General features: G+C 41.9%; 3 protein-coding genes across 7 annotated transcripts; 1 reads left to right on the forward strand and 2 right to left on the reverse strand.

Annotated features, from left to right (window-relative positions):
• Positions 1–8,660: 8,660 nt before the first annotated feature.
• Positions 8,661–16,200, reverse strand: copz1 (COPI coat complex subunit zeta 1). The gene is made up of 9 exons (XM_061220234.1): positions 16,072–16,200; positions 15,299–15,367; positions 14,822–14,903; positions 13,866–13,957; positions 13,705–13,760; positions 13,534–13,611; positions 12,594–12,645; positions 12,474–12,512; positions 8,661–10,481 (listed from the first exon to the last, which is right to left on the reverse strand). The coding sequence occupies exons 1-9, from the start codon at positions 16,087–16,089 to the stop codon at positions 10,434–10,436; spliced, it is 534 nt and encodes a 177-aa protein (XP_061076218.1). The 5' UTR covers positions 16,090–16,200; the 3' UTR covers positions 8,661–10,433.
• A 4,136-nt stretch (positions 16,201–20,336) lies between these two features.
• On the reverse strand, positions 20,337–26,285 carry LOC133110258 (heterogeneous nuclear ribonucleoprotein A1-like). Of its 2 annotated transcripts, XM_061220227.1 has the most exons (12): positions 26,176–26,285; positions 24,968–25,084; positions 24,733–24,879; positions 24,445–24,655; positions 24,026–24,118; positions 23,836–23,886; positions 23,564–23,641; positions 23,286–23,444; positions 23,019–23,165; positions 22,836–22,914; positions 20,744–22,382; positions 20,337–20,469 (listed from the first exon to the last, which is right to left on the reverse strand). In XM_061220227.1, exons 1-10 carry the CDS (start codon positions 26,185–26,187, stop codon positions 22,847–22,849), a joined length of 1,083 nt encoding a protein of 360 aa, XP_061076211.1. In that variant the 5' UTR covers positions 26,188–26,285; the 3' UTR covers positions 20,337–20,469; positions 20,744–22,382; positions 22,836–22,846. The 2 variants fall into 2 exon arrangements, with proteins under 2 accessions (XP_061076211.1, XP_061076212.1); XM_061220228.1 differs by lacking the exon at positions 22,836–22,914 and having other exon boundaries at positions 20,744–20,806.
• Positions 25,590–35,479, forward strand: LOC133110260 (chromobox protein homolog 5-like). 4 transcript variants are annotated; one of them, XM_061220231.1, is made up of 5 exons: positions 25,590–25,740; positions 30,731–30,948; positions 31,931–32,132; positions 33,230–33,327; positions 34,007–35,479. In XM_061220231.1, the coding sequence occupies exons 2-5, from the start codon at positions 30,806–30,808 to the stop codon at positions 34,146–34,148; spliced, it is 585 nt and encodes a 194-aa protein (XP_061076215.1). In that variant the 5' UTR covers positions 25,590–25,740; positions 30,731–30,805; the 3' UTR covers positions 34,149–35,479. The 4 variants fall into 4 exon arrangements, with proteins under 4 accessions (XP_061076215.1, XP_061076217.1, XP_061076213.1 ...); XM_061220233.1 differs by lacking the exon at positions 25,590–25,740 and adding an exon at positions 25,970–26,526; XM_061220229.1 differs by lacking the exon at positions 25,590–25,740 and adding an exon at positions 28,617–28,920.
• Positions 35,480–70,165: the final 34,686 nt, after the last annotated feature.

Raw genomic sequence — 70,165 nt, forward strand, 5'->3', positions numbered from 1 at the left:
CTGGTCAAAGTCACTTAGATCACATTTCTTCCCCATTCTGACATTTGGTCTGAACAACAGCTGAACCTCTTGACCACATCTGCATGCTGTTATGCATTTAGTTGCTGTCACATGATTGGATGATTAAATATTTGCATTAACAACCTGGTGTACATGTCTACCTAATAAATTGCTCACAGAGTGTATAGGGGGAAAGCGGAATGGTTGTGGGAGACTTGTCAGTACGACCACCTCTGCGCTATTTGCGTGTAGGCATTTCACTATTCACATTCTGAATATATACATATATACACATTTACCAGTCTTAAGGGCCTAACATACACATAGAACTCAAGACATCTGCATCCCATAGTTACATGCCTAAATACTAGTGCTGTCAAAAGATACACCATCGTCTCCTTCTATAATTGTTAGCACAAAGGAAAGGTTAAAACATTATTTTGGAGTCAGATTAACAAGATAACAATAAATTAATCTTGTTCCAGTAGCAAAGGTAAGACTCCATATGCTCCTTTCCCACTCAGATGCTTCCACTGTTTGGTGCGTCTGTGAGGTGATTCTTACACCCACTGTAGCAGTACATCAGACAGACCTCAGGCAAGCTGGAGGGGTTTCCAAACCAAAGTGGTCCAGAGAAACAGCCTCTTAGCCAATCCCACATTTAATAGTAAGATCGACCTCCTCCAGCAGTAGTAAATATGTTTCATTTGTGGAAAATTCCATAGGAGGAATTTCCAGTGTTTCTCTCAGCAAACAGTCTTGTTCTGTTTGTTTGTCACCAAGACGCAGTGGAACAAGAACATATTTCACCACTCGTGAAATACACCAGCTCTGCATATGATAACTTTAACTTTTACCTTACTGAGGACAATCAATGCGCATTAGTTACTCCAAAACATGAATATTAACTTGCAAAATGCTTCATCGTGAATTGCTCGAATGTTGTGATTTTTATGCTTGTTAATGAAACTCCATTTCTTTCAATTACTAGTAATGATTATTACATCAGCATTAGAATGTTCCGTTAAGAATACTGTAAAGGCACACTTACACCATAAAGGGTTAAACTCACCCTACCCTTGGTAGAACAGCGCCAATTGTATCCTTGTCACAGTCAGCTAATGACATAGTCCAGACTCAAACTTGCAATATGGCAGTGTGGTGAAACTGACATGGCTTGTCAAGGATAAGAATGACTAAATAGTTAATGTCTACCAAAGTAATGTTAAGGAGAACTACACAAATTTGGTGATTGATTTTGCATGTAGGTGGGAGTATGCAGTTACAAAAGTACTCAACTTTAAAGCTTGGATCAGCAGCACTTAAGCAGATAGCGAGATTTCATTGGCATTGCTGCTATGCTGGGTCATGCCAAAATAGCACACATACGACCAAGACTGGCCCTCGTAAAACAGCCCTGTATGTCTTCTTCACATAGGCTGAACTGCTCACATTCAAGAGATGGACGTCTGCCATTCTCACTTTGATTTAAGGTCGCTGAGAAACATAAGCTAAATGGATCGAGTCAATAATGTGCATTCACCGACTTGCAATATTTTTCTGAATATGCATAATCAATATGTATTTGCTGAAAGCTGACATCCTTGTGCATGCATAGTATTCTTACAAAGACATATTTGCATGCGCATGTGTGTGTTTTCATAATGTGTGTCTCGAAGTAGGAGAGAATGCATTTCCACAAAAGCAATTCGAGGGGAGTAGGCTACTATATGTGGGTTGAAAAATGCTGCAGCTTTAAATCATGTCCCGTTCTTTCCCTCACGGCCTCCCCCCCTCTCGGCTCTCTCCCTCACTGGTCTGAATCTCGTCCTTTTTTCATGACGTAAAGACCGCGGCATACCCCCCTTTCCATCGGGGACAGGGTTTTTACGACTGCAACCTGACGCCGCTTCTGTGTCCTATCAATGACAGGGCTGTAATTCACTTCAAAGCCAGCCAGTGTCGAATCACAGCGAGCCTATAAATTTGGCTGTCAAGATTGGGCCAATGAGAGGCGGGCATTAAATCACCGATGTCAGACTGGCGGCCAATGGTGAGACGGCAGCAGTAAATCTGTCAGGAGTGAGTCCGTTAATGGGCGCTGCGCTCCTGCTGGGGAATCCACGGATAAGGGAAGGGGGAGGGGGAGGAGAAGAGAGAGAAAGAGACGCTTTAAGATGAGAACCATACTGCCAAATATGATCGTTTTTTTCTTTGCATGTCTTAAAGGCCACATGGAAACACATAGCTGAACCTGGATCCACCACACATCAAAAATCCAGCGCGAAACAAGTCTAAACACAACCACAAGAAACAAGAGCGTTACTCTTGATGCCTACATTAAAAAAAACACACACCAGAAAAAACATTAATAAACAAATGCCACTAAATCCTTCACTTTTTATTGTTGACTGCCATTAAAAGTACATTATAAGCGCAGCTGTCATTTTTTTCTGGCGCTGTTTAATGCTCTGTCACACATATTATTATCCTTAATGGCGGTACCTCTTGCTAAAGTGCGCTGCGTGCAAACCGCTAATATCTTTACCGCTGTGGCATTTAAAACAGAAATAATTGACAGGTAAGGCCTCCTGTCCTTCAGACACTGCCTCTGTTGTGTGTCCAGATGTGACTCAGCTGCTAGGCACTGATGTCCAGTCGTATTATCAGCAGGGGCAACATCTGGAACGGGGCTTCAGTGCTCATGTATTTCAGGGTCAGAGCAAGAACACTTCTCTTTCTGGCTGCACTCAAATGCAGGCTTCCAGACTTCTTTCATTGCAGAACCATTCTAAATTGCATTTGCTTCTTATTATCATTATGCATATGAGTATTTATGAGTATTATCATACTCCATTATATACTTGTTATTATTATTACTATTGTGTATTTTATGTACCAATTTATTATTATTTATTAGGTCTATTAGTTGTTCTTTTTATTGCTGCATTTCAACAGGTCTATCCCTACTGGACCTTGGATCTATTCCAAAAGGGTTGGAGGTCACCTGACCCTGACTCTCCCCTTACCAGCTGTTAATGGAGCGCAACAGAGAGGGGCTTGCACATTTTTGGTGAGAGAATGTTATTTGCAGTTGTCCCTGCTTGTACATTTTTGGTGAAAGAATATTATTTGCAGTTATCCCTGCTTGTACATTTTTGGTGAGAGAATGTTATTTGCAGTTATCCCTGCTTGTACATTTTCGGTGAGAGAATATTATTTGCAGTTATCCCTGCTTGTACATTTTTGGTGAGAGAATGTTATTTGCAGTTGTCCCTGCTTGTACATTTTTTGTGAGAGTATGTTATTTGCAGTTGTCCCTGCTTGTATATTTTTGGTGAGAGAATGTTATTTGCAGTTGTCCCTGCTTGTACATTTTTGGTGAGAGAATATTATTTGCAGTTGTCCCTGCAGAGGCTGGTTTGAAAATAAAAAATAATGGGGAAATGGAAATGGGCCCATTTTGATATTTCTCTATATATGTTGTTTTTAGCTCTTTTTCTCTCTCTCATTACTGCTGGTATACCGGGACTTCAGCCAGACTGAGTAGCACAGGGCATATTTTATGGCAGCTATTTTAAATGAATTGTCATATTTATAAACATTGTTTAAATAGCTAATCCCAGAAGTCCCTGCTATGTTTAGCAAGCAGAAAAATTCACATACAAAAATAATAACAGGAGAAATAACACATACCCTGCACTGAAAGATTGTAGTCCCTGCACAGGGGGCACATGCAGAACTGGCATTTTCTCATCCTCTGACGACCAGTTCTGAGCTCCAAAGTAGTATTCAAAGTCTCAGATCAGACATATATTGTAGTTCATTGTAGTCAAGTTACTAGAATGGGTAACCTATTACCTGCAATTAACTTCTCTGCACAGTTTGGTAGAAATAATTTCATTTGAAAAACTAAACTATACTAATTTGCAGGAATCAAAGATTTCCTGTTTTGCAATTAGCCAAAGCCATGCAAGTGAGTGATCCATCAGCACAGACCTATAGCATTCGCTTAGGGCCTCATCCCTAGGTCACATTGAAGTTTACCTTCTTGTTTAGGGCCACCAAAACCGGGTCAGCTCTGCATCCGGAGCACCCCAGATGCTCAAACGACACATCAGCCACTAAAAATACAGGCTCTCCAGCATTAAAGGTGATCTCAGGGGCCCCAGCCCAGGTCTGGTCATTCAGTAGCCTACATCAGGGTTTGGGCTCTTCTGTGGCTTCCTTCTTTCAGATTGCATTCAGAGAGTACGCATTTAAGAATTTACCATGTTTGTTTATAAAAAAAATAGCTATGAACAAGAGTGATATTAACTTAAAGAGGCAAAGATATTATTTAGTATTCTGAGGAATTTTGTCATTGTGAGGATGCTGTGTGGACAGAATTATGGTTCAATTTTAATAATACTTTTTCCATCTCATCCTGATCAAAGGGCCAAGAGTACATGTGTGGAGATCTGAATGTGGCCCCCAGGCAATTGAATGGCCCGGGTCTAATGGATCATTTCAGCTATTTCAGGTACATTTTCGACTGATATTATCTTATATCAGTGTTTCAAAATATAACAAAAGGCTCTATCGTATTTTGCACTGTTTATGATAAACATATATGCTATGATGGACCTATATATAACCCAAGTCCTCCAGACTACAACACGATGACTATGGTTATGAAAAATACGATTTTATATTAGCATTTACCACAGTAGTGCTTAGCCTTTGCTGAGTCAAATGTGATAAGCGACCAGAAAGTTTGCTGAGAGAGACTGTCTGAGAGATATCCCTAAATGGTAAATGGTTGGAATTTATATAGCGCCTTTATCCAAAGCGCTGTACAATTGATGCTTCACATTCACCCATTCATACACACACTGACCGCGATTGGCTGCCATGCAAGGCACCGACCAGCTCGTCAGGAGCATTTGGGGGTTAGGTGTCTTGCTCAGGGACACTTCGACACAGCCCAGGCGGGGGATCGAACCGGCAACCCTCCGACTGCCAGACAACTGCTCTTACTGCCTGACCCATGTTGCCCGAACACCTGTGGGTAATATAAACATGAGGATACCCAATGCTAGACAATAGCCTGGATGTTAAACCACCTCAAAGAATTACAAACACCTCCATGGTCTGAGTCTAAAGTTCCAGCTGGTGAATAAAATAAGAAAGTTTTGATATACATGTATGTTTATGATTAGTGGGCCAGATTTATGGAGGCAGATCACTTCTTTTCTTTCTTCTTTTTGCTACCTTTTCAACAACTTACAAAGAGCAGTTACAAAGATCACCATGGGAGTGATCTTTGTAACATAATGACCACAGAGTTGGGACTTTGGTTTAATATCGAATCCCAAATACAGGAACATAATTAAAATGCTAATAAAACATGCTGAGTGGCGACTAGCCTACTGAAATAATTCTTATTAAATGGAAAACATGACAAAAACTCATTTGAAATGTAACTGCAAATGGGCCGCTTGGTGCATTAACATTCTTTGTGGCTTGTTTAATTATTTCCTGTGGGAACAAATATTATTCTTCTGATTTACTTTTACCTTACAGACCAAATGCAAACACTAATTATGCTATTGAAGTAAACATTCAAAACAATGTGTGTTTAAAAGACACATGTTTAAAGTTATTAATTTGTTTGGTTGTTAGCCAACCCAACCCAGCTAAACTGAGCTGAACAGCTTAGTTTGAGGAAAAATAATTTTATAGCAATATACATACATATTTACTTGTAAGAGATCAATCAAATGACCTCTAGTAGGCTACTGCCACTTGCACCCCTCGGTAAGTTTATATTAGGCCTAGTTTCTCACTCATTAATTGCATTCTCACCTATTCAATAATAGGCTGTGCAATGTCCAATGTTTAGAATACACAGACTCATCTGAAAAGACACCAAAGTGCGTTTGAATAGCCCAGCGGCCCTGAAGGTAATGCGAATATAATTCGTATTTGTCGGCTACTCGTTTTTTCTAGAAACGCACCAGTGTGAGTTACAGCCCGAGAGAAGAAAAAAGGAGCACTCGCGGTGGTTGTGTTATTTTGGCACGGCTTTCCTCCGGAGCTGAAATGTCTTTCTATTCCACGAGAATCCATAAACTGTACCCACGAGGGCGACCGCAGCCGTAAAACATGGCAAGCCGCAAAAATATGCAGCAGATCAGCGTCGACTGGCCCAAGCCCCACATCTCGTAAAAAAAATCCCCAGAACAACCGTTTCACTGCGGCTTTGCGCTCTCATCTCTCCACAAACAAGCGCGGCTTGTGTCGACCACGTTCGTGTTTCTCTGCTGGTTGGGTCCAGGGTGTTTATAACATGCTGCGCAAACTCACCTACAATGAATGTCGCTCCTCATGCCCCCTGCTGCATCGTATTAACTGCGCGTTTGTTAAACTTTCGCGAGACATAACACGCAGAGCTGCGACTATCTGTGTTGTAGACTGGCTATCTGCACGTGCTTACTTCCCCCATATGCCTCTAATATTTGTTTTTCCTGTTCCTTTCTTCCCGTTAAGTCATTGACACAGATTTGGGGTTTGAGAGAATCCGTTGTAAAAAACTGAATTGCACAAAATCAGTCCGTTTATTAATGCCATCAGTTTACATAACACCAAATCTTGCAAAACAATGCACCACACCTTTATTAATTTTTTAAAAACGTATTTATTTATTATGTCTACACCAGGGGCCTGTGTACATTTACTGTGTTAGCTGGATAACTGCACTCAGTAAAATACTGAACCCTCCCAAATCTGGAACATTGATTGAAAAGATGTTTTCTGGATTTTACTCAGCGCACTAATACTGCTTTGTGATAGACACACATTATCTCACTGTATGTGCACATCAATTTAGAGATTTTGGCCAACACACTCCTGACAGTTTTATGATGTGTTATGTACAACATGTCAGCCTGAGGTGTTTGGTACTTTTATACTCATTCTTGTATAATTAATTTAAATTACCTTATTGTTTTTTATAGCTTATGTCTTAGTAATTAGTGAATAAAAATCCTTTACCCATTGAATTTTCAGGATTTAAAAAGCATGGATATTAAGTATATTTCTCACACCACAGTGTGCTATAATCTTATTCTAAATGTCGTCTGGAGACATTCAGGATATCGCTCCAATAAAGTCACACATGCATGCCCACATGGACACACCACTCACACAGACACATGCATACATGCCGATGCACACACACATACTAATACAGAGATGCATACATACACACACACACACACACACACGCACACATATACACTTTCGACACACACACACCTTAAAACAATAAATCCTCCCCAGCCTCTGGCAGCCTGCTCTGTTTGGAATGTGTGTTGATGAAGCCATGTCGGTTCTGGAGCCCCTTGCTGCTGTCTCCCTGTAACGCTTTGGCCAAATCCTGATTAAAGACTGAGGAAGAGAAGTGAGTGAATCTTTCCAGAAATTATACACTGCGTTGATGACAGGAATACGACCTGTCCCTCAGCACCTCACTGCCTGCCCAAGCACGCTGGGATCAGCTAGCTACATACTTTACAACCAGGAAATGCTGAAGCCAGAGAAACATTTTGCACAGCCATAAGCTACGACTGTCTGCCCTGCGGTCGCTAACAATACTTATCACTGCTGCTTTCTCCAAGGCACTAACTCACTGTGATTCACAGCCCTGCGGCCGTTATGGCTTAAAAAGAAAACTTTGGTCCACGCTGGCAATTCTGTGGAAAATTCATTATTGTAGCTCAGGATTAGCCTACTGGCTCCATCGAGTCTGTTTTAAAATACATTGTTCTATAAATACATATATAATATATATCAGTTAGCACTGGACAAAAACAATTACAATGTTACTTACAAAGAAATGAGATATGCTTCTTTAAGCCCTTTATCGGCAATTTCCAATAAATACTTTTAAATTAACTATTAGACTTACAGGTAAATCACATGAGAAAATGCATTCATTGGGAAGCCCATCTGCTGTGCTGCACTAAGCATCACCAAATGACATTTGAGATCGCAGACCATTTTCAACAAAGCAAACGTTAATCTGTCAAAAAACACTGCCCAGAATATTGGGAAAAAACATTTCCTGTAAAATTCAGTATCCTGCAGTTTTACAGGCGTTTATTTGCAGTTCATTTTTTCAGTGCTGTGAAGGATATTTTAGATACCAAGTTTTTTTGATGACTTTTTATATTGCACCAGTAATTCTTTCCTTTAGCTATGGGGTCTCAGATTGCATGCGCACATGGGAAATGGTTCCAATCAAAAACCATTTATTTGAAGAATAATTGGGCAATTTCACTGTACAAGCTGTTTTGGGGCTTTTCATGTACTCTAAATAATTAAAGACAAACATACAAACTGAAACAATATCAAAAACTGAACTATCCTTTTAAGGAATTTAAGTATTTCTCATACATACACTTGGGATAAAAATTATTTTAGGAATCGGTGCGCCTTCTGCCACTAGATGGAAGCATTGTCCATTAGATCAACCCATGCCTGCCTGTATTTAACCTCAACGACAAGTCGACAACAGGGTACATTTAAGCAGTAGCAAAAACATGAGCACTGGCACTATGTGATATGAGTCAATTTAAACACAAATAAATATTTTACCAGCGAAGTTAAGACACAGCTTGTCAATGAACATAGTTTTATTCATATCTTAACAGAGCATTTTTACAGCCATATCCTGGGTAACACAACAAAGAGTATACTTGTGTTTTGGGCAAAGTTACCAGGAATGTCAGAGGGAAGCGTGAGAAATGTACAAGCTAAACCAAGAAGCCAACAGCTGATACCTTAAAAAGGAAGAACTTTGTGTGTGATATCAGGGGATATACATTTACCTGTGGATGCTGGAGGCTATTCCAGATAGGATCAGTCCTATGTACAATACTACGCAGAGAATGACAACACCATGCAAGACAGCAACACCACTGCATGACTGCAAAGTCACGACTGCTAATGGATGTCCTTTGATCTTGGCTACACTTGGATGTTAATAATGAACTGCAATTTGGAACACCCAATCATGTTCATCAACACACCGTCCGTCATGCAGACAAGCATGGGTTCTACTTCAAACATGCAATGTCAGCCACTGCTTCTTATCACTCTAGTCTTTGCTTAGACATTCAACTCTGAGGAGAACACAATGTGTGGTGGATCGCAGGTGTCTGATCGTGTCTGGAAAGGTCCGAATTCGAAAATCAGACCATGGGGCAATGGGCGCACTACAAGTGTCTTAACAGGATGGCCAGTAGCCCAAACTTGACTCATTTCATATGGCTTTTGGCTGAAGACATTTTGAAGGAAGGCACAATAACTCAATGGTGATGCTTGATGCGGAGGTGAAATGTCATTTTGACAAAAGGTTTGAGAAACAGGGGATGTTCAGGGCTAATTTCATCTCTCACAGTTGAGACAGAGACCACCTGCACAAAAGCTTGCCCAAGTTTACTAGGTATTAACAAGCATGTTGAATGCAGAGAAACATCTTGCCCCAGGTACACAATCGGGCCTGGGTTAACAGAGTGCCTCTTCCCAATCGCAACAGCTTGATCTGATTTGTGAACACAAGTTAGACCTGTTCTGCAAACAAGAATGGGAATTGATCACCATGTGTATGTTAGTCTGCAAAATAAAAACAGAACACTTTTTAAGAAAGTTGTAAGGCTGTCAGAATTGTGCAATTTTTGTAGAACACACAAAATCTGGAGCAATAGGGGAGGCTGGGTGGGGTGCTCATACGCGATTCCTAACTTCCTGTTTTTTGTGGAGGGCAACGTGTTTTGATTGGCTGACACCAATCGATTACTGACAGCTAGTGATGGCAAAATGAGGATTCATTAAAACAAAAATAGCTGGAGAAACCGCATGCTATCAGTGATTCACTGACATTAACCCATCAATTCATTTTGCCGTGGAGAGCGGAATCTTCCGATTGGTTTTTGCCCCTCCTATAAAGTGGGTTCTTGAAACATGACTCTCTCATCAAAACTGATGACTTCACAAAGCCTCACTCCTATGGTTCCTGCAAATGGAGTAAGTCATAATAACATCACTACTGGAGACACTGGTCTGGTCCTAACAACGTGTGAGGAGGTTTATTTCACATAGCTGTTCCAACAGTCTTTCACAGATTACCGAGCAACACGCAGAACTTGTGCCGCCAAACCTCTCCACCAACTGGAATGAAAAGTTTAAGAATAGAGAGAACATACAAACAAATAAAACAAACCACAATGAGGTCCCAGTGGTGATTCTGATTGGGTGACAACCAGAGCATTCAGTGCAGTGATGGGAGAAAATGGAGGGACAGAGGGGAATGGCCCAATTACTGAACGGGAGTGGAAAAGGCAGACACTTTTTTGACGATGTCCCTTGGAAGCCCTTCAGGTCCTGTTCTACCGCAGCAGGGACCACTTGATCTGCTCCTTAGCGGACTGAAGGACCTGTGAGAGAGGAGCGTGTGATTCAAACACAGAACAGCAAAAGACTGAAGCAGCCCTGAAACAGGGAAATTAGGTGGCTAACACATCTCCACAATGCCTGCATATCACATCTATTGAGCACAGTTACATTTACATTTTTGTCATTTGGCAGACGCTTTTAATCCAAAGCGATTTAGAAGTGCATAGGTTCTACCATAAGTCAAAGCATCATATCCAGAACTAGGAAAATACACATAGAATGCTGTTCTAAACATAGTCGTCATCATCAGTGCAATTTATGGGGCGGGGGAAATCAGGAGGGAGGACTAAGGTAGGTATGGGTTTTGAGTCTGCGTCGAAATAGGGGGAGGGATTCTGCCGTGGTAGGCAAGTCATTCCACTACTGAGGAACCAGAACGGAAAACAGGCATGAACGTGCAGCTCGACCGCCAGGTGCACGTAGAGAGGGAACCATAAGGCGACCAGAGCTGGCAGACCGGAGTGGTCTAGCTGGGGAGTAGGGAGTGATCAAGGATTGTATGTAAGGTGGGGCAGTCCCCTTAGCAGCCTGAAATGCCCGAAATGAGATATTAATCTCAAGATGGTTGCATTTGCATTTACATTTGAGGTATTCAGCGGACACTTATGCCGAGCAACTCATAATTGGTGCACAAAGAAATGGCCTAGACTCGTAAATCAACAACATCCCAAGTAGCAATTAATGAGTGTGCAATGGTTGGGCCATAACACCCCCGCGATAGGTAATCCCTTGTAACTTGAATTAACATCCGCAAGGGAAGGTAGAGGGGCATATAAATAAAAATGGCTGACCGCCAATCTTGGGTCTGGTTCAACAAATGACGCTGCCACACTTATGCAAACGTTTTTTTCATACTGAACTATCCTCACAGCTCAAATCTGTGATGAAAATAATAACTATGCAAGAATCCAATGGATGTAAACTTGATTTCTTTCAAGTTCACATAAAATAATTCCAATGAAAAAAAAAACACAGTATTACATTGTTATTATCTGACGCTTTTATCCAAAGCGACTTAGCTGATTAAGCAGGAGACAATCCTTCCCTGGAGCAATGCAGGGTTAAGGGCCTTGCTCAAAGGCCCAACAGCTGTGCAGATCTTATGGCTACACCAGGGCTTGAACCATCATCCTTTCATTTCCCTTAACCACTGGGCTACAGGCTGCCCCATATAAATGTGAATACACAAATACACAGGATTTGCCATCTACAGTGGTAAAACAAATGTTAACATTGGTGTCGCAATTTTGTAACTGTGAAGAGGAGAATCTGCAGTGCATTCTGGGTAGCTGTGGGCGGGAGGGTCTAATCAGGCAAGAACAAAAAGTTCTAATTAAACCTTTAAAGAAACCAGAATTGTGATTCCCAGAGAGGAAAACCGTGATTAATTAATCAATTACATGAAATTCTTTGAATGAAAGGCAAAACCATAACCATAAAGACCCCGGAAGATTAACGGTCTCTGAAGAGGGGACACCTACAGCCTGTCAAACACCTCACAAACGAGCCCATCAATCAGCTGCAGCCGCGCGCGGGCGGCGTGCAGAAACGCCGGGGGCCAACCCGGCCTGGTCGTTAGGGACCGCGCGCCGGGAATAAATCATTCAAATCTAATGAAGACCGTCCGCCGCCCCACTGGTGGGTGCGAGGGAAGGTGGAGGTGGTGCGGTTGAACCGGAACCGTGCCTTTCTGCATGCCAGTGCTCTCACCCTGCTCTGCTGAAAAACCAGGCGCCGAACCTGAGCGCCCCCTACAGTCAGGAGTGGTTTCAGCTCTTAATTGGTCCATTAGCCCAGATGCTAAAGACATGACATTTTAACTAAAAACAGTCCGATGCAGTCAGGTAAAGGAAGGCCTCTTTTAATCTATGCAAACTGCCGTAAATGCACTTATAAGTGGCAGTCCTCCCTCTCTCTTCACTTCTCAGATGGCAGAGGGATAAAACAGCGAAAGAGAAACCTGCCGTCCTCACCTGGGTGACCGTCTGCTCCGTCAAAGGCACGTCATCCCCCTGCAAGAGAGAAAAGTCTCAGTCCTGAAGTCTTCCCCAACATGCAAACCCAAAATGAGTGTGGATGAGAGCTAGCATTACCCTGAGGGCCACACGGTGGACCACCTGCTGGGGATCACTCTCCAGGATCACTCTGTGAGCAAGGACAGAGGAAAGAGTCACAACTACAGCCAACTACATCCTGCCAGCGGTCACCCTACTGGACCTGCATTACAGTGTATAAAATCCCCTTTAAAATCCCACATTGTTGCCCTCTGTCCAAATCAAAATTTGAACTGTGGAGTCCTTCAGGCACACTTTTTATTACATTAAGCATAATTACATTACATTACATTATTGGCATTTGGCAGACGCTCTTATCCAGAGCGACGTACAGTTCATTGGACTAAGCAGGAGACAATCCTCCCCTGGAGCAATGCAGGGTTAAGGGCCTTGCTCAAGGGCCCAACGGCTGTGCGGATCTTATTGTGACTACACCGGGATTAGAACCACAGACCTTGGGTGTCCCGGTCCTTTACCTTAACCACTACGCTACAGGCCGCTCTACATTACATCTAATTACATTTAAGAGGCAGTTATAATGATGTTATTATGCACTCACTGGTCACTTTATTAGGTAGACCTGTACGTGCAAATATACAAATATTTAATCAGCCAATCATGTGGCAGCAACTAAATGCATACAAGCATGCAGACGTGGCCATGAGGTTCAGCTGTTTTTCAGACCAAATGTCAGAATGAGGAAGAGATGTGATCTATCTCCATCTATGTGATCTATGTGAACTTTGACCATGGAATGATTGTTGGTGCCAGACAGGGTGGTTTTGAGTAACTCTGCTGATGCAGAAGAGCATCTCTGAACACGCAACATGTTCAAAGCTAAATGGATAAGCTACAGCAGCAGAAGGCCAAAGTCTAAAAATAAGTGTAATAAATGGTGTAAAAAAATATTATAATATATTATATATTATAATGACAGGGAAAAAGCAGAAAGGAGACTTCATTGGGGCTCAGCACTCACCCTCCGTCCACAATCTCATCCACAGCCAGGAACAGCCCCTCCATGTTCTCCAGCAAGGCTCTCTTCTCTACATTTTTCCTACAAAGTGACAGGGAAGGGCCTCCTTTAGCCACACTGACACACACCGAAAGCAAAACGTGCTAAAAATGAACACAACACTCAGGGACTTACCGCAACATCTGGCTCAGTGAGTCAAACAGGCAGTTCAGCACAGACATTAACATTAACTGCAAAACCCAAAAAAAAGCAGAGCTCAATCAACAGTCAGGTTATAGGACAAATTAACTACCTTTTCAAAAACAAAATCAATACAACATGAGAATGAAGTTTACCTCATTCTCATGTGAGCTGCCAATCACATAAAAGTACAGGTCAATATTGCTCTTATAGACAACAGTTAGTCCCTCCAGCAAGGCAATTTCACCTGTGGAAAAAAGTAGGGGAAAAAAGCAATGAGGAAACTTTGAGGTTAAACACCACAAAGATAATGATGTATGTTATAGAAATTCTAGGACCAATATAAATTGCATCTATTAATCCTTATTTCATATTTATTCATAACATGTATTTCTAATATTCAGTGCTCTTTTTTTAAATGAACATGAATGAACAATCCTTAATTGTTGTCTCTGTGACTTGCTTTGTGTATCGGTATTTTTAGTTAGGTAAGCAGTGTTTGGGTAGTTAACTTTGGACACTTTTGCTCCGTTGTTTGTTTCTTTGTTCAAAAAAATAAAAAAATAAAAAAATAAAAAAATAAAATAAATTGGCCCTCGTCCTTATCTTTGTTGTACAGGTAGCAGTTGAAATTGTACTTCCATCTAGGGTCTTTCAGCGAACTTATCCCTGCTTATGGGTATGCACTTTGTTGTACGTCGCTCTGGATAAGAGCGTCTGCCAAATGCCAATAATGTAATAAGCAATACAATTTTTGGGGCCAATATCAGTTAAGATGTTGTGGGGAAATTGCACATAGAAGATTAAAGGTTATGTTTTATTATGAGGTAGAAAAGCCATGCTGACTTAATGTGAAAACAAATTGATAAACAAATGAGTTCTTTAATGGGTCTTCCCGCCTCCATGCATTCACCAACTGAAATAACCAATCTATAAACTTTTCCACATAGAACTGCAGCCGTTTAAGTTCCAGTCAGATTCTCACATCAACAAGTATTTTCAACAGAACTTCCAGTCATAGGCATGCCACGAGGCAGAAATAACTACACATATCAGGAAGAATAACCACAGTGATGCAAGCCTGCCGATGAAACGATCATTTGAGTCTTACTGTCGGTGCGGTGCGTCTTGTTGAAGATGTTCTTCTCAAAGGCTTTCTGCTCTTTCACTGTAGGGTAGGTCTCATCATAGTACTGTGGAGCGAAGTATAGAGCTTCACTGTCAATTCAACATTGTTCATTCAAATACAAACCATACATTCAATAAAACACAGGAACTTGTATGTACCCATGGTTAAAGGATCAAACATTGAATGTCAATGTTTGTTTGTTTGTCCCTCTCTCTCTCAACAAAAACTAAATGCAGATTTTTGGCCTTTTAAATATATATATAAAACCAGCCCTCACACTAAGGATTATAAGGACGTTTAACTTTTTGTTGTGTGAACATCCTTTCGTTTGTACTGTGCTGTGCTGTGCATACACCACCACTGTACCACACAGCATGTGGCACCAATCTTGAGGGCATCATCAATGCACCTTCAATTTGAAGTCGGAAGCTCATCGGTTTCCATTAAAAACGACATTACCTTAGCATAGAGTCTCTCGCCATCGTTGTCCAGGATGAGGACTGCCTTCACCGTGTACAGAGACGGTTCCTGTGAGGAAGATTATTCTAGTCAATTAATGCAAAACCCACTTTGCTGGGAAATAATGTCGCATATCAGATGTCACATACAAGCGTTATTGCCACAAGCTTAACCGTGACACGCTCGTGTCATCTAGCAATATATTATGGAACTCTAGTGTGGGTAAAATAATTACCGTTACCCTTTGCGGAAGTGTACAAAGTTACGTTATGTTCACTTAGTGGTTGCCGCCACTTTGAACAGATCAACAACCAGCATCAATGCGCCCCAGATTTCGTGCGAGAAAGGCAATCCTGTTGCGATAGTGGCCAGGTAGCTAGCTAGTAGCTACTACTCGGAAAACCTAAGGTAACGTCATCGTGTCTCTTGTCGACCATACACGTTAATTATTCTAGCAGTACGTTCGGACTGCTCGTTAATTATAAAGGAGCACGATATAGCTAGGAAACATTTGCAGATACATTTGTCAATGTATGATCCTAAAATACTGCACTGTATCTCTTTCACTTCCAACTCATAATATAGCTAAACCGGAGATTAGCTTTCTCTCCTAGCATGCTGTGCGTTTCTCAAATGTAGTATTATGTCTAGGACACACGGACGCGTTATCTCTGGCGACCAATTCTAAAACAGCAACTCCCTACTTCCATTAACACGATGTTATACATAACGAAAAAATATGCAACATATTACGCTTAAAGTAGCTACAATACCAGAATCAGCGCGTCCATTTTTCCTTTCGGCCGACGTGGAACTAGAAAAGCATTGTGCGTTTTCCGATTGGATATCTGTATACGTCATTCAAATATTTAGCGTGTTGATTTGCTAAAATAAGACGAATCACGTTTCGTAATGTTTACGTCGTAGCACCGAACTTCCGCTTCCTCATAGCGACCAGGGAAATGTTGGAATGGGATGTCCCCACTGAACTATTTAGTGGATGTCCCCGACAGCGACCGAAGTAAAATAATGTCTGCCACTCTGTGGTTACATACGCCCTTCATGCCACGCAGATATGCTAACTACTAACAAGTACATTGCAGTGTTAAGCCAGAAAAGAAAAGCAGGTTGATGAGGGGGATGTTTGAGGTGGTAAACGGCTTACTTTCTGGGCGGAGGCTGAACCCTTGAACCCCAGGTTGCACATAACATAACATCAAGGAAATGTTATGACCAAACTGGTGGCAGCCTCCCAGCCCATAACTAAAGATTAAACAAAGTAAAGCTCTATCACTAAATATTAAGCGAAGCATGTTCTCAGTGAGCTTTAAGTTTTAAGATTACACTGAATAGCAGATTGTAGATACGGAAAGGCTATGAATCACCGGAATATGTAAAGCATGTGTTGAGATCACAGTGTGAAATCCTGTTTTAAAAAATGAACTTGGTTTGGGTGAGTAGGCTACCTTGAACAGACTACCCCTTCAATTAATGACAATTAGTAAAAAAGAAAAAGTAAAAGAAAAAGGAAAAAAACAAAAAACAAATGTAATTTAATTTGTCAATGGGTGAACGCAGCAGAGGGCACATTCATATTTTCCGGCTTAAATCCTGCAATTTGCAAGTGGCTTGCAGATCATATTCTGGTAAGCCAGGGGCAGTAAATCTTGGGTCTCAGGGAGTAAGTGGGAGGCCAGTGTGGCGGTGAGAGTGGCGAGGTTGGGTGCCTGAAGGCAGACCAGCTTGTCCGGCGTGACCTGATTTCCCATTGCTGTTGTGCCTCCAGCTTGTCTGGCTACCTTCCAGCTGGGGAGGCTCAGATGCAATCCATCTCACAGATGCCGTCTGTTCATGTCTCATCCCATTTACTTTTTGTATTTACACCAAACCAATGAGAAAATATTAGATTGTTTCAAAACAGAAACTGAAAATTGGAAGTTTGTATTTGTTTACCTAAAATAGAGGACACTCTCCGTGTATAATACATTTTAACATTTGGAATTGTCCACTGCAGTATTGGTGGCAGATGGTATCTTCCTCCTTTTAATTATTAAACATATATATATATATATATATTTTTTTTTAAATATATATATACTTTCTGAGATGAACTCTTAAGAGCATTAGGTACCATTTAACAGAATATGATGACACAATAGCGTTTTCTTGTCATGTAAATGATACTATTCTGCTCCATATTTCTCTAATGTTTGATTGAGGATATTGAGTTGAGTACTGCTCAACTGTGGGGTACAAAGAAAGACGTGAACAATGTTACTCCTGTGCACACAAGTTGATGGTTTCCTTGAAAAAAGAGTTCCCATTTCCCCTCCAATGTCTGTACAGAGTACTGTACAGTTTAATAATAGAATGGGAACATTTGCATTATTGGGTAGCTTACTCAAAAAAAAGCAGTTACCTCTCATATCAGCAAATTTGAGATTGTGATTTTACATGGCATGACACTTCAAAGAGATTACGTTCTTTACAACAGCCTACGGCTACCTGCCAATCAACTTTAAGGAAAGTTGAGACTGAACGACAAAGCCTAGACATAGACATTCCCAAGAGATACATTAATATTAATAACAAATGAACTAATCCAGGCTGTGACTTGGAGGGGCTCAGTCTCTGACCCTCACCCCCTACAAACTGGAGTCCCGCCGGGCTCAGTTCTTGGTCCTCTCCTCTTCTCGCTATACAGCATGTCTCTTGGTTCTGCTATCTCTTCCCATGGCTTTTCTTATTACTCTTACGCCGATGATACCCAACTCTTTATTTCCTTCCCCCCCGATACCGAGGTCACCACACAGATCTCTGCCTGCTTGGCTGATATCTCTGCGTGGATGACTTCCCACCACCTGAAGCTTAACCTTGCCAAAACTGAGCTTCTCTACATCCCGTCGAAGCCCTCTCCGTCAATCGACCTCTCACTGACTGTTGAGGACTTTGTAGTTTCCTCCTCCCGTATGGCAAAGAAACTTGGGGTAACTCTTGATAACTGCCTCACCCTGGCTCCACAAGTATCCTCCACTGCCAGAACCTGCAGGTTCTTTCTGTACAATATACGCCGTATCCGTCATCTCCTGACGGAGAAAGCCACCCAGCTCCTAGTCCAGGCACTCGTCATTTCCCGCCTGGATTACTGCAACTCCCTCTTAGCCGGTCTCCCAGCATGTGCCATCAAGCCCCTCGAGCTGGTCCAGAATGCTGCAGCCCGCCTGATCACCAGTCAGCCCAGGTCGACTCATGTCACCCCGCTTCTCATTGGCCTCCACTGGCTTCCTATTGCCGCACGCATCCGATTCAAGGCCCTAGTGTTGGCATTTCAGGCTGCTAAGGGCTGTCCCACCTTACAAACAATCCTTGATCACTCCCTACTCCCCAGCTAGACCACTCCGGTCTTCCAGCTCTGGTCGCCTTATGGTTCCCTCACTACGAGAACCTGGCGGTCGAGCTGCCCGTTCACGCCTGTTTTCCATTCTGGTTCCTCAGTGGTGGAATGACTTGCCGACCACTGTCAGGACAGCAGAATCCCTCCCCCTATTTCAATGCAGACTAAAAACACACCTTTTCAAACTCTACCTTAATCCTCCCTCCTGATTTCCCCTGCCCCCCTTTCTGATATCCCGATCCCTCTTCTTCTCCCCGTGTCTGCGTGGGTTTCCTCCGGGTACTCCGGTTTCCTCCCACAGTCCAAAGACATGCAGGTTAGGCTGATTGGACAGTCTAAATTGCCCGTAGGTATGAGTGTGAGTGAATGGTGTGTGTGTCCTGCGATGGACTGGCGACCTGTCCAGGGTGTATTCCTGCCTTTCGCCCAATGTATGCTGGGATAGGCTCCAGCCCCCCTGCGACCCTGATTAGGATAAGCGGGTTCAGATAATGGATGGATGGATGGATGACTATATGTTTAAAACAGCACTTCCTATGTATTTTCCTAGTTATGGATGTGATGCTTTGACTTGTGAAGAACCTATGCACTTGTAAGTCGCTTTGGATTAAACGCGTCTGCCAAATGACTAAAATGTAAAATGTAAATGTCAGGCAGTTTGCTCTTCTGCCACCCATGTTCCAAGTTAAATTACTACATGTTTAATTACTATATCAAAGTTCCAAACCGGAACAGAACATTCAGCCAAAAAAGCAATCCTATGCTTTTGAATTGAGTTTACTGGTTGGCAAAAAATAAGCAATAGCAAATGCGTATCATTTTTGCCCATTTTTGATCTGGTACGACATGCAATAACACCTATTAACGTGTGTCAAGATGGTCCAGACAAAAATGTTTTATTTTGGCATAAAATATGCACACAAACAAGTAAAGGCAAACTAGAGTTTGAGGTTTTAGCTTTTAGAAACTTTGATGTACAAAACTGATTTTTTTTTTTTCCCAGCAGGGAAGTTATATTCGTCCCTGCATGCTGTATACAACACAATAAAACATAACCAAGGGGATTAATGAGCTTTATAAAATATGAAGACTGATTTAACAAATGACATTTAGTTGGCAAACTTAACAGTTTGTCCAGATTTGAAATATTTTAGTGCATCTTGCCTTTCAATTTATAAAGATTGAAAGAATACTATGCAGGATTATCCCCTTGAAAATATAAAAACATGCCCAGTCATTACCATGATACACTGGTAACCTGGATCCACTCCTGCCCAATACCTTGCTTGTCTACTTATACTGCTCGAGCAGTTTCAGAGTGCAGGCCTTTTTCATTTCTGTGCTGTATCTGTAAAGCATGTGTCCAATACCGAACTGGTGCACTCTATGGTCCAAGAGCAGGAGGGCAAGAGGAGACTTGTACGGATTGGCTACAACAGTGGCAAGCTAGGTACTTATTCCATTATAATGTATTGTGCCCATGAAATGCAAGAGTGAAAGTGTGACAATGTCCAACTCTCTGCTACACCTTATTTAATCTTTGAAACTGTACTAAAAGGTAGTCAAACCTAACACTGCACAAAACTTTACTCATGCTTGTGGATTAAGGTTGGAGGATTTTGAGACCACAATATGAAATGCACGTTCTTAAAAAATATACTTTATTATAAAACGAAATTTACATGGGTAAAAGGCCATCCAGCAGCCTTCGTTGTTCATAATAAATAAATAAATAAATAAATAAAAACCACGAACTCCTCCAGTGTCCAACATGAGCCTGAAAGTGAAGCACAGGTTAATGTTAGAGGGATTCAGTGCAACACCACACAGACCACGTCCAAAGGCCAACTACATAATTTACTGCACCAGGCACACAGAAGCAGAAGAGTGGAGGACAAAGGCCCCACTGGATTCTATACAAAAGGAGCAAAAGGAAACCAAGGAGACATGCAGGCCCCAGCAGCCCAAATGGCAGCATTTGCTAGGCCTATTAAACATGGGCAGTGCTGACATAGCAGAGATATGGGGCGGGGGGGAATTGTGTCATGTACCTTCTTTGCAAACGGCTCTGCCAACAGCGACATCACCCCACGATCAGCTTCCAGATCAGCAACCTAATAAGAGAAAATGGCAGCCATTAGCAACAAGCGAGGGCAAACATTCCCAAGAAACATTACCAAGGATTATAGATTTGCCAGAGCCATGACACAGTCCAACTAAACTGCAAACAAAATGATCTATCGCACACGGATTCATACAGTGCCAGGCTCATACCAAACTACTCTAACTACTTTGCATGCATTACACTAGCTATCAACTACATTTACTGGTAAATGGTTAAAATATTTTCAACCAAGTTCCCAGAGGGCACTGGGTGCTTTGGCAACATTTATGCGCAATGACACTACGAGTTTGTATCAACCAGGCAGGCTTTTTAAAAGCAAATCACTGGTCAGATCCAATACTTTCCCCACTTACCCCCTCCTATGTCACTTAGAATGGGGGCACACAAACCACAGTGGGAATCAATACTTTTAATGTAACCATGTACTTTGTAGCAATCTCACTCAAAGCAAACCTGCTGTCTGACACAAACCCTGCCTCCAGTTACTCCACTGTTCAAACATTACAGGTACAAAGTTGAAAAATCTGTTCTTACCTACTAGCATGGTATAAAAACACCCTTTTGTAGCTGCTGCTTGCTAGTCTTACAAGAGCAACCTTCTGTACTCAGACTGTCCCCTGCTTCTCTGGCTCCTTGCGAAGATCTTGCTATGTCTCTCCCTCAGCTGGCCTCCAAGGCTAGCCTCACGTTCTGCAAGTAAGCTAGCCTCCAAAACAGCCATGGTGACTGCAAACCAGCTATGAACCTGAGAGCAGGTCTGTACTGCATTCAAAACATCCCCCACCCTCCCACATACTAAAACATTTCCCGAAGACAGATGCAGGCCTGTCTGGCATTGTAAGGGGCTGGCCATTCAGTACGGATGCACTACAGATGGGACTGCTAATGCTATACTGTGCATTTTCATCTAGGTTTTGCTAGAATGAGCAGGAAGTGCAATTCAAGGGCTGAACTGTTAGTTTGATATTCAGCTGATCATTAAGCAGAATAAGAGCGCTGCAGGCGGTCTGAAATTGAACAGACACAGTCCCAAAAAAAAAATAGCCCCAACCTCTACTGAAACAACTTTTGATTGCATGGGAATCTTTTAACCGCCGATTCCAACCCCGAATCGTGTTCCAAATTAACCAATTTACATCTGGCCATAAAGGAATTTCGATCTCACCATTGACTTGAAAAAATAATAAAAATGCACAATGTAAAAAAACTGAAAGATGGGTTTATTTCAACTTGATTTCTTGCAGTTACATTAAAAAAAACACCATATTGGTGTAAAAGGAAGACAAAACAAAAAGAACACAAAACCTGGGAATGCTTTACACTTCACAGAAAAAGCAACTACAAAATAATCGTGCTTGACAGCAATTGACAAACACTTGTTTGAAGCCCCACCCCTCCCACATGATTTTTTTTTTCCTTTTCTTTTTCTTCTCTAGTTTACTGTACATGTCTCTTCATGTGACAGCTGTAAACTGCCACGACTGTGCTTGGCTGAGCAGATCTATGGCTGTAAGCCTGTCGTTTCCCTGTCACCTCTCTGGCTCTCCTCTCCTAAGTACTGAGTCCTGTTGAACAATACGGAACAACATTGTTAAACCGTGCAGTGTCCTCATTAAGAAAGCTACATCATGGGATCTTAGGCAGGAGCAAGCCTTCGGTTTTCTAGCAAAAAGAAACTCATGGCTGGACAGAGGTACAGGTTTTCCGCTGATAGTGTTGGAAACTTGTGATCAAAGCCTTTTTTGACCGAGTGGCCAATTTTGACCAAGTTGATGACGAAGTGAAGGCTTGCTGCTGGATCCCACAAATTCAACAACTTCACTAAAAACACAACAGTTGTTCTAATGAGTAGTGCACAACATCACTCTTTGTAATGATAGCCCTTGCCGCTAATCTCCAGTGAAAAAGCCCAGTCTATAAGAGCTGTACTTGGAAGTCTCAAGTAGATACTAGGACTAGCTACGGGGTGGAAATGAAGACTAATAGGCTAATCGGGTGGTTGCATATGCAGCACTTACCTTTTCATCAGCTAAAATCGCCGACCTCCAGAACCACCACCACCGTAGCCCCCGCCGCTGGAGCCACCACCGTACCCACCTGCAGAATGGCCAGTGACCGTGTTCAGACCCATTCAACACTGCCATCCACGCACGAAACCCAGCCTCCCTAAAGAGATTTGCGCCAGGAAGTAATCCACTTACCGCCATAGGGGCCCCCGCTGTTCCTGCCACCACCACCGCCGCCGCCGCTGCCGCCAAAGTTGCCTCCCTTCATCGGGCCATAGTTTGAAGATGATTGGGAGTTGTAGTTGCCAAAGTCGTTGTAGTTTCCACCACCTCCAAAGTTTCCTGCAAATGAACATTAAATAAATACCTTACTTAAGTGGTAAGCAGAAATGACTTCTAACAGTCCAAAAACTGTTTTGTATGCTGTGGGTGGAAACGCCTGAACATTGAGCCAGAACTCACCGGCCCCGAAGTTGCCACCACCGGTGGCGCCACTACCACCACCTCCATTGTAGTTGTCGTATCCTCCATTTCCTCCATAACCACCACCCTGGTTGCCATATCCTTGTCCTCCACCATATCCACGATTACCACCGTATCCAGGCCCTCCACCGTAACCACCTGAGGGAAAACATCGCACCCATTAATCATAATAGTACATTTACGTTGCAAAACCATACAATGCCAATATGAGATACTAGAAGTGAAGCCCCTGGGGAGAGGTGATGCAAAATTCTCACCGTCACCACCACCACCACCAAATCCATTGTATCCGTCTCCACCACCATAGCCTCCACCTCCTCTTCCTCCAAAGCCACCTAAAGAGACATGACAACTAAGCGCCTCAAGCCTTTCCGGAGCTAAAGACACCATTCTACATCAACGGTATTCACCCAGAGGTAAATTCCAAAACAATTTCAATTGACCCAACACTGCATTACATACAAGCAGTTAAAATTGTACATTTTTACAAATTGTACAGTTCTAGAATAAGATGGCAAAAAACAATTACCTCCATAACCACCCCCTCTGCCAAAGTTACCAGCTCCTCCACCACCTCGTCCTAAAATCCAAGATATTTTTAATGTGCGCACTTACTGAAAATGACTTTCCCAGAAGCATACCAAATAAATAAAAACATCAGCCTTGTATTTAGAGCAAACAAGCCTTTCAGCAAGGGGCTGGCTATATCGCTGCCTTACCCCTCATGTTCATCCCAGCGCTGGTCATCTCCTGCTTTGAAAGGGCTTTCCTGACTTCACAGTTGTGGCCGTTTACGGTGTGGTACTTCTGGACTGGGATTGGGAAAGACAAAACAAGGTTTCGTAAACAGCCTAGGCTATATCCCAGGCAGCTAACAACATCCAGTTGCTTCCATGTAGTGGCAATGCCATAACATTGACAAAATATTCCAGTAACATTGTTAGCTGGGATATATTCCCCGTCTGCCAAATTACTACAATGTAAATGTAAATGTACAGCATCTTAAAAAAACCAGCAATACACCGAGCCAGCACTTTGCTAATGTTGCGCATACAACTACATTTCTAGCCAATTTGTCCCATCTCCGTTTCTGAGGCCTGATCTAGGCCATAGCAGACAAATGTTCAAATTCACTTACTGACAATCCTGTCCACTGAATCATGATCGTCAAATGTGACAAAGGCAAAGCCCCTCTTCTTGCCGCTGGCTCTGTCGGTCATGATCTCGATTACTTCAATCTTTCCGAACTGATCAAAGTAGTCACGAAGGTGGTGCTCTTCCGTGTCTTCTTTGATTCCCCCAACAAAGATCTTTTTCACGGTCATGTGAGCACCAGGCCTACATGAATCCTGCAGAAGCAACAATCTGTATTAAAGTCACAGTTAGTGACCTCAGGTTCCATGCACCAATCATTGGGGCAACTCACCTCTCTGGACACCGCCCTCTTTGGCTCAACCACCCTGCCATCCACTTTGTGTGGTCGAGCCTCCATGGCCGCGTCCACCTCATTGACCGAAGAGTACGTGACAAAGCCAAACCCCCTTGACCTCTTTGTGTTGGGGTCCCTCATTACCTGGAAGGCGTACATGCAAGTGTGAATGGTTGCTCTGCACCAAGTGTGCACAAGTAAAAAGTATGGTTGCCCCAAAACATTCACTCACCACGCAGTCCGTAAGCACTCCCCATTGCTCGAAATGTGCTCGCAGACTCTCGTCAGTCGTTTCAAAGCTTAACCCTCCAATGAAGAGCTTCCGGAGCTGTTCTGGTTCACGGGGGGCCTGAAAAGAGAAAGGTTGACCAGTTGAGGAGTCTCCAGAGCCATAGTAGTCATAAATAACACAGTAACATTCATAATTTGAGCAACAAACACCCTCAAACCACAACACTGTTTATCCCTCCTCCTCTGCGCTGACATCGACACACCCCCACACCATGGGCTGTGGCAATTGGAACCCATTTTCAAACAATGAGCTTGAATTATTGTACAGTATACAATGTTTTGGTACAGTGTTGGTCCGTCAACTGCATAATTTGAAACCGGAATTTAAAGACTATAAACACAGGCAGAGGGTAAGCCAACATGTCAGTGAGTTTTTTCAATTATATGAATTTAATACAAAATCATTACTATTGTACCTTTAAACTCTAAATTTAAATGCACATCTGAAGGGACACAGCTCATGTCAATCCAGAAACCTCGATTTCAACAGCTGCACGCTAAAACTGCGCACGCATGGGGGGTGGAGGTGCAGCTAGTAGACCATTAGTGCGCGACGCCATGTTTAAACGCTCTCAGCCAACTAGTCTTGCGACAAAAGACCATCTACGGCTGCCGAGAAACGTCTCGAACAACACACTCGAATAATTATCAGAAAGAAATGCAAACGTTGGATAAAACGTTCATAAATCGGATAAATGAAACGAAATATTGATGGTGGGTTTTTATCGAGCTAACGTTACCACGGGGCCTGCAAAGGCTGCGAAATGGCGGAGTTGAAGAGCCCATCACTGCGCAAACCAGCCACTTAGCTTCAGAAAGCGAGCTAGCAATGTACACGGGTACAACGTTGCAGGTTATATGTCGATAGCTACTTAACTTAATGTACCAAGATTGGACTTCATCTTTGCATTTCAGCACTACTACTTCGCCAGCTAACGACATAGCTAGCCAGTTAGCTATAACGTTACAGACAATCAGGTCACGTAACGTTAGCCAGCTAACTCGGTTAGCCTGCTAGCAAACGATAAATAAATGGCATGATCTTTAAATGCAATATTATTTCACATTTTAAACAATTGAGTACTGTGCGTTTTAACAAAACGACATTATGAGACGGGATATTATTGGTTATAACACCAATATACTAACCTCTTTAGACATATTTTAACGTTTCCGACGACGTCAGACGCAGAGAATACAAGGTCGCGCCTGGAGTATAGGCTCTAGAAACGCAGCATATAATGTGCCTTTAGCCCCACCCCTTCGGTTCATCAATTGGCCATTTGTTCCCGCTAAGCATTTTATCCCACAAACGGATTGCACAAACGGCTGTCCGTCACAAACTGTCGAACATAAACCCAAAACCAGTTTTGGGATCGTTTCCATTATTTATTTACTCTTTTTTATTTTTTTATTTTTTTGTCGTAAACGCTGGACTCGGAACGTTGGAACTCGGAAGCCAATAATGTGCAATTCAGAAGCAAGTGGACGTAATTTATGGTAGTATCTCCCTGTTTTCAGCATAAAATATTGCAATATAAATAACAGTCTTTATAAGTATGGACAGCTGTTTGTCTACCCTTGATTTCTCACATGGTAGACCTTACTTTAGTCCTAGTCCAAATTTCTGAGTCAGAGTAAAATCACAGAGTTGCTGCACACTCCTATCACAACTCTCATTAGGCTAGGTGTCAGGCTCAGTCAGGTGTCTTGGCCATTCTAACAAAATCAAACGTTTAATATTATCAGAAGTCTTTGTGTGTGTGATCAACAGCTAGCAGGTGTGCTCTCTGACATCATCAGCACAATGACAAAGTAAGGCGCAAAAGAGCAAACTTTGGTTCTGGTAGACCATATAATTTGAAGAGCTGGTGGAGCTTTGGAGAGAGTGTGTTTGTATGATGTGTTCTCCCATGCATACCACAATTGTGTGGAGAAACAAACAAACAAAAACAAAAAACAGGGCAGCATCCGCATATTGTGGTTCCTTTTGGAAGAACATCACTGCAAACACACACACAAATCTGGAAGTTTGGGGATTCCCCCTTTGAAGCAAGAGAAGGGAATTTACATTTACATTTTTGTCATTTGGCAGATGCTTTTAATCCGAAGCGAATGACAGGAAGAAAGTATACAATATAAAATGAACTCAGCCTTGGCTTTTTATTAATGTGAATTTTCATCCATATTCACTTTACTTCCTGACTCTTCCCATATTAGATCAATTAATTGTTTATAAATGTCTCAATTTGGAGCTCAATTGTATGAATAGTCACTTGACTGTGCAGTTAGAGTGCCTATGAGGAGCCCTGCTAGGTCACTTTCGTTTTTTGATATTTAATTTTTAGTCTATGTTTGTGATTGGCCCAGACAGTTTTTGTGTGAGATTAAGTTATATTTTAGATACTTAGATAAGTTTCTGATGGCCTGCTGGCTTTACAATGACTGGTATATGGCAATATTCATGGGTTCCTTGTGTAAAGCAATATAATACAGACCAGTAAATACCCCTATATCAGACTTTGTAACAACAGTATCACTACAGTTTAATTTGAATTGAAATACAGGTATACATACAATACACCTAATGCTGATTATACACTCAGTGAGCACTTCATTAGGTATTTATTAGACTTATTTTTTAGAATTATTGGTCTTCTGCTGCTGTAGCCTATCCACTTCGAGGTTTGATGCATTGTGTGTTGCATTTGATGCTCTTCCGCATACCACTGTTGTGGTAGCTAACCTCTTGATAAGATCTGCATGGTTTTATGCATTTAATTGCTGCCACATGATTGGCTGATTAAATATTCAATAAAACATTTTTTAATTTATATAAATAATCTGGTGTACAGGTCTATCTAATAATAATACCTATAATAATAATAATAAGAAGAAGAAGAAGAAGAAGAAGAAGAAGAAGAAGAAGAAAGAGGTTGAGTTATTAAATGTCTTGACTGGAAATTTGGTGAGGACAACAAGTAACTGAGGAAGACCCTTCTACAGAACCTCCATTTTAAAGTATCAGTGTGTCTGAATAAAAACTAGTTTCCACTTTGTTCCTCTTTCACAGAAAATCAAACCAAATCCACTGCAATCATTTACAAGCACAAAATGCATAGAGTGAAGCATTTGAGTGTGAGGCCTAATGCTCCCTTGCAATCAGGGCTGCTGCAGCAACACAAGTCAGACAGCTGAAGTGGATGGCTACAGACTACAAATAAACCAAACAGGAAAAGGATGTGGAACCTGAACTTTGGAAAATAGGGAGCAAGTTCAGCCACTTGATAAGAACTCATTCATATAACACAAATGCACTACAACACACATTTAATAACCAATATGAGATCATTTATTGATCTTAATTTGATTTTGCAGTCTTACTTGGGATACCAAGTTAGATCCAGCTTTTAAGTGACAGGACATTTTGATTAACATTATTCAACAATTACAATTTAAGCAGTGACATTATTCTGTGTCACTGTCAAAAGGACATTCTTAAGTCTCAAGTCAGTCTGAATGTAGCTCATATAATACACACACACACACACACACACACACACACACACACACACACACACACACACTAATTAAGACCAGTAAATTGACTTAATGCAAAACATTCTACCATGTTCATTCGTAAAAGAGATGCCTTATTGTTCTGCGTGTGTTGCTTTATTTAATTATATTCTATCTAATTCCATATCTTATGTCTCCTATGACGGAAGGGCCAATGAACTACTCTTACGCATGCGCGATCCGCCATTGTGTGTTTTGGCGGGCGCGTATCTATGTGGCCAGGAGTGGGGGGAAATAGAAACCTCAGTCATTCAGTCATTTGAGACTAGGGGACGAAGTGCCAAGGAGCAGGTCACGCCGGACCGTCATCTGTGGGTGAGTTCAATTAATTTAGATTAGACCAGCCTTTAGATGGGAGAGAGACAGTACGGTTAATCGTTAAAGATTTAATACGACCCATTAATGAAAATGGTTTGTAACCTTATGTTCACGAGGCATTACTTATGAACGGATGTTTCGAATTGGTTCAGCAAGAGACATGGGGCTCGAGGATTGCACAAGGGAAAGTGGGTGGGGCGAGGACGAAGGAAAGATGTATTTTGAGTGATGGTAGGGAAGACCAATTAGCTGGCGAAATAGGACTTGGTGACGCAATACAGAACGCCTTCTCAAATCATCGAGGAGGAAGAAGAAGGCGGGATTTCCTCCCGCAGTAGATTTATTTCATTGCAGCCATGTGTGTTTGTTGTCTTCATACAGCTAATTGCAGTCAATACTAACGATTTCTTTGAATGATAATATCCAAAAAATCGTCAATATTAATCAGGTCGGTAAGAATGTATTGATTGTAACTATTAAACATAAACTCTTAATGCCGACCCCTTCCATTAGGTTGGTAGCACAGTAATGTTAGTTTTACACAAACCTTTATGCATACCAAATATTAGCTAGCTAACGTTCATTATACTAGCTGCACATGTACCGATCGTAAGTTATAGCGTCATCCTAGTAAAGTATCTACTTATAAATGGGGCCCCATGCATGGCGAGATAAGTGGCCTTGTTCAGGCATGTGTGTCCAGGTGTTTCAACAGTGTCCGTTTCAATGTTGTGCATGCAGAAGTAAGTTACACGCGTAAGCAACATTAAATGTGTGTGCAACATCTCATGAAATTCACGTAAAATATATTTTAATGAGCTTTTTCGTAATTCGTCGCTTAATATGGCAAGTGGTCATGGGCTGTGTAAATGAAACATGACAATTGAAGCACGACCTGTCGAGAGTCATACGTGCTCGGGAAATAATAATTGTCTACTGGTGGTCCTCGATAGTAGGGGGTGGATGAGGTAGGGGAGTTGGGATGCAGGGTTTAGTGGCACACGTTGTGGAGAAGTCATTCTAGCGAATAACTGGACGGTTGACCAGCATAACTTGAAAACGATAATTGCTAAGATCTCGCAACAAAGCACCGAGGCGCTGATATACGGCCAAGACCAATCCCAATAAAAGTATATCCATTCCAGTGGACACGATTAAAAAAGTTAAGGGAACAGTTGTCATGTCAGCCAATAACCTATTTCCACGTGTGATCTCAGACTCATAAGTTGACCATCTACACTTGCTGCTGAAAGTACTTGATGCTCATGTACATTAAACAGCACTCCCAGTTCCTCTAAGATCCTAGAACATCCATTTTCTGTCGCAGGAATATTTAGTTGTACGTAAACAAGATAAATATACAACCATAGATGGAATATAGAGCCAGAGATAAATTTACTGGCAAAGCCAGAATGCATTCCTGGAGAAAAATAATAATGCATAAACAGATAAATAATTATTCTCTGGCAAGGACAGGGTGCATACAATATGACTGTTATCATTTACAGTTAAGCAATTTAAATGACTTTGATTATTTTTAAGTCTACTCTGAGAGTCTATATTAGCTGCCTGATGGTAAAATGTAACTACATTTTAATTGATTGGCGATTAAACCCTTCTTATTATATGTAATTATTACCAGGGAAGTTCCCTGACTTATGTAAAACCAAATTATTTCCCTTGTCTGCTTCCAGAAGTATAAAGCCAAACAGGGCGAAATAGTCAGGGATGAATGGTTCATAAGATTTAAAATGACTTGGGCAAAGCAAACTGGCCTTAACCCAAGTGTATTTTTTTGTGTTCTTAGCGTCTTGCGTGAGCGCAGGTTTTACTTCAGCAGAGGTGTCCCGTGTTGCCCCAGTACCAAACAGAGCAGCCAGCTATGGGCAAGAAGACACAGCAGCGGCCCGATGAGGCAGAGGGGTCTTCAGAGGAGGAGGAAGAATATGTGGTGGAGAAAGTCCTGGACCGGAGGGTGGTGAAGGGGAGGGTGGAGTACTTTCTCAAGTGGAAAGGTTTTTCAGAGTAAGCCATCCAGACTTCTACAAAACTCCTACTACTTGCTCCTGAAAGTTGATGTGTGCTAACTGGAAAATTTACGTATTACTAATTAGGATGCATTAGTGTGTTCCTAGCAGCATATGTGCTCCTTGGAAAAATGTTTGCATAGAGCCCTGCCTTCCCTCTTTGGTCCTGAATAGCTATGAGGCATCTGTGAGGAGAACAGTGCGGCACAGTGGTGGAAGAAATACAATGTAACTTGAAGATTGAAATCCCCAGCGTGGCACTGACATGCTACCCTTGGGCAAAATACTGAACCTAAATTTCTTCTGTTCTTCTATATTCAGCTATGGAAATGTGAAATAATGTAAATAAAAAAACTGCAAACTGTGAGTTGCAGTTGCCAAGAGCATCTGCTAAACAAATAGAAAATACCCTCCGGGTTTTATGTAGTTGAGAGGATCGGCAATTAGGACACACAGTCAGTTTAATTGACACAGAGGGGCAGTGTTACAGATGCATTGCTGCCAAATAGTTCCTTATCACTGGGATGATATGCAGTGGGATTTCTGTGTTCACAGAACAGGAGCAATTAGCCTACATTATATATGCAAGAGGAAATAACCAAGAAACGTGGTGAGAATATGCCGCAGCATGAATCTGTTTGTTTCTGCCAACACTGGACTTACCACGTCCAATTAACTGCAGTGCGGCCTATAGTGTAACTCAGGGGTGCACAACAAGGGCCAACCCATTTCTCGATTTTGTGCCAACTTCTGCTCTTAATTATTTAATTGGCTCGATACATCTTGATCTGATATTCGTATAAGCAGCTGCAGACTGTTAGTGTATCCTAAAGTTTTTTATCTTGTTAAGTACAGGAGTGCACCAGCACAGTTTATAGAGCTGTCAGAAGGTAAGGTATTTGGTTGCAACAACAACCAGCATGCATACCAGCTCTCCAGAAAATCAATGTCTTAAGTGGCTAACATTCCACATTTTTCAGAAAACATAACACGTGGGAGCCAGAGAAAAACCTGGGTTGTCCCGAGCTCATTGGGGCGTTCATGAAGACGTACAAGAAGGGCGGGGATGGAGATGGTGCCCAGGCCAATAGCGCTGCGTCGTCAGAAGGGCGGTCCTCTGGCACCAAGAGGAAGAACTCCATTGACGAAGAGGAGGGAATGAAGCCAAAGAAGAAAAAAGAGGTGTGTCCAAATGGACGGGAATTGCTTGGGTTAATTAACTACTATGTGAATGTTTGCTCAGGGTTCCCATGGGCCATAGAGCATTGAGAACTGTGAGTGTGCTTGAATCATGCTCGAGTGCATGATGATGTTGGATATTTCTGTCGATTTAGGAAAGATTCAAATTTTCCATGCCCATATAAATTCAGTGGGCACTTTATTAGGAACACCTGTACACCTACTTATTCATGCGACTATCTAATCAGCCAATCGTGCGGCAGCAGTGCGATGCGTAAAATCATCCAGATACAGGTCAGGAGCTTCAGTTAATGTTCACATCAACCTTCAGAAAGGGGTAAAAATGTTATCTCAGTGATTTTGACCATGGCATGATTGTTGGAGCCAGATAGGCTGCTTTCAGTATTTCTATAACTGATGATTTTCATGCACAACAGTCTCTAGAGTTTATTCAGAATTGTGGCAGTTCTGTGGACGGAAATGCCTTCTTGATGAGAGAGGCCAACGGAGAACGGCCTGACTGGTTTGAGCTGGCCATCTGCATCCCTTCATGGCCACAATTTACGCATCTTCTAATGGCTACTTCCAGCATGATAATGCACCATGTCACAAAGCAAAAAATCTCAAACTGGTTTCATTGACAATGTTCAATGTTCTTTAGTGGCCTTCCCAGTCACCGGATCTGAATCCAATAGAACACATTTGGAATGTGGAAGAACGGGCTATTCACAGCATAAATGTGCAGCTAACAAATCTGCAGAAATTGCATGCTGCATCATGTCAACATCTCAAAGGAATGTTTTCGACATCTTATGGAATCCATGCCACGAAGAATTGAGCCTGTTTTGAGAGCAAAGGGAGGCCCTTCCAAGTATTAGTATAATGTTCCTAATAAAGTGCTCAGTGAGTGTATATCTTGTACAATGAAAATCAAAGCACCTTATTTTTCACTTGAGTATTTATTTTTTTACATTTACAAGATCGTTTAGAAAGGGTCCTTGAAAACTCTAGTTTTTCCCTTCCCAAAATTAAGAAGCAGACTTTGTCGGGGTAGTGAAATGCACTAACGGGGCTTTTGGCTGTTGTCTTTCGCTGTTCAGGATGAACTGATTGCATGTGGGTTTGAGAGGGGGCTGGAGCCAGAGAAGATCATCGGTGCAACAGACTCCTGTGGGGATCTCATGTTCCTCATGAAATGGTGAATGAGATTCAGAAATTATTTTTTTATGATGCCTTATTATAGTATGGCTATTATATTTAATATATTGCACTCATTAGTGTGGGGAAGACATGGGGAATGAGTACTTACCTTTTCCATTTCAGCTTGTAACTGTCCTGAAATGGTTTTTGTGATTAATTCACAGAATAATAATTTCATAATTCCTGATGACTATTATAAAGTGTGTTCAGAAAGCTTAATCTTCTTAGATTTTTTTCTCATTTTACTGTTCTGCAAAGTCATTTTCCTCCCCCCCCCCCCCCCCCCTACTCCTATAAGTAGCTTTAATGTAAAAATGAAATTAAGTATTTGGCATAGTATCCTATAGAGATCACAAAATACCTGTGCAAAGTCCACCAATGTTGATTTTGAATCCACCAGTTTTAATTGACATGATTGCAGAATAAATATCACAGACAAACTGGACAAACATTCAAGAGTATGCAGGTTAGGGGGTGAATACTTTCTGAAACATTGTATATGTTTTCTGTTTAAAAATAGCTGATTAAATGTTTTCTTAATGTGCAACTGTACAAGGCAAAGGCAAAGCTTAAAAAAAAAAAAAGTGATAATTTAATTCAACCAGTCAGTGGATAATGTGCTATGTGACCTTGCCTGTTTGCTCCCCACTAACTCCATCCTCTTTACCCCAATGCAGGAAAGACTCTGACGAGGCGGACCTGGTGCTGGCAAAAGAGGCCAATCTTAAGTGTCCGCAGATCGTCATTGCGTTCTACGAGGAGAGGCTCACCTGGCACGAAGATGGAGACAAGAAAGAGAAGGACGCTGTTACAGCGTGAGGGTGGAGCTGCAGGCAGAGGGAGTGAATGCGATTGGTCCAAGCGCGTAACCTGCCCAGAGACGGACACGTGACATTCTCACCTCCAGCCCTCTGGAATGGAAAAGACTCAAAACTAGCCAACCGCAGGGGCTACTGCTCGCTTTACCATATCCATTCCTTTCCGTCCCATGCTCAGCCGTGTTGCAAGCAATGTGAAGGGCCAGCCCTCCTTTTTTGTTGTGAGACCTACAATAGAGGAAAGAAAAGACTTCATGGTTTTTTTTTTTTTTTTTCAGATGGTTGGGGTGGACATTTACGAGATGACTGAAGTTTTCACTGATCTTGTCCTGTAATCTCATTCTTTCATTTGATGCCCAAGGAATAGATTGTGACTGTGTCTGAATTTCACTGTGTGTGACCTTAGAGAAGCAAGCAGCAGTCTTGTTTTGGTATACTTTAATGGATCTTTTAATTGGGTGTAGAAAGGGACATATGGGGTGCTTGTGGCATATTGTCCCAGTGTAGACTGGTTTGGCAGTGATTCTGGGAGAGTATTGGCAATCACACCTGGGGGATAGATTTGCTATAGATTTTATTACTACTTCCTGTCTTATGTACTATACTGTTCCGAGAGCATTTTCTTTCCCTGTCAGGTTTTTCTGAACATTGCAAACTTCGAGAGCAATGAAAGGCATGCACACAATTATGCATCATATTTCAAATAGTGAAATCTTCATTTAACGTGCTTTAGGAAGAAAGGGCAAATCCAGGCAAATATGGTCCAGTCAGGAATTGGCTGGCCTAGTTCTGAATTTTCATGTTTGCAGGTGTCTGAAAGGTGCTAATCGAGTCTTTGGTTCTCAAGGAAAGCAACACGTCACTGGGACTTGGGACTTCACAAATTTTGGATTGTTAAACTGGTCTTTCAGTATGAAAACGGCCACATCCAAGCCTGCATTTGCCACGCCTCCTAATAGCTTTTTCTAAAAGGGAGCCGAAAGTGTATATAAACTGGACATATAATCTATGGTGTATGAGTGTACTGAGCAACTTTACACATTTTGAATATCTATGCGGTGTGTCACTTCAGGTTGTCGTAGAATCCCTATTTCTATGACCGATTCAACAGGGTTTTTAGAAATATATGATGTTGATGAATGATGCTGATTAGTAAAATGCATTCCTCTACCAATATGTAGTTTGAGTGTTGCCATCGTTTTTCCATTTTCTTATGTGTACATCTTCCTATTATCTTCTGTACCCTTTGACATATCTTTCAGACATTTTACACTTTGTATATTGTAGTAAACCTCATTTATAACAGCAAAATAAATGTCAGTCTGTCATTAAGTCCAAAGTGGCTTCTGTCCTGTAGAAGGCATTTGCATTTTTCTGTTCAATGTTTGAGTCCCTTGGACATTTGGACTTTAAGATTTTGCAGAACTCTATAGAGACATTGGATATTTCAATGTGTAATTCAAGTATTTTGAAAGTTCTAATGCTCTAACTGAGTAGTGGTAGCCCAATTGGGCAAAAACCTTTGAAAATGTCTTAGAAAGTCTTAGAAACTCTTTTGTTTCTTTGAATATACCCAGCAGAGGGTGCCAAAGTCCCAGGATTAAGCATTTTATACGGCCTGGAGATCTGCCGCTGTGATTTGAGTTTGATTTGGACGGAAGTCCTCGACAGCCTGTTGGTTGGGGAATGCGAATCACAGTGAGCTGAAACCAATTGTCTGCTTGCTTCCCAGATTTGTTTGTGCAGAGTGATTTACAGAATACATTACAATGCCAGCTCAATGAGCGCGTCCTCTGGTGCTCTGCTGGTACTATCCTGCCCACATTTAGCATCTGGCCAGGGCTCGCAAACTCATTTCCCTCTTTGACTTATGTGCCCATCTCATGCTGTCATAGCTACAGTTATTGCAGAAAGCGCCTCAGATCCCTGAAAGTAGAAACTATGGGCACGATTAAGTTTCATTAAATGCCCACCTATAGAACTGCTGGGTCCTGCCAGTCTTCCTCAGACTCACCTCATCAGGTTCCAGGTGTCCAGATGCCAGCTCTGCCTTAAATTACATTGGAGCGAGGACTCTTGATCTCCATTTTACTGCCCCCTGTTTTAAATGCTTTAAACTCCTAGTTTTATCCTAGATCTAGCACGATGGAATTGTGTTGCCTTCATAGTGTTGTATTGCACCCAAAGATTACTGATTTCTCATCCTGGAGGACTACAGCATCTGTTGTTTTTGGGTGACTTTCCATAGTTGAATTTAACAAACAAACAAAATGATATTGAAGAATGACTGAACTGTAAAACAGATCTTAGGACCTCCATAATTCGATCTATCCTAGAGTAGGAAGTAGGAAATATCTTCATCTTTTTACGTGCCATGACTGTGAGCAGTGTGGTTTTCCCTGTACGTTAATAAAAAGGACTGAGTTGTAATATGGAGTACATACAATAGGAGCAGGAGCTCACCAGAAGATGGAGCTCCATGGCTGCTGATCCTGATCCTTCGCAACGTATAAGATTAAACCAGCTGTAAATTGTCTTCCAACAACTGGCACATACAGCTTTTAAATGATTTAGTCCTGTAGACAGCTTTGAAACAGGTGTGGATTCTGCCGCTCTTGTATTGTTAGCTTCAGCACTAGCTTTGCTGTCAATCCTTGATTTATGACATTAGAACCACGTTTTTTGGATTGTTGTGTCCAAAGTGTCGACTGACAGGTTGTTTTTTTAAATAGAGAATTTAATTTACATTTAATCAGAGAAAACGTGGATGACTATGAATCAATTTGTTTCTTTCTGTCCACTTGAGAAGGCCCAGGGAGTGTCACCTGAGAGTGCATTATTCATCCTCCTTCTGTCTTTAGTGACAAAGCCATTGGATCCCAGCACCCCAACTCCCCTAACCACCAAATAACAGTGACATCAGTCCTGACCACAGTAACCATACCAAGTAAAGCAAACTTTGCTGTGTTGTCTTGACAATGTTTTGCCAGTCAGAGTGCTGTCTATTTCTAGATAAAGTAAGTATTACTCTGGATAACACGTGGCACAGTTAGACTGTCAACTCTTATGCAAACCTCTCTGGCCCTGGGTTTTATTCCCCACCATGATGCTTTCTTTACTATGATACCATTTCTATATGTAACCCTCTGATTTCTCCTTTGAACAAAGTGAAAACAGAAAAGTACGCTTGGTGACTTTAGGATTGTGATCAGCTTATGATAGCATTCCACTGATGTTCAGTATGTAGTACAGTGAAACCTCAGTACAGCCTCATCTTTAATTAATAAAGTGAGTGTGAATATTATTTTTTGTTAAATTTCATTGTCTCAATGAAAACATTGTCAACAGCATTCATTTGTAATGAATATTTACAATGATAAAAATATATCATTTTAATAATTACTTCAAAAAACAATTAATTTTCAGAAAAATGGAATAGAACTACCCCAAGTCGATGTCTTAAGTCTTTGTGACAGTGCATCTGTTCTGTTTCTGTGGGTTGTGTGTGTGTTATGTGAGAGTGTTGTGGGTGTAGTTATATGCTGAGTACAGGAAGTGCACAGGGAGGATGCGCTGGTTCCAGAGTGCTGGTGCCAGGCGGTTGCCCTGTCAGTCGCCCTGTCAGTGGGAGTGAGACGAGCTGGCGCTGCCTGAAGCGGAGGGGCCCGGGCCAGGCTAGCGACGGGCGCGACTCCCGGGCACCGCCTAGCCCAGCGGCGCCGCCGAAGTGGGCCGGCAGCGATGGGCGGCCGCAGACAGAAAGCTCTGCACTGCTCCCCTGCGTGCCTGCCCTCTCATCACTTTGAGCAATCCTAGCACGGCGCTCGCTATCTCTCCCCTCCTCTCTCTATCGATTGTGGACTGAGGGAGTTTCGCAGTTTGCTGCATTCGATTCCAGATATGTCGTGGCGTACCGGTCTATAGGGAAAAATCTTAATGCTAGACGGAGGGACTGTTCTTCCCTTATTGTGTCTCAGTCCTCAGGCTTTAACCTGAATGGAGTTTTACATTTCGATAAGGGCTCCCACTTGTGTTGTCTGCAGTGCTTGGGTGGTAGGTTTTCCTGCAGGAGAGACTGACTGAGATGCCGGCTACCACGATGAAGCTTCCCACTTGCATTCTAATAGGCATTAATAGCAAAAGTTCTCCAATGTTTCATAGAGAGCTGATAATGTGAGCAATTAGCAGCGGCCGGCAGGTGGATAAATCATCTCTCCGCATCCCCTGTGTGCAGAGAGAGAGGCCGCATCCATTTCCATTAAAGCGCTCGGTGATCAATGGCACCAATTACGCAGCCGCCACAGAGGAGGGTCAGACGTGCCTGGCTGGCACCGCGCGTGGCAGGCCCAGCCCGCCGTTCGCTCACACGTTTCTGCGCTCACATGTTTCTGCAGCAAGGCCGTCGGTCCTCGGAGCACAGGGCCTTCTTCACCTCTTTACGGTCGAACTTTTGGCAAAGGGGAAATATTTTTTACGTGGTGAATCGCATTAGACTTTACGAAACCCGCCTGGCCCGAGAGAACACTGATCACCTTTGGTTCTCTGTAGTACAGACACTCAGCATCTAGGTATGTATATGTATTTACAGTCTGTAGTATAGACACTCAGCATGTAGGTGGGTATATGTATTTACAGTCTGTAGTATAGACACTCAGCATGTAGGTGGGTATATGTATTTACAGTCTGTAGTATAGACACTCAGCATGTAGGTGGGTATATGTATTTACAGTCTGTAGTACAGACACTCAGCATGAAGGTATTTACAGCGCAGTGTGTTAGTATTAGGATAGTGACACAATTTTAGTGTTTTGGCTCTGGATGGCAGTACATTGGATTAGTAATGAAACCGTGTTATGCAGTGCCCTTCAAAATTATGGTAAAAGTAAAGTGATCATTTTTGAGAAAGATGAATATGATGTAAATCAGCTTTTATTTCATGGTTTATGCACTCTCCAGTGAATCACACTAATCTAGCACTGTGTATGACCCTCTTTAGCCTCCAGAACAGCCTGAATTCTTCAGGGTGCAGATTCAACAAGGTTCTGGAAACATCCCTTAGGGATCGTGGGCCATGCTAGCTCGAATGCATCACGTTGTTGCTGCTGATTTTTGAGGCACAGATTAATGCTGCTGACCTCTGTTCTACCTCATCCCATAGGTGCTCTATTGAACTGAGATCTGGGGACTGTGCAGGCCGTTGAAGTACCCTGAATTCACGGTCATGTCTGTGGAACCAGCTTCTGATGATGCATACTCTGTGACATGGTGCAATATCCTGCTGGAAGTATATGGGGGTATTATAGCCATAAAGGGCTGCATGTGGTCAGCAACAATGCTTCGGTATGCTGTGGCATTGAAATGATACTCAGTTGGTATTTCATAGCCTAATGTGTACCAAGATAACATTCAATCATTACACCACCACCAGCCTGCACCATTGACACAATACACAATGGATTCATGGATTCATGCTGTTTGCACCAAATTCTGACCCAAACATCTGCATGTCGCAACAGAAAGATGTGTCAGACACATCTAGTTCATGCCCACTGTAGCCTCCTGTTCTTGTGACCCTTCTGTTAGCTCAAATTAGCCTGCCCATTCTCCTCGGACCTCTCTCATTATCAAGCAGTTTTTGTACATATGTAGAAAAAAACTAGATTTAACTAGGTGTACTGAATAATCCAAAGAAAATTAAGAAAATCACATTAGAAATTCAGAAATTAAGAGAAAATGAAGAGAATCGCTGTAAATTTAATCGTGCCAACATTTTGCTGTAGAGGTGACATTTAGACTACATTTCCGAATCTTTTTGTTCGGATTTTTAAAATGGAAACCTGTTAAGAATGTAAAATAAAAGGTAGGCTGCAGCACTAGGTTTACTGGGATGTTTATTTACATTCTACAGTGTTTTCAAGTCCACCTTAGATAAATGCTATTTTCAAAATACATATGTATAGACCTTTAGCATTCACGGTACATTAAAATACAATAGAAATATACACATTTTAGACACACTACCTAAGTTATGTCTGTGTTTTACTGTGACATGAGGTGTGACCTCTAAGAAAGTACATATTTTTCATATTCACATATTTTTCATATTTTTGTCTGATAAAATACAATGAATTGCTGATACATACAAATATGAAAAATTACTCTCAATTTCACAATTTCACAAGAGTAAGGATAAAAAAATTCTTCTGAAGGTCCACTTCACTACAAAGGTTTTGTACAATTTCCAAAATGCTCACTTGGACCATTCACCAATGCACCTGACCATTCATAATTTAACAATGATGAATCTGATTTGAATAAAAATGCCGTGGTCATAACAAGCTAATTAATCATTTGAGACATGAAACTGTTGATATGATATTCAAGTTCAATACTGGAAGTGGGCTAAATAGGTACAGTTACCATAACTAAACAAGTTTTAACTACTCTTGAATGGACTACTAATAAATCATGATAACAATAATAATAATAATACATATTTATAAATTATGTTGTGGTAGTTGCTGTAATGAAGCCAATTGAATTTTAGACCACAGCCATTACATGGAAAATTATCTTTCCTTTGCTTTTTATTCTTAGTAATTTTTCCCAGGAGATATTTCTGTTGCTTCACAAACAGCATATTTTCCCTTCTCTTTATAGCAGGCTGAGGTCCAATGGCTGTGTAGCCTCTGTACCATGAACTGTTCAGGGCAGACAGGCAGACACACATCAAAGCCCTCCACCTTTTGTCAGCACCACGCAGCTTCAGTACTGCTGCACCGACGCTGTGTGTGTGTGTGTGTGTGTGTGTGTGTGTGCGCGCGCGCGCGTGTGTCTTTTCCCAGCCAGCTAGCATTTGAAGTGACCGTGTCGGCACTTCAACATCAGCAGGGTGTGAGAGGGTCAGCCTAAATGAGAGGGTAATGGCCTTGCTTCCCTACGTAACCGTGCTGCTGTCTTTTGTCTCCTCTCACTCTCTCTCTCTGTCTCTCTCTCTACCTTTCTCTTTTCCCTCTTCCCCCAACCGTTTCTGCTCTCAGGGTGTTACTGCATGGCTGCACCTCCTCTGGTAATGGAATTTTCCAGAAAAAGAGGCCACTGCTCTCCAAATGGAATGCAAAGGTCACCAGTAAATTTCAGCACCTGAAGAGCATGTTGTCCCTACACAGGAGGAGAGGGAGGCTATTTTATGGGGGGTGATGGGTGTATTGTCACTGGCTTTTTTAAGCGCTTGATTGGAAGCCATTTCAAATTGAGTTCAGTGAGCAGAGTACCTTACAGGGACATGTGGTAGAAGAAAAGGCCCTTGGTATGTTGAAGACCAGGCTTGGTGCAGTGCACTTCAGCCAGCAAGCTGAACTGATGGGCTGAATGGCCTGCTCTCCTCATTAAACCTTGTTTTATGGTCTTGCACCCCTCTCTCTAATTCATTTGGCTAAATGACTAAATTCGTAACTACATGCAACAAGTCGATTTGTATTCCTAATGTTCACAAACCCACAACGCACGTATAAATCACGGTCCTGAAAATAGTTTTTAATTCGTTTTAAACCACTGAAACGGAATTTACTCAGTCTCATTTAGCTATTGTGTGCAAGCAGCTCCCAGGACGAAGCTCTTCCCTCGTGACAAGCCTGTGCCTTTTCCTCTCCTTTTTATCTCCTGCTCTTCCTTTCCTCTCCGGTGCGGAAAGAGCAATTATATTTTTATAGCCGCGTGTCATTGCTGTGACCTCCTCAAACAGTTTGGGAGTCCGCAGGCTGGCGCGCGTGCTCGCCCAGGCATGTGCTGCCAGCTGCTGCCTCTGACTGCCGCCGCCCTCCGGCCGGGCCGCTCGCTCGGAGGAGGAGCGCGCTGCAGGGGTGTCTCTGCTCCACAGGACAGGGCTTCACCTGCTTCACATGAGCCAGAGGTGTGGGGGACAGGGCCACAGGGCCACAGGGTCAGGACTGGAGGTCCTGCTCTCCTGGTAGTGAGATCCCTCCTGACCCCCTCACCCACACAAACACACAAGAACGCAGAAAACCCTACAGCGAATAGAGGTGGGGACCGAGGATGTAGGTCTGGTGATGCAGAAAGACGCGTGCTTCAGCACGACACACCGAGCAGCAATGAATCATACGACCCTGCTGCACCGGGGAATACTGGGGAGCAACTCATGCATCCTAATACATGCTGAAATACATAGATTATTTCACATTTTTGATACAACAGCCGTCGCGGTATATCATAACACATTGCCAGGAAATGGCACGTGCTTTAAAATGTGATAATAGAAGGCATATTTAAGATTTTGACATGGTACCAAGAGAAATGACATGCACGCTGTTTTAAATTGGATTTGTATCAACCTGCTGTAGCAAAACTGCATTTCCAGCTTGATGAGTCGGTCTGCCCCGCGACGCTCTTGCAGACAGACAGGCTCAGACTCGAGCTGACCAAGCAGAGCAACAGTGTATGAAACATTTAGTTAAATGGCCCTAACTTTGCTTGCCTCACTGGTAAAGGATGTGATTAGAGAATTCGAGGAGACTGCGATTCCCAGTTAGGCCCTAAAACTGATCAACGACCCAATGCACTTCCAGGAATGAATACAGACCCTTCCTTGGCTATCTTTTCCCCAGAGTAAAATCCTGTCTAGTTTTCATCCACCATCTTCTGTCAGTTGTGTGCATGCATTATGCAGGCCTGCCAGTCAGTTTTCAGTTCATGACTTGCGACTCGACAGTCAGGATATCCAATTCAATTCAGATGAGAATGTACATTTTCTCATAGCCTTTTTTGGGGAAATCCATATTTAAATTAGGACAGAATATCATTCTATAAAATAGTTTTTAAGTAGAGTAGGCTACCTGAGATGTGTGACAAATTATCCTCTATGTATTACCTACTACATGATGCCAGTGGGCATTATTTTTATCATAATGATCAATGCTGTTATTGTAGTTGTTATTCTTCCTTTAATAATAATGATAATAATAATAATAATAATAATAATAATAATAATAACATTAGTAATAGTAGTAGTAGTAGTAGCATAGAAAGTGCAGGCTTAATTCATTCCTTCTTGGCTGTATTTTATGTTGCATCAAGTAGGCAACTGGATTCTCTGCTTGTATGTCTACTCTGTGATGCCGAGAAAGATTTCATATTAGTAAGACTGCGGCATTCATTAATTCATTAATTCTCCCATTCATCCATTTGTTAATCCAATAATGGTGTTACGTAACTTTCTCACGCGTCCTCCAGAGCATGAGATGAATATTCAGTTGGAATCATTGCTCCATATTGTATCCGCATAGCCTCTTGTGTTACACCCGCCATTAGTAACTGTGGTAATCCTGAACCACCAGGTACGCTATGACACCCTACGGCTGCTGGGAATAGCTTTGAATTGCAGTAAAAAAAAAGGTTCTGAATGCCCAACATATCCTGTTTGGCAGACCGATTTACTATTCGATGGCTAATTTACCGTAGGCCTCGTTCTGTTTTATGGGTCATTTTTGAATGGATTATGTGCATGCATGCAGACGGAATGCCGTATATTAGCATGTCAGGTTCGTATGCCTTTAAGAATTTGCGCATTTGTGCTCTGCAGATAGGGACCGACAGGCAGAGATCATTTGTTACACCGAATGGCTTCCTCTTGAACATCCAGAATTGCAATTCATTGCAAGGCTCCTTTTGAAATATACACAATTAATAAATAATTAAAATCCTTGTGCCCCACGATTGTAAGTGCATAATTTATGAAATGGCCCTGTTTTTGCAACAAAGATATTTCTTACAAGTGCAACAGATCACATTAAATATGAATGTAATTATGGATGGGGAGAGGGTCAATGTTTTCCACTGGGAGTTTTAAATGAACAAAATAAAACTAAACTAAACTAAACAAAATGCCAGAACAGGCAGTATCCCCAAGGTCAAAATTGCTTGGAATTGGTCAGTCTGTTGCACTATTGTACCCAAGCTGACTGGGTTATAGACTCAACCATTGAAACACAGAGCTGAGAATTATAGCATTATAGCATATATCTGACATTTTTATTTAGAATTTAGTTATTAAAACTAATATAAAGGGAACGCTGTTAACATGGGAATTTTCCTTGTGACTTTTAGTTATGCAGTAGAGTAAATACCCGAAATTATAAAACCTTTTCCTAAAAAACATATTGAAAGTAACATTCAGTAGGAGCAATGCAAACAATGCAATGATATGGATCTAAAACTTGATATGCGAAACCGTATGTGTTTATAGGACCCTGTAATGCCAAGCTGTCCTCACGCGGGCAAATGTGAGTGTTGCATGAGGCACGTGGCTGGTGGCAGACAGTGACAGGTTCTCCACTACATAAAGCAGGCCTGTGATCCATACAGCATACGGGTGCAGGCTTATACCACCACCAATTTGGGCCCCCCATAAACTTTAATGTGTGGTTAAGCACTGGAGACAAGGCATCCGTCTTCTCATTGGTTCCTTCCCACCCGGCCCGAATGCAGCAAGGCTGGCGAGTGTGCGGCCTTAACGAGGAAAAGAATGAGGGAAGTTTGATCGCCTCCCTCCCGCCCCCCCTCAGCCCCCCCTGCCCATATCCAGCCCCACCCCCATCCTCCACCCCCCCTCTCTGAGCCAGAGGGAAGAGTTATAGCTGCCATAAAAGGTAGATAATGCATTGTTAACTAATTCTGTCTGCTCAGTGCTGATATATCCTTTGCTCTAAATCTCTATGACTGTAATAAAATGCAAATGCTAATGCTTGCCCTCCATGAGCTCTGGGTAATTTTTTACGGGCGCGAGCTAAAGGATTGAGGAGGGTTCAGTGCAGGATAGACAGATGTAGGTGTATGTGGCCTTGTGGATTTAGGAATGGTCTTGTGTTCAGGATGTTGCAGGGCAGGGTCAAATCTCCTACGTTGTACCATTGAGCAAAGGTCTTCGTTAATTATACAAATTAGGACTGTGCAGCTCTAAGGTAATAAAGCAATAGAACCTTGGACAAAGGCTCTTAATTTCATTTAGCCTATTTTTGGTTGAAGAAATGCATATGTGTGTATGTGTTTGTCTGTCTGTGTGCGTGCTTGTATGGTGGTAGGTTGTTAATATACATGCAAAATTTAACAGTGTATTAACCATAAGAATTCTTCACTGTACATTAATAAAGATTTGCACTTCTTTATGCTAAATTTACTAAATTCAGAAAAAACACATAACAGTGGCTTCTGTCATCTTTTTGTATATTACCTGATTTTCCTTTTTCCACAAGCAAGGGCAATAAGGGCCTTTAAATCACTTGTAATAAATTGTTAATGAGTGCCTTGTACATTTATGAGGAATGAGCTCGTTCAGAAAGGTGGATTCCTAACCCTCCAAATTTTGCTCAACCGACATTATAAATGCTCTGATGCGGAATGTTGCACCATTATTAAGACTTGGGCAAGATATCCAGCACCTGTAAATTAATATTCTGAAAGCTGAACCAATTAGCATTGTAGGCTTTATCAGATTATCATACTATACGTACTGTATGTTATATCAACGATTCGTTTTTGTTTTGTAAAAAAAAAACCCAAGATTGATAGAATGGCTATCTGTAGCACTTATATTCTTTGCTATGACAATGTAGTAACCTTTTACAGTCAAATTGGCACGTATCAAATGCACAGTCAGTGCGATGACAGAATGAGTCGAGTGCTGCTTCTTTAATTCATCCGGGCTGAAGGAAGAAGGACAGAAAGAAGAAGATAACGAACAGACTGAAGAGAAAATGGGCCAGAGATTAACTGCACTCTACTTTTGTCAACTCGGACTGGTGTCGCGTTTGACGTACCCCACTGGGGCTTCTAAATATTGATCCAGCAGTAGCTTTCAATTACGCAATGCCATTCTTCAATGTCTCCAAACGATGGAGAATTTGTGTCCTGCCATAATTCTGGGCACGTCTGAGTGCAGTAATTGGACCATAAATTAATTTGCTAAAAAAGAGGAGATAAAAGACTGATCAAATTAGAGCAGCTTAATCATTCGCGGTGGCACATCCCTCTTGTGCAGAAGTGTTTTATGGGTACCTGCCAGGTGCAGTTTGGAAAAAAGAATCAGGATTCCAAAAATCAATCTAACAACTTGAATGTATCTATTATATGAGAAAATGGAGCGCTTATCTGAATCTGCATCTGACCAACTGCAAAAATAAAAAATGCTTACAGTTACAGCTGTGTCTGAGGTCAACAGCCTTTGATTAGACGTGACAAGCCAAGATGGTCTGAATGGCCTGTCCTTGTCATTGTACATTAAAATGGCACATTAATTGTGTGAGCATGCTATGATTCAGGACAGAGCACTCTGAACGCAAGACCAATTAACAGACAAACGCAATTCCCATCATGATTATATTGCATGTAATTTAACGGTAATTGTTGTACCAAAGAATAGGTTTACAGTTGTAACAGAATTAGAAGATGAACTCAAGATGAAGTCACAGGAAAACTGATACCCTGAGGGAGCTTTGCAAAGAAAAAGAGTGTGAAACCTCATTTTGCTGGGTGTTTGTTTTATTAAATTATTTAAATGAGCACTGTCAGAAATTATGTATTTTATGCATGGAATTAGTGTGTCAGCCAAGTCAGGCTCATAGTAGCAAAAGGTTAAGAACTTAACAAATGTGGCTTTACTAATGCCCAATACATCATATGCCAGAAGAACAGATGAAGAAGAGAGAATACTTTGATGATCCGCAATAAAGCTAGTGAGAGGACACTTTATAGTTAAAGCACTGCTTGTGATGTGTATGCGAGCACTGTGGCTTTGGATCAAATCTGACCCGTGCCAGTGCCAATTGTGGCTGACAGGCACATCGCTAACAGTCATGGGAGGGATACATTCAGAAGGGATATAGCATTGTGTATTGCTTAAACTAGTCCTACTGGCCCTCTGGACACCTGTGGCTAGCTCTCTCTGTGCACGGGGGAATCGTACAACCCCTTTGTTTAAATGTACCGCTTTTGTTACAGATTTTGTTGCAGCCACATTAAATTTCCATTTCCTATTTACCATGCATAGCTACTAATAAAATTATGGGTGCTAGGCCTACAGAAGAATCAAACAATATCACATTCCTAGAAAATAAGTGTTCAGTGGAAAGCATGTTTATTAAAAGAAAATTGTGAAAGAAAAGGATTATGGATTTTTTTTCTCCATTGTATCTTCTAGTAGCTCCTCCAGTGCTGTGGCCTGCTGGTGAATAACTGTTTCTGACATAATGTGGTTTAAGAGGGTAAATAATCCCTCAAAACATGAAACTGCTTTATGACGAAAAAATGAACAGCTTGTTAAAATAATGGGATTGCAATTGTGGTTGTGGCGTCCCCACGACCGAGTTTGAGAACCACTGCACTTCTCTATGCTCCCCACAGGGAGTTCTGGAACACTGCGGTCCTTTCATATTTTCACCACTAGGTGTCAGCACAGAGCGAAGGAGCTTTGTCTCACAGAATATCCCCAAATAAATGAAGCTGTAAGACATTTGTATCCTGATCAGACACCGGCATGTTTCATATTTATGCACTCCTAATAATAATCTAAAAATAAATTATGTGAATGCAATAGCCTGTACTGCATTTGTTTTACATTTTCTGTTTAACAGAAGCTTATGGCTATTTTTATATGGATTATCAACAATTGCAGTTCCGTATGATATATAAACGGTTATAAAATGCAAAGAAGCAATCTGCTGTTGGCACATTAAACTGGCACATTCATTGGCTGTTGGCACTCCCTAACTCCTCGTGAATCCCATGTAGGGTCAGACCCTCACAGGAATCAAAATAAATTCTCCAAATTAATCAATAGCCACTCACAGATTGTTAGGCTTTTGCCAGAGCAATTATTGTTTCACAGGGCCAACCAAACTTGTAGGTTGGTGTATTTTAAAGAAGTAAATTCAGGCAATGCATATTGCATATTTCTCATTTGTACAATGTTAATTGTAAAAAAAGACTTGCAAATCTCAGATCATTGTTGGACGTGGTGTGAGTAGGCCAGTAGGGGGCACTCTTCCCTTTGTACCAAATGTAAATTAATGTAGTACAGTAAAATACAGCCATATTCACTGTCTTCAGTAATCCCCATGTACATCAGAAAAAGGATGTGTATTTATTTTTATCTGGACCAAATGTAACAACTTGCCACTGTACTGATTTTCTCTCCAAATAGTATTTTATCTCTGTACATGAACTTATCTAACATGAACAAGTCTAATTTTACTTAGCACAGGCATTAGGAAATCTCTTTGAAGGTGAGAGACTTGATGAATGGTTTTTGAGTGGCACTTGCTTAAAAGCAATACACTGAGTTGCTCTTAAAATGCGACTGGGAGACAATGGGCAAGGTAAAAAACTTACATTAAAGTTTTGTTCTTGACCATTGTGTCTTCACTTTCAGAAATAAAGGTTTTTTGTCTTTTTGTTTCCTAGGGAACAAATTTTCCAAATGTACCCTGAAAGTCCATTTAGGTACTAAAAAGTACCTCTTAAAAGCAAAAAGCACTTTTTCATATGTTTTTTTCTGAGAGTGTTGCAGCAATGTTACAAAGGTTAACATCCCATGATAGTTAAGTATTGCTAAGTTTATGGTTCAGTTTGCTAAGTATAATCTTAACTTCCTTAATATACCCTCATTTACATTTTGAAGTGAAACAGACAAATCATGAATTTGTACCTTTTTTGCTTTTAAGAGGTAATTTTTAGCACTTAAATGGAACATTATGGTACAAAAATGAACCTTGACTGTACCTATGCTATGTCTGAAAGTGCAAGATGGTAAGAATTATGTACTTTCTCTTTTTGGGGATGTTCTCTTCTCGTGTTGAGCAGTTAGTCGGCGCTTCTTTCCTTGCAGGCTACATAAGACATAAGGCCAGCGATGCTAAGCGACGTGGCTGTATGTCGCAGGCTGTAGGGAAAGGACTCGTTCAGCTTATCATCAGAGACGAGGTCCACCAGAGTGGAACAAATGCCATTAAACCTAACAATTAGTCTTCAATTTCCACCCACTTTCAGACACTATGCAATTACTGCATGTTGATCTTTATTTACAGCGCAATGCCCGAGTAAAGTGCTCTAAAAATCCAAGCTTCTGAATGAATTACGGTTCAGTTTTTTCGAAATCGTGAGCACAAGCCCATTAAAGTTCAGCACGCAATTAGACCCGGGGGTGGTTCCTACTTTAAATTACGTGTGCACCGTTTGGCTGCCACCCCGAATTTCTTAAGGCTCCTAACAGCAATTACTGCTTTCCCAATTCGGATAGCCCTCTCTCTGAGCTGTGGAAATGGGCATTAGTAAAGCCCAAGTTACCCTGATTGCATAAAGATTGTGTGTGAGTGAAAGAGAGAGAGAGAGAGAGAGAGAGAGATAGAGATATGCATCTTATTAATATTCATGAAAGGGCCTGAACAGGTACAACATCTTGGCTATGTCTTATCTTGCTCAGGCACTTCGACACACCCAGGACGGGATCGAACCAGCAACCCTCCGACCACCACACGACTGCTCTTACTGCCGGAGCCAATGTCTTCCCCACGGAGATGTGCGAAAGGTGAACACAGGGCATGTTCTCATCAGAGCCACACGTGACTTACAGAAACAAAGGCAAACTGCATGTCCTTCTGCCAGGTAGGTCTGAGGCCTGGTTCATAGTGACCATCATCCAACAGCATCTGGTCAACATAGGCCTGTGTCACCTGATGGGTTTAAACAAGGCAATTTTATGGCAAACTGTGTTCCCCTGTAACAGTAACCATTTAACTCAATTCAGCATTCTGTGTTGTTTGCACTTTGTGTTGATTTTATTAAGATAGATGCATCGATAAGGTGAATTATTATCACATTGACTAAATCCACAGATTGTTTTTAAAATTAGTAATATGCATTATAATTATTATAATTAATTTTGGAAGCCACATGACTGTTGAGTTAACTAATATCAGTAAACTGTAAGCAAACATATGCAAACATTTGTGAAAGAATAGTAGAAAATTTTATAAACTCTGGAACTTATAGGAATCCAAGAAGGATCAATCATACTCTTGTAGACTCTATTGAACACTGAACATTTTATTCACAAACGGATCTTTGCCTTGCTGAACACATCTTGCAACACAGCTAAACACAGAACGGTAACAGAGGGTAACAGTCAATGACACACACAGTTCAATGGGGTAACACCTGGTGTCCCACAGGGAGGGAGAGTCTTGCCCTAGCCTTTTCTGCACCACATGTCCATGTCTATCGGCCATTGAAAAGGAACATGTCATTGGAGTGAAAGGCTCAGTAGCAGAGTGAGCTGCATCAGACAGCATGCAGTTAAACTGGAAAAGGCCTGCTGAAATGAGAATATGTGGAATTGAACCCTGACTGCGCTGTGGTGAGGAACTGCAGGGTGCTGTATAATTGGGCTGCAGGCTTCCTGATGGAGGCTGGATGTGCGAATAACCCTGGTCACCTGGGCACTCAGCCTGTGACAGCTGGGACAGAAGTGCAGCTTTCCAGCACATTGGCCACACAGCTCAGCTGGTAGACTGCAGGACTGCAAATACCCAACATTGGCAGTATGCTGAAAGAAATTACAGCAGAGCTCTCATCATTAGCTTAAACCAATGCGGATGACTGTTTGCTGGAGGCACTCAGCACTTATCAATTCAAAGTCTTTATAAACAATCAAACTGTGCAATCAGATGGAACAAAAAACAAAGTGGGTCTGGCACTATAGCATCAGGCCTATCTACCCCTGTACAATAGCATGAGTGCTGCTTTTGGGAAAAATATGGAATCTACTTCCCCACAGGAACACCCTTGTCCCAAACTGGCTAGGAGCAAATGTGCATCATTTCTGCTTAATCATGAACTGGGAAAATGCTAAGCAATTTGTGCAACAGACAGATGGTCTTCTGATCGTCATTTCACACCCGTTCCTCCTTATCCAGTCAAATTAAAATGAGCCTTACTGCTATAACAATAAACAGGACTCTCTTGCCAAAGCATTTTTAAAACGCATAATGACAACATGCATATTTTTACTGACCCTCATTAAAACACCCCTTCCCTTAATTAATTAAATTAACACAAACATATAAACAAATCGTAAGACTATAGATTAGACCGGTTTGGACTGGTTCACTGCATATCATCTACTAAAAAGTAAATATAGTTTGGATGTAAAATATGAAGATGACTCAGGTGTTATAACTCGGGCTGTGACAGGCTATGGCATTCGGTGGCTAGAATGGCTGTTTTATCTTCTCCCATAAATGAAAAAAATGTTTTCACTCTCTTCAAAACCACATGCTTGCACACACTCACTCTTTTGCAGAAACCACTTGTACTTAGTTCTACATATAAATCTAGACTTCATGACAGCCCACACTGCAGATATCTGACTCATCTGAATCTATAGTGTGAATAACAATTCCACATCTCACCCCACTGCTGCTCATTTCCCCTCCAGATTTCAACTAAATCCCCGGATATGACCAAACGTATAGGCCTAATGCATATGTCATACTATGTTGCTATATGTAATGGCCCATTGTCATAATGCACTCCATGGGAGTATGAATGAATTAACATTTGAATGCGTTAGATTTTTTACATGTGCTACCCTCGTGGAATGCTGCTGGTTTAAATGTTTAAGACCATGAGTTTAAGACCTCTAATTTAATACAAACGGAAAAATTGCCAACTCCGAGCGGCGTGCTGAAAAACTGTCGCTCGGTTTGACATGCTTTTGCCTTTTTTATTTCAGTTTATTGTGTTTTTTATTTTTGGCCAGAACCCATGAGGGCCAAGGGCAAAGACCTTTTATTACTTATTTTGTGTTGGCGTCTCTCCGTGCAAAAAACAACGGCGGAAATCACGGTTCCGCGACTCCCTCCCCGGGGAGTCACACGATGTGTGACAAACCTTTTCATTCGCTTTGATTCTACCGCTTGTTCAGACATCAAAAACTGCCAAGGGCCTATATAAAATGTCTTCAAAAAGCCAAAAAGCCTATAAAAAACAAATAGATTTATTCTAAAGTCCCATTAACAAGCATTTAGGCCAACTTTGTACAAATAAATAAATAAAACTTGACAAAAATGTGACGTGTCAAGGACTCCAGGTATCATCACAGGTCTATTTTAATCGTAACTTCTGAGAGCTTGAGTTCCTAATGACTGGTCTTTACCGTCACGATCCCTCATAACTAGGGCCATGTGAAAATGGGTGTCAGATGTGTTTCTACGATGACGGGAAGGGGGAGCCCATCTGTTTCCCATTGCTGCTGTTTGTGAGGCTCCTGGTCGAGAGGCCGAGGGGAGAGTAGCAGGACACGGCAAGTGTGCGTATAGACTACTACACCGGTGAACCTTGGAGGACTGCCAGCTCACAGCGTCTTGGACTTCTTACTCTTAAGATTTCTGACACCTGCTGCTTCTTCAGCTCCACATAAATCCAGTTGCTTACGACTCATCGCATCATGGGGTCACAGCGGGAAAGTTTGAGGGGCTGTCCCTCCTGGTGAGAAACACTTGCTAAAAGTCACATAGGTTTAAGTGCAGCCTACTCTTTGTAGTATTTCTGGAAAATGAACTTATCATGCCATCTGTAGTTATTTACTTTTTTACTGGTCTTTATTGTTTTCTTATGTAACCTACTTAAACTCGTTTACGTGCTGAAAATCCACAGCAATGGCAAGTTTTAGGCCTGTGTTTAATTCACAAAGTCCTTCATTTCCCAGTGTTAGCAGTACTATTTTCCAATACCTTCCCGCCTTTTACGTCTTTATTAAATCAGCCAGAGGAAATCACCAGTAAATGTCACTGTCCAGGGCTGAAGAGTAGGCTTGTGTAAAATCAATCCTTTTCTTATTGGTCCAGAGGGAGAACACCCCTTATTGTACCATGGCTGGAGGGCTGCCTTTCAGGCCCTGTTCTGAATGAGGCCTCTGGCTTTCACTGGATTTCATACCAGCTGTGGTAAGTGGCATTTCTCTTTAAGTGACAGAAATAATTGAAAACACCCCATTTTCTGCTCTTGGAGAGAAAAAACAACTCTAACGGAAATATGGAAATATGGACTTGTACTCTAATATTCTCACCAGTGAGGTTGAAGCGAGCTTAAAGTAGGGCAAATAGGCTTTTGAAACAGAGAAGGGTAAAATTATCATTTAATTTACTATGACCTTTAACCCGTCTTGTGTAATTAACAAAAATGTCAATTGAAATAAGGACTACCCATGTGGGACAGATTGAATAGTTACATAATTGCATATAATTTAGGAGTATTGCATTTCTGTGCTTCACATTAAGTAATCTTAATTATAACGAAGAGATTGGGCTACATTAAATACTTTTAATTATATGAGAGACAATGTATTGCGATCTTGGCCTTATGGTGATCTTTCTGCTATAAATAACATTTCCATGTTAATTAGCATTTTAAAGGTCATTGTTCAGCCGCTACTGTTGCAGGCAGGAGTCCCCTCTATTTCTCATTAGAAATTTCCATCGTTGATTCACGTAACTGCAACTGCTCCCTCTGGTGATAGATATGGGAAGTGTCAGAGTTTTCTTCCTTTTATCTCACTGAGTTGTCTGCACATCCCTCCCTATGGGGTATATCTAATGTATAGCTTATGATTTCGAATATAGAGAAAATATCTAGAAATCCTGGAAAATGATATTAGTCAAAACCAGTATTGTAACAAGAAAAATGCAGTCAATACTGTAAATATCCTTTGGTAGTGCTGTAGAAAATGGTGATGAAAATGTGGTCAGATAACTTTACATATGAAATTAATTGTTCAGTATGTATACATACATACATTTGTGTTTAAAGTGCTGGCTATGATGTGTTTGTAGATCATTTTCATTTGAAAGGAATGTATTGGGTATTTGGTGAATTCTGGACAGGGTCATACCATTTGAATTCTGTTTGCAACAAGTGCAGTCTTACTCTCTTGTGCTGTACAATGTTCCCTTTTTAAAGTATATACACTACAATGAAATGTAAATACATTTAAGGTGTTTGTGTTGTAGTGAAGAATGAACTATTAGCAATTGTAATTTCTCCTGTACTTGTGTGGTTGGTAGAGCAATGAAACACAAATGACCACTGGAGGGCAACATTGCATATTGACTGCGATATGTGCTCACACTGGTGCATTTATTTGCAGTGCTTGTTGGATTTAGTTTAAAAGCTGATATTAAATCCTTCATTGTATTTCTGTTAATTTTTAAGTAGGTCACACTTGGGCAATTAGCCTAACCTGCATGTCTTTGGACTGTGGGAGGAAACCGGAGTACCCGGAGGAAACCCACACAAACACGGGGAGAACATGCAAACTCGCCCACAGAGAGGCCCTGGCCGACCGGGATTCGAACCCAGGACCTCCTTGCTGTGAGGCGGCAGTGCTACCCACTGCACCTAACTTAGATCACAATTCCTCCCCATTCTGAACTTTGGTCTGAACAACAGCTGAACCTCTTGACCATGTCTGTATGGTTTTATTCATTTAGTTGCTGCCACATGGATTCAATTGGATGGATGCATTAACAAGCTGGTGTACAGGTCTACCTAATAAAGTGGTCACTGAGTGTATATAAAAGATATTTTTTGGGAAAAATTATTTCAGAGAATTGACGTTTGGGAGGCAGAGCCAGGGAGGAGTGTACACTATAATCAGCGATCCTGCCTGCACACCTCATCATCTGGCTGACACACAGAACTCAGGCAGCTGTCACAACATGCAACCACAGAGCAACCTTGATCTTGGCTGCCAGATTTTTGAAAGTTAATTTCAACAAGATCAACTAACCTCTCATCAAAAGTGTAGCAATAAATCAATTCCTGACAGTTTTTTTGTTGAAAGTAGTGATGTTATAGTCTTGGACATGAATGTGAGTTTGCAAAAGTGAGGCAAAAATATGAGACTGCAGAAGTGCTCATTTCAGTGTGCGCTGTCAGTCGGCCTATACGATGTTCGCATGGTCATAGGAAGCCGTGCAGTGTCCTCGGCCTATCACACGCGCAGGATGCCTCAGGGTAGTGTCCTCAGCCTATCACACGCGCAGGATGCCTCAGGGTAGTGTCCTCAGCCTATCACACGCGCAGGATGCCTCAGGGTAGTGTCCTCAGCTTATCACACGCGCAGGATGCCTCAGGGTAGTGTCCTCAGCTTATCACACGCGCAGGATGCCTCAGGGTAGTGTCCTCAGCCTATCACATGCGCAGGATGCCCAAGGTAGTGTCCGTGGCCTATCACATGCGCAGGATGCCTCAGGGTAGTGTCCGTGGCCTATCACACGTGCAGGATGCCCAAGGTAGTGTCCTCAGCCTATCACATGCGCAGGATGCCTCAGGGTAGTGTCCGTGGCCTATCACACGTGCAGGATGCCTCAGGGTACTGAGAGGCGGAGGGACGGAAGAGGAGACGATCCGTCAAAGTCCTTGCTGTCGCTCCGGAGTTCTATCACAGCTCTGCCTTGCCTCCCATCACCTTCACACGAAAGATCTGACAAGATGAAAGGGCCTGACAATGAGAAAAACATTTCACTTCCTTCTTAGAGGGTAAAAGGAATGATGTGTCACTTAAGACTGCCCTGCATTTATTATTGTTTTCACAGTGACTTCCCTCAATAAAGAATGCTACAGTGACTGAAAGATTGCGTAGCACATACACATTTCAATACAGCGCATACTTATCACTGTACCACTTTAGACAATCATAACAAGAATTGCTACATTTCAAAAACACTTAAGTGAAGAAATAGTGGCTACTTTATCAATTAGTTCTAACTTGTTTAATACTGATTCCAACCTATTGAGCATCAACTTCCCACCAAAGCCCAAGGGTCAGCACAGGTCAGAGCTCTCCTGAGCACTTACCACCCACTGTGGTGGAACTGCCGCTGTCTCTGGGCATGTATTAATACAGATTGAACCTGCAGCTTGAGTTTTAAGAGGTGGGTTTTCCATCAACCCAGACTCACCCCATCCTAACGGTGGGGTGTCCCCTGGACACTTAAGCGTGGGAAGTCCCTACCATAGCCCACTGTGTCCTGCTAATGCCAGTCTCTCAAGTGCACTGGCAGCCTTTTCATTTATGTACCATACTGATGGAATCATAAAAAGTCACACACACACACACACACACACACACACTCACAGGGAACTTGGTAACTTTAAACATGCAGATTCTTAAACAGTTATGAGATCGTTGCGCTTGTTGAAATGGGCTTGTAACCTGAAGCTTGTAGATTTGATTCTTAGGAAGGGCTCTGTTGCTATACCCTTGGGCAAGGTACTTAACCTGAATTGCTTCAATATAGAGTCTGCCATTATGTGTAAATGTATACGATGTAAAAATGAAAGCTGCTTGAACCATATAAATGTATTCAACACAGTCTTACTACAAGGATAAAAAAAACAAAAACTGCAATATAGTTTTGTTCCTGTGGGCAAATCCCTTGTGCGTTCCAATTTCAAGGCTGTCTGCGGTACCTGTTTCATGTAGTCCAATATTAAAATGGTGAGCACAAGAGCTGTGTGATCAGGAGACTCCATGGGGAAGAGGTGTGTTCGTGTGAACTCACAGTGGAAAACACATCAATTCATTGTAGTCTGTGTATTACTGCCAAAAATATTTTGACTGGAAAGGCTTAGGAATGAGCTCATATTCCTGGGAGTAAGAGGTCTCGCAGAGAGGGAATGATGGTGTTGGTGAAATACAGGCACAGCAAGGTTCAAAATCTCAGGCAGATATCACTACTGGTCAGAGGCAAGACAGAACTTCCCAAAACCCCCATTAAAAGCCACGTTCAAAATGCCCAAGAAACACATTGATGGATGGCAATGTGCTAACTGTCACGTACCCCACGTGGTTGAACAAAATCTATGCTTTGTGTATTATGCAATTGAGGGGGAACTCTATTGACCAATGACACTGCTGAAACCATACCTTCAGAGATATGTTCAGGTCAGTTGAACTGTTACTGTATTTTGTTATAGCCTCTATTTTACCAGATTGTCCAATGAAATATTAAACAGGCAATATACAGGCAAGGCAGCACAGGCCAACGTGCAGACCAAACCCATGGGAAAAAGTCAACAAGACAATCATGTAAAAAAACGTACAATATTAAGACATTTAAAACATGTACCTGAATGAGTGAAAGTGGCGTGTGCATGGGGCGATAATATAGCAAAAAAAAACTGTGTTGCCCTCAGCGACGCGCTGGAAGACATATGACTGTTTGAGGTGGTTGTTGAAAGCCTGAGATGTTATTTTGCTAACCCCACACCCATGAGCAGATCGTTTCTGCATATATTCTGCCAGATTGGGTTGCGTAATAGTATTTTACACATACACAGTTAACACAGGTTAAAATTATTTCACTGGAACTGCCTCTGAGCAGGAGCAACTTGGCACAAGTAGTGATTTTAGCCTGTTTTGGAGAACATACATTTGAAGCTAAATTCTATATGCAGTAAACATATTTAGGTTTAATTCTTCTTGAACTTAGTCATTTCAGGACATCCAAGAAACTTCATTCATTAATAAAAAAAAGTAATTATGGGCATTTCTTAATTTATCACATATCACAGTAACCGAGTAAACGGTTGGTATTTATATGCATCCAGGGCGGGATCGAACCAGCAACCCTTCGACTGTCAAATGTACAAATTGAAATTGACCCCAACTTTAAAAACAGAAATTAATTCATTTCAACGTTTTTAGATAAAAATGTACAAAAGACAAACCGGAGTAGAGAGGTCTGGATGTGTCTTGCTTTGATCTCAAGCCTGGTACAGTGCACTACGTGTAGGGGGTGGGGGTGCTCTTTGGGTGAAGTAAAAGATCACATCCAGTTCAGACGCTGTGCCGAAACTCCTTCACTACCACTCCTTCACCACCACTCATCCTCCCCTCTCCTGTTTGCTCTCTCGCTCTGCTGAAGAAATATGGCCTTCAGACCTGTTACATGTTAGTTTAAGAGATAGCGAAAGTATAAATTATGCGGGAGTCTCTGGATAACCTTATTTATGTGTCGTCTGTCAGGTGTTTAGATGTTGGAACGAGAAGTGCAGTTTAAACCACTTACTCCCCAATAAATCAGACCATTCATGCCCCATGTGTGACGACTTAGAGACTGTGTGCATGCATGTGTGTGAGCATATGTATGCATGTGTGTGTGAGCATGTGCAGTGTGTGTGATCACGTGTATGCACATGTGCAGTCTTGTGTATATGTGTGTGTTTACATATTCATGGGTGTCCATGCATCTGTTCAAATGTTTGTGTGTATATATGTGTGTGTATATGTGTCTGTGTGTATATGTGTGTATGTGTCTGTATGTATATATGTGTGTATGTGTCTTTGTGTATATGTGTGTATGTGTGTATATATGTGTGTGTCTGTGTCTGTGTCGATATGGGTGCATATGTATGTATGTATATATGTATGTTGTGCATGCCATACTCAGCCCTGCTCCTGAATATTAACCATGTGAAGCCCCATGATGCAATGAAAGTGCATTTTTGAGATTGCTTCAGGCATACTGAACTGCCATGGCCCACACGAAGAAGTGAAAGCACATTTTTTCACTTTATGTTTCTGCTTTCGCTTTTGAAGTGTAATCGTCCTTGTGGGCCAGTGCAACTCAGCATTGAAATGTTTTCATTTCTGCCCCGTCCTTGCCAAGTTGCATGATTTGGAAATTGACGTTTGCAGTTGCACTGCAGATGATAATAAATAATCCAGTGCACCATAGGTGTTAAACGATGTTATAAAATGATCCTATGACACAGGAAGACAATAATCACTGATTGTTTTATGTGAATAATTTGGTGCATATTGCCATGCAATCAAAATCAGCTTGTTTTTACTTTCTGTCTAAAACCAAAGAAAATAAATAATATGACATGTCTATTTTATTACATTGAGATTTGAAATAAATTATTTTGTCTTCAAAGCAACACAATTAATATACTGACCACTATTGATTTTACTATGTACATAACATGGCATTTAAATTCTAATCAGCCGTGTAACCTTTGAGTGGGCTGCCAATGAAAACTGACCTTGAATTGAATATTCATATGGAGCACACCAGCTCTCATGTTTAGAAATGACATACCTCACATCAAAAAAAAAAATTCTATCATCCAGTTTTGAAACGTGAAAAAGTAATTATACGTCTTTATCTTGTGTCTTATTCAATTCAATTAAAAGATGATTCCACAGCGGTCTGACAGAGAGACATCTGGATGAAAAATAGGTTTTGTCCTCCCATTTAGTACCTGCAGGGGGTGCTGTGTGCATCTGGCTGGATGCTGTGGCGGTGGTTTGGCTCAGTGTGAGCTGGAGTTCAGGAGTGTCTGTCCTTCAAGCGGCCTAAAAGTCAGGCTCCTCAGCATTCTCTCAGCATGGTCAAAAGTGTGTCTCAGTCAGCCTTTAAAGAACTGCTTCATCATACTCTAGTCTATACATTTTAGAGAATCGTGTCATAACACTGCACGCTTGTTTGAAATCCACACACGTCTGTGTGTGCATGTCCATGTATGTGCGCCTGTATGTGTGTGCATATGTGCATGTTCCCATGTATACTTGTACATGCATCTGTGCGTGTGCATGTATGTGTACATGCGGGTATGCGCAGGTGTGTGTGTATGTGTGTGTGCGCGTGTGCGCGTGTAACCACCATTTCCCCCTCACATTTCCGACACAGTCTCCTGCCCACTCATTCTCCCTCTTTCCATCTCATCCTCAATTTCCTCTTTCATCGCTTTGGCAAACTCCCGCCCAGCCTCCCAATCTCCTTTTAGTCTGAAGCCATAAAGCGCTCTCAGGGGAGGGATGTAAATCTGCCCTTCTCAGGGCGGCTCCCTGGGGCCTCGGCTCAGCAGACTCAACAAACCCACAGCCTGCAGAGTCTCAACAACCCTCAGCTCCTCACAAACTGCTCGCAAATTGCCCCTGGCAAAACAAACAAGAGTGGGGGGGGGGCTCTAACGCCACCTGTCCCAGCCTGCGTCCCAGCGTCTGAGTGTCGGAGTGCTGGAGGCTCCTCTTTTACGGGACCTCCAGACGTCTCTGGGTGCTCCTTTGAGCCCAGCCATAGAGTGGCTCATTTACTGCCATTGATTACAGCCGCATTTGTTCCTGAGATCAATCAGATAGCAGAGCTGGCTACAGACAATTGCCTGCAAGCTTCTGGAAAAAACAGGGTTGGGACTGGGAGAGTGGGGGAGACACAGAAAACCTGGAGCCACTGAATGGGCTTACAGTGATGCTTGTGGTGCAGTGGGTTTGGTGCAGCTGTTTAGATACGTCACGACTTTTTGAAAATGTTAATACGGAATGTTGGACAACGGACAGGCAGAGTGTGATAAAAATACAGTGCACCATGTGAAATGTGAAGCAGCAGGTGAAAGAGCATGCTTTGGAATTGCTATTATGCTGCTTGACTTGGTTGAGAACTGCGAATTGGAATGAGTTTAGGAATTCGGAGACAAACCTGAGACTGGAGGCGCAAAAGCAGTTCATGAGAAAAGATTTGTGCTTTTTTAACACCAGGGGGCAACATCGAGCCATCTTTTGCACTAATTACCGGCTACCTGCTGTCAGAACCACTTTAAAAGGAATAGCTTTCTGGAGGCTTTCATTATATATCCTCACCTATTTGTCTGGACAGTGTATTGGTCAACATGATCATCGTCATCATCATCATTATCATCATCATCATCATAACAATAATAATCATCATTGTTATCGTGATAATAAAACATATATGCCTTAAGTCATTTCAAAGCAACTTGGAGAGCAATGTTATGTCTCCAGAGGATGTAAATGTGGACACACACACACACACACACATGCTCGCACACATATATACACACACACACACACACACACATGCTCACACATACACAAACACAAGCCCACACGCACATACATATGTATCGTCTGAGATCTTGTTTTTGACCACAAACCCACAATTCCTCTGTACCAGCTATTGCAAAGCTGGCAAGTCATCAGAAACTTCTGCAAGTACTTACAACCTCCTTCATCACACAAACACACACAAAGGTCTGGGCCAATCAAAAACATGCAGCACAACAATAAAATGATCCATAAAAATTACAAGTAAGTGAACTATCCCTTTAAAACTTCACACGGAAAAAGAGACAAAGTAAAACAAGACTGCCATCCACTATTTAATTTGGGGTTTACTAACATAAATGCCATGCCAATTCTCACTTTATCAGTCAGGAAAATCTACATGGTGATTATTTTCCAGAAATGATCATTTCAGGTATTACTCAATAGTTTGAGAGAATTCGGCTGACACACTGTATGGGCAGAGGTGCTCCACCTTCCTGCAGGTCAGCCCACTGCCATGACAGATGATAGCTTATGACAGGAGTATGCAATAACCTGCAATCAACCAACCCCCTGCCATCCATCAATGTCGTCCTCAAAACTCTGCCTATTTCTCATACACAGACACTCAGACGCATACACATAAGCATGTGCATTTATGCAACCAAAAACACACATAAAACAAGTGGATATGCATAAAGTGGCTTTGTCAATTTTGCCCAGGGACTGCAGTTGATAACTATACAGTTGACTAATGTTGATTAATGTGCTCTATCCCTGTGTCTCTATCCAGGTAAAAATACACTTGTAAATTTAATTTAATTTAATTTAAAAGCTAATAAAAAAGAGATTTGGTGAAATGTATACAGTTTATTGTAATCTGTTTCACATTCATATGAAAAAACACATATATGCACCTACACTTAACATATACACACAAGTGTGTAATAAGCACACTTATATGCATGCGTATGCACACACACATAGACAAACATGTACACACAGATCCCGAGCAAAATTATCTGATTGAGAGACCAAAGACTGCTGCAATCGTAGGCCTACAGATGCTGACATACATACCAGGAATTCCTCTCACAGGTGTGCAGCAAAGATTTAGAACCTCTTTCTTGTCCTTCTCATGGGATAGTCTCTGTACTCAGAAATAACTTGTGAAATGAAAACACTCATAGGTAATATAATAACTGGGGATTTGGGAAATGTTTGTGTATCATTTTTAGTGCCGATGAATGTTGCAATAGTGAAAAGGATTCACTCCCTGAATCGATTTTGTACCGGAACGGTCATTTCCCAGGCATGGGTCAACAGCAGGAGCTCACTGATATTATGGCAGTCCGTATCCCAGCTATCCTCAACAATACACGGTTCATTACCTTCAGACAAATTGCATCACTCTGCCGTTTTTCCACCTCACAGTTCGCTTATTATTTTGAAATGCCCAAAGAACATTGTACATACGCTGAATGGAAAAGGTATTTTATCGGGATAACGTAACTAGAATATTTTAATTTGAGGCACATGCCGTTACACTTCAAATAATCGCCTCGCTCGAATGAACACGCTCTGAAATATATGTCAGACACTAATTAATAAAGGCAGTTATTTCAATAGAGACATGCGGCTTTTGAAACATCGCACAGATTATTCGAAGTGATAAGTGACCGTCAAATTTAAAATGCGTTTTTTTTTATCACAGGAGCATCCCATTATCAATGTCATTTATCAAATCAAAATGCTGTAAAATGATAATAATAGCTGAAGTGTACATTCGTTACGCCACCTGTTCTCTGCCAACAGGAACATTCTTCCAGTGTCTGGGGAGTCTAACCGTGGCAGACACTGTAGCAATCTCTTATAGGCCATTGCCTATCGAGTCAATATCATAGCGCATTGGATTGTTCCTCATCACGTGAAAAATGGTAGCATTGCAGTAATCATTATTGCCACTGGGTGTCGCAACAAATCCCCTGAAGGGTGAACTGCACCAGATTGTTATTATCTAGATATTATGGATGTCAGAAGAGTGCCTGGATGAACTGAGGAAGAGAAAAAGTGGTAATAGCAGAGAGGATTTAATTTCATATAGTGCTAAATTAAGCTGGTAGGCTTCTCCAGTCCGTTAAGAGCAAAATGCAGCTGAGGAGGAAGCAATGCTGACAAAAACTAACAAAATATATCACAAAAAGAGACGTGATTTGTGTAAATATGGATTAGTTTCCAGGGTAACCTGTTTTTTAAAATCCCAAATACTTTTTTTATCCTCAATGAATCCTCAAATAGGATTTTTACCAGTGGTTTACGACAGTACGAGAATGGTTAAAAGATGGACTTTTTGTGCATCAAATATCACCTCATTTAGGTGTACTGAAAAGCATATACTCCCCATAGACTGTCTCGAGATATCTGCCATTCCAGGAAGGCCTTGAAAAAGAAATGAACAAACAAGCCTTTTAAAACAATGAGAAACATTTCTTTATACACCATTTACCATTGACACTGTTTTGTGACCGTTGCTTACCCATTAACCATTAAAAATGCTCTCTCAGGCCTTTGGGGGAAAGTACGATATGAAAGCTTTGTTACAAATGAATGTAATTGTGACATAATTAAGAAGCTCAATCAATCAGTGGGTGTATTATTGATGCCCTTTGAGGGGACGTGGAGGGCTCACGGGGGGGGGAGAGCACGTGCCTGCTCACTGTGGATATTAAATTGAAACACTGGAACATACACCCAAGCCAGAGGGCACAGATCGCACCCTCGCTGTCTGGAACTGTTGTTTCCCAACGCACCTGAGACTGGAGTGTACGAGATGCCCGCGTGCGGCGGAGAGCGGCGCAGAGGCGTATCGCGGCGTTGGCTGTGCGCCCTGAGCGGGGCTTTGCTCACGAGACATCAGACATCAGTACGCCACGCACCACGGAGGAGCCTGACAGCGAAGGTCGGGAGCGTTCTGCATGCACGATCATATATGTACACATACACGCACGTACACACACAGGAATACACACACACATGCAGACGGCTGTGGTGTTTGGGAGAGCAGTGGACTGCGGGGCTGTTGGTGACACTGATCGATGGCTTCTTACTGCTTCCTCAGGATTACCAGCCGAGTTCAACGGGAGGGGAAGGTGATTCATCAGTGTGAAGGAGAGAGAGATAGAGAGGGAGGGAGAGAGAGAGAAAGCGAGGGAGGGGGTGTCTAGCTGCACACACACAGAAAGAGAGAGTGGGGATAAACAAGAGAGAGATAGAAAGAGAGTTTGGGGGGGCATCCAGCTCCACACATGGAGAGAAGAGCCAGAGAGCGAGAAAGAGAAAGTGAGTATGTGGGGGGGGGGGGGGCACGGCACAACTCCTGGACTGAGCAAACAGAGAAGAGAGAAACAAAGAGAGACAGAAACACATGGAGAAATGAAAGAAATTGGGAGTGGGGCTTCCAGATGTACAGAAGAATGAGTGTAGGATGAGCGTAGAAGTCAAAGGTGCAGGTTCTGACCGACAGAAAGAGAGGAGGGGAATAGCATGGTTGTGAGGTCTAAGCCTGGAGTGCGTGCTCTGGATAAACAGTGCTGTGCATGTGTGCGAGTACCAGGTACAGCTGGGTACGCATCATATACAGCCCTTTCACATCATATACAGCCCCTTCACATCATATACAGCCCCTTCACATCATATACAGCCCTTTCACATCATATACACCCCTTTCACATCATATACAGCCCTTTCACATCATATACAGCCCCTTCACATCATATACAGCCCTTTCGCACCTACGCTGGAGGACTATTCCCGTGTAGAATCAGAAAATAGGCCAGCAGTTTGCCCGGCAGCTGGAGGTGCATTCAGTCAAAGGCATTGTGTATTGATATAGACACCCTGCCAGTGCACCTGCTCCTCCTCAGAGTCATTGATCAAGTAGCTCCCTGTTACAAAGGCTTGGTTCAGTGTGCCAGCTCCTGTTCAGGTGCACAGACGCACACCGCAGAGCGCCCGAGGTTAGCGCTGCAGTCGCTGCCACATTGTCGCAGGTGTGCGCTCGCTCTAACCCCTGCCCACTCCATGCCCGACTGAAAAAACACATTAGAGGAAGGTATGCACCTCCCTATCTGTGGAATGTGACAATGTGAATTGCATATATTTCTGTGTATTGCTTGATTTATAGTTATAGGCCTGTGGATGTGATAAATCCCACGCAGTCCTGGTGCTGACTGAGCGCTGACACTAGTCTTGCTTGCCACTGTGTGATACTGTGGTAATGCACCATTTTTATTGGGCAGTAGATACTGTAGCTGTCTTCTATTGTCGGCATTACATCAACTGTTTGTGATGTATATTTAAAATTCTGTCTGCAGTTATATTGGAAGATTGGTCAGCACTGTGACTGAAGCTTGTTGCCTTAGCCTTGGACTGAGACTGGCGTAAAGGTTACAATGATGTCACACGTCTCTAACTTCCTGCTCTGGGGACATGGTCGTCTGTGGTCAGAGGTTAGGGGTCAGGATCTGGTCACTGCACAGCTGACTGAAGACTGAAGATCCTCCCATTACATAGTCTCCTTATTCAATATACTGCTCTGAGAGAGAGAGAGAGAGTGTGAGAGAGAGTGTCTTTGTGTGTACTTATGCGCATACGTGTATGAGCTATATGTCTGTGTGTGTTTCTTTACAAGGGTGCAAATCAGGCCGTATTTCTGCCAGCATGTGTGCGTGTATACATATACGTGCTTGAGGACATACATGTGTACGTGTGCATGCGTGTGTGTGATTGCTCATGTCTGTGAGTGCATGCGTGTGCAGGGGTCAGTAGGCTCTCTGTCAGCACAGATGCATGTGCACACTGGTCCCTTGACGGACCACACATTCCTGCTAAAAGTATTATCTCAGTGCTGATGGATGGAGGGCTGCTGTGTGTGTTATCGGCCTGTCCTCTTAATATGGTTAGGGGCCAAGACCGTCCCAGGGCACCAGGGGTGACTGAGGGGACACGGCAGCAGGCCTTCAGCTAACCCTCACGAGACCACAGCAGCAGTTTGTATGCTGTAAAATAAAGGCTGTGCTCCAACAATCACACATGCGCGTGCACAAGCACACACATACACACACACACACATGGTCACACTCGGTCCCACACATACAGTACCTGCAGCCATTGAGAGTTTGATGCTCAGAGATATGAGGGCACACATGAAAGTAGACGTCTGTAATAGACATCTTCTAATAATCTTCCCTGTTCTTCAAACAGGTGGCTCAGTGAATATAGCTTTGGGAGAAAAAAAATTAATAATCCTGAGCGTATCTTTTACAGTGCCTTTATTTCAATTATATTGGTTCTGACTGAAGTGAACCTTCCACTTTTTTATATACACTATATAAAAAAAGAAACATTTACATAAAGTATAGAGTACATATTTAATAATATATTATATTTGAATGGTTAAAACTCAGACCTGCACATTTTCTGACAATAATAAGGGACTATCAACAAGGCATGAAGTGACATCAACTAGCCACCAGGGGACAGCGTTTCATTCACAGAGACGTATCTACTGTATTACATTTCATTTACCGCAGTTTTTGGAGATGTGACCTTTTAATGTTTTAAACCTTTTAAACTTATTTTTCAAAAATACATACAGTTACATTTAATATGCAGCATGGGTCCTTGAAAGAATTGAGAATGGTGAGTCTGCACAGAATCTGCAAAATGATCGGATAGATACATTTGTTTATTTGAAATTCTCTGTCTTTAAATCTGCCATAAAATGTAATCTCTTAAAATATGTGGAATGTTGTTTCATTAATCATGACATTTAAAAGGAAACAAAGAAAAATATTTTATAGTGACAGTTTAGAAGGGATGACTGAACACCAGAGAAACTAGAAAACTGGATATGTGTATCATGTCTCAAAAATACTTATATACATATGTTCCAAGTGTATAGAGAGGAGTATATAGACGTGACAGACCTTGTTTTCCTGGGTGGAAATGCTTGGACAGCCACAGTAATGACCTAAATGGTTTGACCTCTGTAAGGAAGGTCAAAGGTAAACTCACTTGATCCTCTGCCTCTTTGTCACTCCTTGGTTATGTCGTCGCTTCATCACCAATGCACACACAAATAGTAAGGTATTTTCAGTCACATGTGCAAACACAGGCATTGGCATGGAATCCCAATTATGCGTGCACACACACACTCACACACACACATACCCACACACATGCACACATACACACATTTAAATTCTTTATTTAGGTCCACGTTTTTGAAATACATGATAAGATCCCAAATATATTTAAGTTGCATTGTGATGCAAGTGTGTCACAGAAAACATACCAGTAGGGATCTAGCACATACATACACATACACACATGAACACAGGCAGAATACACATACATAGGCGCGCGCACACACACACACACCTGCAGATAAACAAGCATGAATACACAAACACAAATGCAGGCACACACATACACACACACACAAGCGTGAACACACAAACACAAGCACAGACACACACAATCACACAGAAAAGTATAATAATCCGCAGAAAAATGATGAGGTGTCTGTCTGTACGCAGGTGCAACTTCTTCCTTCTTCATCAGCATCACAGTCTCATTCCTTCCCTCAGTTATGAATCCCCCCCCCCATGAAAAACCAGGATGGAAACAATCGCATTGAAAATAAACAACAGACTGGAACAAATAAAAAAGACAGAACGTCAAAGCACAAGATTGAGAGAATGGAACGGGAAGAGAAGACAACACATTTGAAACAAAGAATTAAAGTGCAATGTGACTTGCACCTCTTATAGGAATATAATCATTGTATGACAGACTGAAGAAAAATGCAGTCATTTTCACATTCCTCTTCAATAATAATAATTATAAATTCACAGCTTTCAGTCCCTCATTTTTTCTCCTTCTCTCTCCATCTGTGTGGCACATCTCTCCCTCTCTCTCATTCTCTCCTCCCCTCATCCCTCTCTGTCAGCTCGTCCGCTCCCAGCCATCGACCTCCGACCCCAGTCAGGTTCAGCAGCAGGTCAGCAACGGGAGGGGAGGAGGGGAGGAGGGGAGGAGGGGAGGGTGTGTTGCTGGGGACTGCGGATACAGCTCCTGCTGCCATGGCAACAGCTCCAGCCTGCGCAGAGCCCTGGAGATGGAGTCTCAGACTTTGCACCCTTGATCTCTTTCACTCTGTTCTCCTGCTAGTTATTTGCTTCTGCTCCTTTCCCCACTTTTCCTTTCATTTCATTGAAGTAAATTGCCTCAGATTCAGAGAAAACACATGCATGTACTTATATGTATTTATGTATACAAACACACACTCACACGCATGCATTATAATATAAATAGCTACTATACAGTTATTACTATACTGTACAGTATAAACACAATAGTTGATACACTCAGTGAGCACTTTATTATGTTTTTTTTTTTTTAGATGTATCTGTCTTCTGCTGCTGTAGCCTATCCACTTTGAGGTTTGACATGTTGTGTGTTCAGAGATGCTCTTCTGCATACCTCTGTTGTAATTAACTTTTGCTTGAAGAACTGCTACTCACTGGATATTTAAGTTTTTTGCACCATTCTCTGCAATCTCTAGAGACTGTTGTGCATGAGAATCCCAGGAGATCAGCAGTTTCTGACAAACAATCATTCCACGGTCAAAGTCACTTAGATCACATTTCTACCACATTCTGATGTTTGGTCAGCAACTGACCCTCTTGACCATGTCTGCATGTTTTTATGTATTATGTTCCTGCCATATGATTGGCTGATTAGATATTTGCATTATGAGCTGGTATACCGGTCTACCTAATAAAGTGGTCACTGAGTGTATTTTAAAATATATGAAAGAGAATTCCTGAGAGTGCATATTTTGCAATGTGTTTCCCATGCTCCTTGTGCATGTCCTAACAGAGAGGAATGCAAGTGTTGTGCAGTTGCAAAAAGATGAGCGTGTGACTCTGGGGTAACAAGTTCAAATCCCAGGTGGAGCACTGACATAACACCCTTAAGCAAACTATGTAACCAACCATGCTACATATACAAATGAATGAATAGTTATTGAATTGTTGCCATTGGCTATTTTTTATGATTTTAATTAGCATTTAAACTATTTTTCCCATAAACCTATTAATAAATCACTTTTGACATTTACAGACATGGGGAACAAATTAAAAAGTACATATACATTAAGTGACTTCAAAGTCTGCCAGTCAGCATATTAATAATACAAAGCTTCCCAATGCATTTGCGTGTGTGCTTCAGAGATAGTAGGTTGTGAACCTGGAACAGAAGGTATGCTTTTGCTGTCAGACCAGAGATAAATCGAGCGGAATCATTCACTGAATGTTAAAACAAACAAATTGCAGCAACCTTTAACCTCGGGTCTCAGAGGGTAGGTTGTAGTGGCAACATTGTGTCAGTGTAAAGTATCTGTCTGTGCAAACTATGAGCATTTTAATGGCCCTCCTCATCCACTGATAACTTGAAAGGGAAATATCCATGTCTCATTCATCATTTTGGTACCATTGGTTGGCTGTGACGGATCAAAGGTACACTGGGGGAAACAATGCAAAGGTTGTCCAGCAGATAGTATTTCAGTCTTTTGTTTGTCTAAGGTCAAATGAATTGAGAGAGAGAGAGAGAGAGAGAGAGAGAGAGAGAAAGAGAGAGAGAGAGAGAGAGAGAGAGAGAGAGAGAGAGAGAGAGAGAGAGAGAGCCTCTCCAGGTGTTGTATAACTGAACAGACATGTTCATCCTGCCTGGGGGCCAGGAGTTTAACTAGGTGGAGCTGCTACAAAGGGACTCTCTATTAATTACTGCAGAAGATAGTGCCCCCCCCCCCCCCCCCAACTCAACTCCACCCCCACCCCACCCAAGTCACCGCCTCTCCTCTAACCAACTAAGATGAATGAGCTTATCAAGATCCTACAGGCAGAAGCTGTTTGATATTCTTCAGAGTTGTAAAACATGAATGTGTGGCTTTGAACTGAGTTCATAAAAGAAAGTAATTAAATATTGCTGCTATCAGAATAACTGACTATGTTCACTCGCTCCATGCGGTCCAC

This window comes from Conger conger, chromosome 14 (assembly GCF_963514075.1).
Source record: "Conger conger chromosome 14, fConCon1.1, whole genome shotgun sequence".
Lineage (NCBI taxonomy): Eukaryota > Metazoa > Chordata > Actinopteri > Anguilliformes > Congridae > Conger > Conger conger.

Coding starts and splice junctions, on each gene's coding strand:
- copz1 (XM_061220234.1), bottom strand. Junction 14,904..15,298: donor GCGAGAGACTCTATGCTAAG/GTAATGTCGTTT, acceptor TTCGCTCCACAG/TACTATGATGAGACCTACCC. Junction 13,761..13,865: donor GCAGCTCACATGAGAATGAG/GTAAACTTCATT, acceptor TGGGTTTTGCAG/TTAATGTTAATGTCTGTGCT.
- LOC133110258 (XM_061220227.1), bottom strand. Junction 23,887..24,025: donor CGCTGGGATGAACATGAGGG/GTAAGGCAGCGA, acceptor CTTGGATTTTAG/GACGAGGTGGTGGAGGAGCT. Junction 23,642..23,835: donor CAGAGGGGGTGGTTATGGAG/GTAATTGTTTTT, acceptor ATGTCTCTTTAG/GTGGCTTTGGAGGAAGAGGA.
- LOC133110260 (XM_061220231.1), top strand. CDS start 30,806: ATGGGCAAGAAGACACAGCAGCGGCCCGATGAGGCAGAGGGGTCTTCA. Junction 30,949..31,930: donor AAGTGGAAAGGTTTTTCAGA/GTAAGCCATCCA, acceptor CACATTTTTCAG/AAAACATAACACGTGGGAGC. Junction 33,328..34,006: donor CTCATGTTCCTCATGAAATG/GTGAATGAGATT, acceptor ACCCCAATGCAG/GAAAGACTCTGACGAGGCGG.